At 39.8% G+C, this 72,089-nt stretch overlaps 2 protein-coding genes across 2 annotated transcripts; both read left to right on the top strand.

Moving 5' to 3' along the window:
* Positions 1–42,611: 42,611 nt before the first annotated feature.
* On the top strand, positions 42,612–53,509 carry LOC138620572 (cyclic nucleotide-gated channel beta-3-like). The gene is made up of 17 exons (XM_069697910.1): positions 42,612–42,782; positions 43,324–43,366; positions 44,445–44,544; positions 46,446–46,606; positions 46,741–47,264; positions 47,350–47,400; positions 47,477–47,563; positions 47,661–47,725; positions 47,893–48,015; positions 50,307–50,448; positions 50,773–50,932; positions 51,038–51,135; positions 51,236–51,319; positions 51,426–51,540; positions 52,332–52,488; positions 52,744–52,888; positions 53,486–53,509. The coding sequence occupies exons 1-17, from the start codon at positions 42,612–42,614 to the stop codon at positions 53,507–53,509; spliced, it is 2,250 nt and encodes a 749-aa protein (XP_069554011.1).
* Positions 53,510–54,224: 715 nt separating this feature from the next.
* cngb3.1 (cyclic nucleotide gated channel subunit beta 3, tandem duplicate 1) lies at positions 54,225–66,882 on the top strand. Its single transcript, XM_069698110.1, has 18 exons — positions 54,225–54,308; positions 54,720–54,858; positions 56,016–56,190; positions 57,891–58,042; positions 58,161–58,460; positions 58,554–58,762; positions 58,882–58,932; positions 59,635–59,721; positions 59,842–59,906; positions 60,712–60,834; positions 62,094–62,235; positions 62,339–62,498; positions 63,940–64,037; positions 65,027–65,110; positions 65,196–65,314; positions 65,692–65,844; positions 66,522–66,654; positions 66,749–66,882. The coding sequence occupies exons 1-18, from the start codon at positions 54,225–54,227 to the stop codon at positions 66,770–66,772; spliced, it is 2,298 nt and encodes a 765-aa protein (XP_069554211.1). The 3' UTR covers positions 66,773–66,882.
* Positions 66,883–72,089: the final 5,207 nt, after the last annotated feature.

Genomic DNA, 72,089 nt, shown 5'->3' with positions numbered 1-72,089 from the left:
GAAGTTGTCATTTCTGCTAAAAGTTGTCTTTTTAGTTTTCAAGATTCAATATTTAGTTGCCATGCCAACATGCTTGATTAGAACTTGTCTTTGTGAGCTCATAAAAAAGACAAATTGAACCACTCACTCATACAGTGCATAATACATCAAACACAAAGAACAGATAGGTAAAACAAAAAAAAAACAACAACAAAAAAAACAGCCTGGTACATAATTGTGAAAGCATAAAACAGGCAGATGAAATAAAATCCAACAAATATATATATATATTTATCATGGACAGTTAGTTCCTGGGGTTGGGCTGTCTTTTATGGGACCTTTACCCCATATTCAGGGAATCAGATGAGTCTCATAGTATGTCAGGCTTAAACAATAGAGTTTCCTTGACAAAAACAACATATAGCCTAAACCTGAAGGGGAATTCGCAGCAACAAACGACCTGCTGGATGAAGTGCCCAAAGTCCATTAAAAGCATTTACCTTATTGCACAATAATTTAAACGTGAAGTGGTCTGCAGTGCTTAGTTTAGAGTTAAGGCGACAACGAGATGTGAGTGAGTTAACTGGAGGAACCCGATGTAGGAAAGACGAGACAAAGGCTGTTTTCCCCCAAAAAAATTAAAAGTGAGCACTCTTCAGACTTAACTCAGCTAATACTCACTTTCTTCATGTTATAAGATTCAATTATTCATGCAGTTTCTATTTCACACGCGTACAGACAAAATAACGGCAGCGGTGTAGCAGCAGAGCTCTTTATTAATCAACTCCAAATTGCAAGCTTAAGTGTGATGTATGCTCCGGGGCCCAGTAACTGGCATCTGTGATTGACACCGGGCTAATGGGGTGAAGCTAACACCAATGTTTTGGTTTGTGGAGACAGCTAAAGCGATTACTGTTGGAGTGCACTACATGTGTACATGTTTCTACATTTGGCCGTGTCTGTCAGAGTTGTGTGTCAGCGCGGTGTATACGTGTAACTATACTTAATGTGTCACTGTCAAAAAGCAAACCCACTGTTGTCCAGCTCATGGATCGTCAAAGCAGAGAAGGGCTAAAAAGGGGGCAAATCATCTTCTCTAATGGCCCATTGGCAGCTATTACCCTGTTTGAGCCCTTCATTGACAGTAATGAGGCTAGTGGAGCTATAATCAGTCCATAATGCAGTGTGGAGCCCTGGCACATAGAGCAACAGCGGAAAAACACGGAGGGAGGAGAAAAGAATAAGACAGCTGAAAACTCTCAGACGAGTCCACATGCCAACAACGCACAGGCTTTAGGAGGAAATTAATTCATTCCCAGAGGATGTATCACATAACATCTGTGTGCTGCTCAACCACTGATAGCTCAGCGGGACCGATACAGAACGCCACACAATACGTAGCAAATTGTAGGTTTTACCACCTGCGTTCCCTCAAGGCGTCAGTGATGCCATAACGCTGAGCCGTCCCTCTCAGAAAGTGCAAGAGGACGGCAAGCTTGAGCTGGACTGGATTAAGGCGGGAGGCATGTCAAATCAATCAGATATATGAATGGATCCCAACTCTTTACATGTAATCCATCAGGCGGGATAGATTAGAATGCCTGCATGCAAAGTGCAGTGCGTTTGATTCAGTCCAACAAAACTCAAATCTGTGAGAGGTCCATGTATGTGTTGTGTGTGTGTGTGTGTGTGTGTGTGTGTGTGTGTGTGTGTGTGTGTGTGTGTGTGTGTGTGTGTGTGTGTGTGTGTGTGTGTGTGTGTGTGTGTGTGTGTGTGTGTGTGTGTGTGTGTGTGTGTGTGTGTGTGTGTTCGCTGAAAATAAACCAAAAAGGGGCTGGTGGACTAACATGACCGGTCTGGACATGAGACCCAATATTCCAATAGTGTGTCCAGTGTCAAAATATTCCACGGTATCTTATTCCAGGACTGTCTGCTCCAGTTTGGAAGCGTGGGAAAGCAAAGCTTTTGTTTGAATCAGGCCAGACCAGTCAAAGGGCCTGTGAGGTTTGTTTCCATATGTGTGTGTGTGTGTGTGTGTGTGTGTGTGTGTGTGTGTGTGTGTGTGTGTGTGTGTGTGTGTGTGTGTGTGTGTGTGTGTGTGTGTGTGTGTGTGTGTGTGTGTGTGTGTGTGTGTGTGTGTGTGTGTGTGTGTGCATGTCTGTGTGTGTGCGTTGCAGCTGCAGCATCACAGTCAGTTAAACCAGCATATCCAGTGATGTCATCCAAATTCATAAACACAAGGGCTGTGTGTGAGAGGCTACTGTGAGTGTGTGTGTTTGTGTGTGTGCGCTCATTATGGAGAGCCCTGTAGATGAGATCACACTATAGCTTTCAACATATTGTCACCACACACTTGTAAAACCTCTGCGCCTGCTGACTGAAGCCTCTCGGTAACAAAAGCTCTCTGATTCCGGTGAATAACCTCTCATAAAACGTCAATACTTCATTAAAGGCCAGACCATCTTGTGCTGTGTAAAGCTAAAACATGACACCTGGTTGATTGCTGAAGGCTGGTAAACACAGGAAATGTGTTCCAGCTGATTCAGGATTGCTGCAGATGTCAGGCAGGTTTGGAGAGAAATGTTGAGGTGATACAGTATGTAAAGGTACTATAGGAAATCCTAGATCAGGCCACCAAGTTGGAGGTCATCAGTTCCACTTCTTGTGATTAACAACAGTTTGACATTTTAGGAAAAAGGCAGCAATCACTAATCAATAACTTTTTGTAGCTCTTAAAAAGACATCTATACTTTAGTTTGACTCTTCTTCGGCAAACTGCTCCATTTGTCTGAAGTTTGATGGGTGCCTTGACCCAACTGTGAGTTTCAGCTTTCTCCATGAATGTTTAATTGGATTAAGATCAGGATTCATTCAGGACCACATCAGTATGGTCCAGTGTTTTCTTCTCCATTTTGATGCTCTTAGCTGTGTCCTCATTGGAGGAGTTATCACCTGCAACTTAGACAGAGCTCTCAAACACCGGGCAGCATGTTTCGCGCCAGAATGCCTTGATGGTCTTCTGATTTCATTGTTTCCTGTAAAGATTCGGAGCATCCCTGACTGATGCAACAAAGCCACCACAATAACATAACTAAATCACCTTAATGTTTTACAATGATGGCACACTGTTTTATTTCATCCACAAGTATTGTGACTTATTAACATGTGTTTTAGCAAACTTTTGTCAGGTTTCTCTTTGAAATGTGGGGTTTTCATTAGTTTCCATGGAGCCCACTTTGATTCAGAAAGCAATGCATGGTGTTGACCAGAAACTCTGATCTCTTGGTACAAGTTTTCCTTGGTTCTTGTTCCACCTTTCAAACTTTCCTTTAGTTAAGTCGGGGTCCAGTTTCCTCTTGCAGCCACATCCACAAAGGTTGGCTACAGTCCCATCGACCTTAAACTTCCTAATATAATAAAAGCTGTGGTCATAGGTACATAAAACTAAGATGGTTTTTCAAACTTTCACCTAGACCATGATCGACCAAATATTTTCCTCATGTTCTCTGACAACTCCACGTTCAGTGTGGTGTGTTTTGGCAGTGATGTCAAACAGCTTACTGAGAACTTGGTTTGAAAGGGCCAAATGACTGATAATAAGATTGGACACATCTGTAATTTAAGACAGATTCATCATCGCTTTCACAAAGTATTCATCATGTTGTTGAGGCCATTCTATAAGAAGAATTTAGGTCATCACAGCTTCTTTGTTTTACTCTATGTCAAACCAAAGACATTCAGATATACAGGATAACAGAGCTGGAAAAACAGAGCTTTACTTCAACCAGGCTTAAGGGCATCAACAGTTTTGACCACGTCTGCATAATGTGTTAATTAGTGATCTTTAGAAGTGCTTGTTGGTAGATTTTGGACCTTGTTTTCCCCTGACTTTATGCTAAGCTACGCTAACTGTCTCCGGGCTTTAGCTTCATTTTTAAAGGACAGACATGTCATCTAAATCTCAGAAACACCACATCCCTTTATTGTGTGCTGATTGAAGAGTAAAAAAGCAAAGGGCAATACTTGTTTTAACAAACCTTTAACAACTGCATTCACTATGATCGTTTTTTTGTTGTTGTTGTTTTTTTGGTTTTGACTGCTGATCCTGACGGTAAATCAGTGACTCTTTCTCCAAGCTTTGTGATCTGATCCCTGCAGGAAACCATTCTGACTACATTTTTCATGTACAGTATGGTGGACGTGTGTCTTTCTGCTGCCTCTCTTCTCTCTAACACACACACACACACACACACACACACACACACACACACACACACACACACACACACACACACACACACACACACACACACACACACACACACACACACACACATAGTATAAGAACATTCAGAGTGGAGGTAGATTTGCTTGTGCAATCACAACCACACGTCTGGGTTCATTTTGTACCTGCACGCAAACCCCATCACTCTGTGAGAGCTGAGAGGTGAGACGTGGTACAACACACTCACACTCACCTTCCTCTCTTCCTCTCGTCCTCCTCCAATCAAGAGTCAGGATCAAATGAGAGAAAAATTATTAAAACAGAGTGTCAGAGTGACTGTGTTCCTGACTGTGTGTGTGTGTGTGTGTGTGTGTGTGTGTGTGTGTGTGTGTGTGTGTGTGTGTGTGTGTGTGTGTGTGGGTGGATGGGTGTTCGTGCAACTTTTGTTTTTCCCATCATCTTCACAAAACTGAAAGTGGAGTTCAATCAGGAGACCTACCCATTGTGAACATCTGTGATGAAGGAAAGATGAGAACTGACAAAGCTCTCACTGACACTTGACAACTGGCAACATACTTGCATGTCTGTACACTTTCATGTCATTGATAAAGTCTATTTCTCACCTAGTATATATTATAGAAAACGCTTTCAAGTCTATGCCAACAAGCACTGTTGAACATTGTTATTTAATTCTTAATTCATTTATTTGTTATTTTATTTAATTAACCTGTTAAAGGTGCTCTTTGCTTTCAGGGATGAAACTGAACTTTTAAGGCTTGGTTGAAGGAAAAAAATCTCTTTAAGACTGTTGGTGATGCTGCAGCATGCTCCTCGGTGTGTTTGGAGTCAGACACACTCATAGATGCATCCAAAAAACAAGTTCCTTGTGTCGTGAAACATTTTGAGCATTTCCGATTGTTCTGTGGTCAGAAATCTCTGGCTGATCACCACAAGGCTCCCAGAGCCAAAACATCTCCATATACTGAGCTGAGCCAGGAAACAGAGAAATGACAGAACAAACTTATGATGTGATTCACTGTCATTTCTGTAAACTGTGATTTTTTTTTTTCTAATTGTGCATCATCTTCAATGAATGAAGAGGATGTTTTGTTTTATGGATGATTAATACATCCCCTCCTCACTCCTCCTCACTCCTCCTCACTATGAGTCCTGTTTGGTGGAGGGCCTCTGCTGAGTCCAGTTTAAAGGGCCACACCTAACATTTTTGATTCACATTCAAATCCAAAGTTTGGCAAACAGGGAGGAGGGGAGCGAAGCGGAGGGTGAGTCATAATGCAGCTACTTTCTAGCTGAATGTTGTCACTCGGATTTTATGGCATGACCATCATCGACTGCATCAAACAATCATCTCAAATGTGATTTCAGCTCATTCCCATTCAGCTTTTGTTATTCTTCTCTGGACAATTAATAACCCAGCCTTCACCAAGATAAAAGCCAGACATCAAACCATGGCAGAGGCTTATCTCAGAGAAAAACAATTATGCCAGGGTCTTTGTCTCAAAGGATAAATACACAGGGGGAAAAAAACACATTTAAAATATTACACATTTTGCTTTTCCTGTCACACATTTCAGAAAACATATGTCTCGTCCTATACGCACAATGTATCCAGTATTGACATTTACTCCTGACATATTCAGTCATTATTCTCTGTTTACAAACCACTGACACTTTAACCTTCAGACCGGGCAGGTTATTTTTTTTCCTCAGATTGCTTCTTGCATACGGCTTCTTTCTAATCATTAAATGACTACAATATACAAGTGATTATCAGCTCCGACAAAAGGAAATCAATTTTGTGAATGTGGGAAATGGAGGAGGTCTCGTATCTGAGCAGAGACGGTCCAGAGATGACAAATGAAAATCCACTGAGCATTGTCAGCTCTGCTTTGACGGTCTTTGATGATGACAAATTGATTTGTAAATCGAAGCTGGTTTTCAACAACGTTGTCAACGGTCAGTCTAATAGAAGTGTTTTCATTTGCAGCAGAGCTTCAGCACGTCTCAGCAGGACACCTTATTTTCACCACGGGTAGATGCTATTCATCAAAAAGAGAGAAAGATAAAGACTTTTAGACCTGGGAGAAAAACAAATGCTAGTCGTCAATGAAGATGCAGACCATGTGCACTTAACCATGATGTGAAGACTCAGGTGGGCGAGCAACTTTGAGTTCACACTTCAACCTGATTCTAACTCCAGATTGACGGTTCACTGTTCAAAACAGCCGTTTGCACCACGGCTTAGCATCTCTGACTATGTCGTCCAACTTTAGAGTTCTCCACATGTTGAAGCAGAGTGTTTGTGGCTGCAGTAAGACCGACACAGTCTATAAAAGAGTTTCGGAGGCAGTTGTCTTTTGTTAGCTGTTTTGTAGCAAAAATACAAGAGTAAAAGTGAAAGGAATGGATTAAGATGTGTTTTCTCCTCTAATGTTGCAAACATTAGCATCTCTAGCCAGTTACTTACTGCTCAATTAGTAACCATAGACTGTATGTAAAGACGGATGAAGAAAGTGGTGACAGACCCCATTGGTTTGTATTGGGGCTGTTTTAAAGCCTAGACAATGGCTTCATGATTGGTCTTTTCTGGTGGGTGAGATACTTGAAACCTTATTGGAGGCGATGGCTAATGCTCACAGCATCATTAGTATGTTAGCTAACAGCCAGGGCACATTATACACTTTGTTCCTCATGCTGAAATTGTATATAAAGTCCACTAAAACCGCAAAGAGAATAAACATTTACACATGAATGCGTAAATCAACAAACATTTATTTCAAGATCAAATTGGATATTGAAATCCCCTCAGAGTCCGTTAGTACAATTTAATCAAATGTATGGTGAATTGAAAAGTGATTAAAACCAGAAACCAAACAGGAGAACTGTCTAAGAAAAATGTACATTCTACTCCACTGACGAATGAAGACAAAATAAGGCTCATTATATTACAACCACGTCTCCTGTGAATGAATCGTCCTGGGCTGCCTCATCCAAACAGCTCGTCAGTCACTCCTGACTGGGCATGCCAACCAAGCCTGTCACGCCCTCAAAACATGCCTCTCTTTAACGTCTAATATGTACTTAATAATGGAATTATTTTCTGAAGGACATCCAGATCACAAGGAGGGAATCTAAGTAAAGACATCATAATGACTTGTGGAAACAAATGTATTGACTTCATGAGAGAATTTAACACTTTTTCAATGGGAGTCTATTTGAGCCAGAGGTGTTTTTTTTGGAGCCAGCACCTAGCGATCCTCAAGGGTACTGCACTTTTAAGTCCTTCCACATGGGCTTCAATGTCGAGCAATGGTTGTTGCTGCAAATAACTTAATCCAGTGTTGTGTCCAAGGCCAAGGAGCATTTTTTACATTATTTTGTGTGGTTACACGTTTCATTAAGAAAATCCCATGCTCACAAAAGCACATCCAATGCGTAGTATTTTCCTACTGAATAGAAGCTACAACTTGATATTATTATATAGTTTACACTAACGTTAGCGGCTCCAACTCTGTATTGTATTTGAGAAAGTTAACAGCTGATTATTATCTGCACCTGCTACCTAATTTTAACCATATTTGTCAAACGTGGTCATATTTCTCGTTCTCAAAGCCTTTTCTCTTGTAACAATAAATATGACACGTAACTTGAGATATGAAAGTAAAGCATAAATCTAGCATCCGTTTTGTTTGTCCACATATGTAAACTAACCATCCAAACAGGTTTCTGTTTTATTATAGAATGAGTTTCTCTACATGACAATAGAAGAGCAATGTTGCTTTTTGTTTCCATGTCTGAGTGGGAATTCTTCCAGGGAAATGCACATTTAACCTCCGTTTTTCAGCACGATATCATATACGTATCCATCAAGTGCATATTTAGTAGCGCTATACAGTAAGTTGGCTTGAAGCATTAAAAAGTCAGAAGGAGACTGTTATCATCCCAAATTATGGAGCTAATGTTACATTAAGCTATCTAGTCACAGTACGATATGAGAAATTTTCAGCTAATTTTAGTCGGTTAACTTGCAGTTTTCCAGGAGACTGCTGGCAAGAGAGCCATTATAGTAAGCTTATTTTAGTATAATTGTAATGGTATGTTAGATATTGTTAACTAACTGGAGTCTTTAGTCTGTGCTGTGATTGAAACAAAACTGAATTCCACGGCCAGACAAAACACATGACCCACATCGTTCCTTCAGCAGATCCATATTGTTCATGTTTCTTATTGTAAAAGTGGAATTGCATGAAATACGACTTACTGTTTTTGTTTTTATTCACATCTTTGAGGATGCAGCCATCTTGTATAAAGCCAAGCCCAGATTAATACATCTCATAATCTGATTCTGACTGTAGTCGATAACATGTCCAGATTTTCTTTGACACAAATAATTACCTTCGTTTTTCACAGCCTTTTCTCAACCACATGAAAAAAAAGTTTAGTACTGTGCCCATAAAGCAAGTTTCTTTTAACTTTGGCCCTAAAACCAGAAGCTGTCATGGCGGCTTGTCAGGCAACAATCATAAATAAGTTTAAAGTGCAATGAAATGAACTAAAACAGCGTTTCATATGCAGTACTTTAGTACTGTGAAAACTAAAACCAAATGCCCAAACCCACAAAGGCAGCCAGAAGCAGTGTTGGATGGTGAAGTGTTACTTAGTTTTAGTGCCAAACTGCAGGAAAAAGAAAAGCTTTTGAAGTTTCCCGATTACAATACTGCAGTTAGTTAGCTTTTGCTGGTTAGACCTTTTTTACCCGACACAGCGGTTCATTGTAAGGTTCTTAAAACATATAAGTTCGATCAAAACCCCATTTAATGGCACACTTACATGTACATCATACTGGCAGAAGATTACAACACATAAGGGCCATAAACACCTTCAGTGAACTTTTTGGCACTAAAGTTTGTAATAATAATAAGATGCAGAGAAAGTGAAGACTTTTCGGCTTTTTTTTTTTTGGTCCTTTAATTCGACTGCTGTAAGGTTATAGCAGCAGTTCAGTCTGGCCAATGGATCATTTTGCTTTCATTAATTACAGGCTATGCATAGCTCATTTAGCTCAGTGGTTTCCAAAGACCTATAGCCCATAATTGAATCAACAAATGTAATCATAGCTTCTAGAACAATGACTCTGATAGAGGAGAAACCTCCCAAGCCCAATCATTACCACAGTCATTCAGTCCCTTTGTACCAGCGTGAACAGAAAACACACCTCTTAGGAAAAGCTTCAGATCCCACTGCCCATTACAGTTATTAGAAACCCGAAACCACACCTCTGCCTCTGCTATACTCGTGTGTCTTCTGATGTGAAGTTTTGAACATCTGCCCCTATTGTTCTTCCGAATATGTATTACATATATTTTATATATTTACTACATCATGTTTTGTTTGGACAAGGACAAAACTTGCAATGCAATGCATTATCATCCAACAAAAATCATTTTCAGCTGCTTGGCTGGATCTTGGTTGTGTTGACAGCAAGATAACCCAACCAGGGTACGGGTCTTCTGGTTAGATCATCACACCCACCAGCATCTTTGGCAACTCTGGAAAGGAATGAGCTGAGCCTTCATCTGGGATTTTAGTTTTCATAGTACATAGAGGTCACTTCACCTACTAACCTCATTTGCTGTAGCTGCTTCGCCTCCAAAACAGGGACATTCCTCATCCCTAGAAGTGGTTGACGCAACCAGGTTCAGTGCATTGTCTTAGCTTCTGGCCCTATAGAGTACACCTGACTTTCACCCCCGCTCTTGTGGTGGGTGGGCCCACGTAGTGGCAGATCCATGTTGCTTCTTCAGGCTGAGCCAGGCCAAGACCCAAAGAGGTACCACCAGGCCCGTGCCAGCAGCCTACCCTCCCAACCTTTACCCCGGAAGGAAGCTATGATGTCCATAGTCCTATTTAAGTTATTTCACCCAAACAAATTGGATTTAAGGAGAAGTGTTTATAGTCTGGCCCCCAACAGCACACAAACACCTCCAACGCAATGATGTGGCCATTCTCAGAGGAGATCTCACAGCACCTTGTATTCCCAGTCACTCTCATCAAAGTACTGGATGTCAGAGTGGCTGCAGTTAAGATGTATTATTGAACAGTTTAGAGAATTCACCAGAAAACATGGATGCCACACACACACTCTATGGTTTCAAAGAAGCACAAATATATTAATGTAAAGGCTGAAAAAAGTAGTAAATAAATAAACAGAAAACATATGGAGCAAATTTTGCTTCTCAAAATTGAGGATCTGATGCTTTTCTCTGTTTTGTGCCAATACACTATAAATAGAATATTTGGGGCTGTTAGGGAAAAATAAACAAATTAACGACACCACCTAGAGTGGTTCGAGGCATTTTATTGATTAGACAAATATTTGATTGAACATAAAATAATAATCAACACACAAATTCCTGTTGAAAATAACTGATGGTTCCGATCCGACGTTAGTCAGAAACTAATTTGCAGAAGAAATGAGACTGAAGAAGCTGGTAGAAAAGAGAGAGAGCGGATAGAAGGAAGGAGGGACGATTGCTTTTCAAGTTTCCATGTGTTCGTTGATGCTGCCTCAGCAGTGACATGTTGTTTCGGAGGCTAAATGGCTGACAGTCTTTTTTCAAATAGCAGAATTCTCTGCGATGCTTTTCATCTCTTGTCATTCCTCTCATACTTACCTCCCACCCATCCTCTCCATTTCTCCCCCTCCGCTCTTCCTCTCTTCCTATCCTGTATTTTCGTCCCATTTTCTGTCACCATCCTCTTCCGTGTGCTCTTATCACATGGTAGGGGGTTTAATTTGGCTTCATGTAGAACGAGCAGGGGAGCTGAGTGAATTGTAGATGGATGGATAGAGACTGAATAATTTAGAGAATCTAAGGCAGATGGGAGTCCTTTTGGCAATCAGACAGCTCGTCTCATTCAAATCTTATAGAAAATGTAGTTCAGGGATTCGGTGTGGTTTGATGGTATGCATGAGTGTATGTACATACATATGCATTAGAGTGTTCGCTCAAACATCCATGTCTAATGATTGTCCAGGCGTGAACAGGCAGACAGATTCTCCCTGATTGTTTTGCCCCCCCTGCAGCTAAATATGATAGACACATAGACAAAACCGCCCGCTTTGCTTGATGTATTCAAATGGTTCTGGTGAATAGAATGCATAATAAATGGTGATTGTATGTGTTTTTGGTGTCTTCAGTGTGACAGGAAGCGGTGGCAGGGAATGGGGCTGTCTAAAGCAATAACGTCAAATCTCGACTGTACTGTAAATGTGAAAACAAACAGTGGATGAGCTGGAACTGTCAAGCTGCCTGTTTGTCTGTCTGTCTGTCTGTTCCCTGTTTGACTGTCTGTCTTGTTTAAGCAGACAACCTGATTAAATAGTAGATATATAATGGCGATAATAAATAAGGGATTTTTTTTTTTTTTTTTTTTTTTTTTTTTTTTTTACACTTCTGAAGACAAAGCAGCCTGGGCTGGAGGCTTAGCAGTACTCAAAGAAGCTATTTAGTGAAATGTTTTTGCTGGGAAGCGAGTTGCTAACTTTAAAGTCACTAACTAAAACTAATCAGTAGCAATAGCTCTCTGTTTTCTCTCTACTGTCTTTAATGGCAGTTCTCCCTGGCTATTTGTTCACCACTGCACACCATATATTTTGCTTAACTATGAGATATGCTGTATTCAAATATAAATCGTGAGCTTGTGGTTATAGCATTGCAAGTCATGCAAATCCAGCTCTGTGAGCTAACAAGCTTGATAATGGTCAGTTAGCCAATTCTTTAACTCAGCTCTGTAACTGGCGGAACAATAACTTAATGTACACTGTGTGCACGATTATTAGGCAAGTTGTATTTTCGAGGATTCATTTTAGTATTGAACAACTACAGTGCTCTCGGTCAATCCAAAATGTTAATATACCTCAAACCTGAATATTTAAGAAAGTACAAGTGAGGTTTTGGCTTTCTTAGGAGAAGATCTGTGTGCACAATTACTGGGCAACTATTAGTGTGCAGAATTATTATGCAACTAAATGAAAAATGAAAATGTTCCCATCTCACTTGTTTATTTTCATCTGTTAAAGTGAGAATAATAAACAAACAGCTCAACATTTCCAAAATAAACATTTCTGACATAAAAAAATTTAAAAAATCAGTGACCAACATAGCCACCCTTCTTTTCAATAACAGTAATAAGCTGTCCATTCATGGATTCTGTCAGTTTCTTGATCTGTTCACAATCAACTTTTTGTGCAGCAGCAACCACATACTCCCAGACACTGTTCAGAGAGGTGGACTGTTTTCCTTCACCGTAAATCTCCCGTTTATGAAAGGCCCACAAGTTCTCAATAGGGTTTGGGTCAGGTGAGGAAGGGGGCCATGTCATTATTCTTTCATCTTTAAGGCCTTTACTGGCTAGCCACGCAGCGGAGTACTTCGATGCATGTGATGGAGCGTTGTCCTGCATAAAAATCATGGTCTTCTTGAAAGATGCAGACTTTTTCCTGGACCACTGTTTGAAGAAAGTGTCTTTCTGCAGTAGGTTTGCGAGTTGATTTTGAGTCCATCTTCAACCCGAAAAGGTCCAACTAGCTCATATTTAATGATACCAGCCCATACCAGTACCCCACCTCCACCTTGCTGGCGTCTGAGTCGAAGTGGAGCTCTGTGCCCGTTGCTGATCCGTCCACGGGCCCGTCCGGCCACGGGCCCGTCCATCTGGTCCGTCAAGAGTCACTCTCATCTCATCAGTCCATAAAACCTTTGAAACAGGTTGTTTTCAGATATTTCTTGGCCCAGTCTTGACGTTTCAACTTGTGTGTCTTGTTTAGTGGTGGTCGTGTTTCAGCCTTCCTTACCTCGGCCATGTCTCTGAGCACTGAACACCTTGTACTTCTGGGCACTCCAGGTAGGTTGCAGTTCTGGAATATGACAGCACTGGAGGATAACAGCTTCCTGGTAGCTTCACGTTTGATTATTCTCAAATCTTTGGCAGTTAATTTGCATATTTTTTTCTCAACACGTTTCTTGCGACCCTGTTGACTATTTGCAATAAAACGTTTGATGGTTCTGTGATCACGCCCCAATATCTTAGCAATTTCAAGAGTGCTGCATCCCTCTGAAATACTTTTTACAATTTTTGAATTCGGAGTCAATTAAATCTCTTTTTTGGCAAATTTTGCCTGAGGAAAAGAAGCTGCCTAATAATTATGCACACCTTGATCTCGTGTTGATCTCGCATTCAAGTTTATACAGCTTGGAGTGGGAAAATATGCTTAAAAATGATGTTATGGTCAAAATACTCACTTGCCTAATAATTGTGCACACAGTGTAGACATATCGACTTCTGTCAGTGGGACAGTTCTGAGTCCTGTTTGAGAAATTGAATATGAGAAAGTGGATGGTCCAAAACCAAAAAGTAATTAGCTAAATTAGCTTTCTTTGTAGGATATCAACACTTTCAAGTCAGCTTGTCTTTCAACAATTCAAATTCATCTCATACACCACATTCTCTGATTGCTGCAGTTCAGTCTAGTTCAATTCAATATAATCATATTGCCAAATGGCACAAAATTGTTTGAGATGTAAAAATTTAAAAAATGTATGCGGTGTGCCCGAAATCCACACTATATTCTACTAGTGGGAATTACAAACTAAAAACTATCTTTGCAATAGTCAAGTGCGAAGTACATGGACAGACAAATACACAAAGAAAAAAGGTGTGTTCAGTGTTTCTACAAACATCCCACAGAGCAGACAATAAAGACAAGAATAAAGATAATGGCTGGCACACCCCATAGTCTTTCAGAAAACTGCTTTCTCTTCACTACGGTGAAATGCTCACCGGGATTTCTGTGTAAACAACAGGTTCTGTTCAGCAGGAAGTTTTCTAAGGTCAGATGTTTGAATTAAATTTGGTGACATTGCAACCTGCAAGTTGTACTTTGAACTTTGCTGGGAAAACTCACCAGGAACCTGCTGTTACTGTTATTTTCTTTGTGAACGTGTGTGTGTGTGTGTGTGTGTGTGTGTGTGTGTGTGTGTGTGTGTGTGTGTGTGTGTGTGTGTGTGTGTGTGTGTGTGTGTGTGTGTGTGTGTGTGTGTGTGTGTGTGTGTGTGTGTGTGTGTTTTGTGCCAGTGATGATGATAGGGTAATTAGGTTGCCGATGTGGCTGCCTGTTCGCAGAATAGGTCAGAGACATCAATCACAGAAACCTCCACAATGCAGGCCTGCTGGGAGACTGTTGACGCTGTTAATGTGTGAGTCTGAAAGAGACAGACGGAGATGTTATTGTGAAGGATTTTTACATTTACTCATACGGGTGTGGACTCAAAATGTATATAATTAGACAAACTTGTGTTCGTCCAGTCAGAAGATGTATTCAGAATGCAGCAAAGAGCCACATCACAAGTCTTCATTTTAAAGGTGAATGGAGGAGATACATCTTTTTCTACTTTTAACTCAAAATTGGATAGTCAGAGGAAGAAAATATTTTTGAAAACAGTCCTCATTCATTGTTTTGTCTATTGCAAAAAACAAGAAATAAATGTCAATTTGTTTTAATCAGTCACAATGACACCTGCTATCTAAGCTTTGAGAAGTATTTCCTGCTTTTTTTTTTTTTTTTCCCTCGTCCCGAAGTTGATGCTCTCACATGTTGACATGTCATTCTGTAGTTTGCCATCGGCGTGACTCATGTTGTTAAGCATTGGACTGATGAAGAGTCATAATGTTGTCAACACTGTCAACACAGGATGGAGATGTCAGAATCTCATACTTTTAACACGCCAAAGACTAAAACTGAAAATTGCTGCAAGCAACAGTTTCACAGGACATGCAAAACATACATACATAAATATGGAACAATTCCTTCTTCCATGTTCCTCATCAGCCATGTCATTAATAGCCATATTGTTTGGATCAGGTCTGCTGACGAATTTAACAATTAATTCCTATTCTGACTGTTAATCCAACTTTTACTTCAGACTACAGTACAACATGGCCTAAAGCAGGCTAAAAGTCAGATGTCTTTTTTTTCTGACCAACAGTTAGAAAAACTGAGGGTACTCGGCGCATACCTCCATATGCAGTCCAAGGCTGGATTATCTCAGGCTAGTTTCTGATCATACACATTTTTAAAGTCAGATAGTGAGCTCTTCTCTCCACCCTGCTGCTCACCCACCTGCCGAGCCGAGCATGGCCTGTCAGTGATGAATCCTCAATCACCGTGGACCTCTGTCCTCTCCGACCGAGTCATGCATGACTTTTGCTGAGCTCCGCCTCACAGCTCCCAGCTCATTTCAAAGGTTCAGTGCTATACCAGCTCAAAGAGCCTGCATGCTAAATCAATGCTTATACATCTAGTCACAGTGAGGCCAACAGGGATTAAGCAGCCTGTGCTATCTGCATTTGATTTCCTTCTTATGGTGCTATTGCATTTGTAAGCATAACATAATAATTAGTTTACGGTTATTGCACCTCACAAGGGACCGGATGAGCTCAGTTTGTCAGTGTGTGATACTGGAGCCAAAGTAATCGGCAGTATGCTGAGCTGTACTGTTTGAATCTATGTAAACCATATTCATTGGACTGTGGAAGGTTTTCTTTTTCTTCAAACGTCTCAGAGGCGCCACGTGAGTGTTTTTTCTGACCACCAAAATGGAAATGAGAAGTACGACATGACCAGATTTTCTTCCCTGCATAATGATACGAACACCTGGCAATCATAACTTAATCGGCATTGTGTGTACTGCAGTGCTACTGTACCTACACTCAGTATAAATGGAAAAGTGCAAATATAGAAAGGGTTTCGATGTTCAGTTTTCACCATGCTCTTTGCATTGTATGAAGACTCTTCACTCATTAGATCTGTGACCACCAACCTTGATTTACTTACCTTGTTCCCTTCTCAACCGTTCACTGCTGCCATCTTGAGTCTTGACCCCTGACTTGTAGATAATTAAATGTGCTCCCCCTCTGACTTTTACAGACATCACAAGCCTCATGATATATCAGACGTGCTGCCTTTGAACGTCGACTTGATTGGGTGCTGCATCGGTATCGGCACACAGAAGACCTCCCATAAGCATGTGAGGACTTTATTACTTGACTTTATTACATGAGTCTCTGACTATAAGCAGCGAAAAACAGTTGCAATTTAGGATTCGCAATGTAAAAATGTGATCAGATTACTAAGACTTTGAGTTAAATTGAGGATTAATTCTTTATAACAAGACAAAAAATCTGAAGCACTGCTGTCTTCTTTAACTGTCTGCATGCCAACATGCTCACAGTGACCGTGTTAACATCCTAATTATCAATATTTATCATGTTAGTTTATCATATTATCATGCTGACATTAGCCAGTTAGCTCTGAAAACAAAGTCTAAGTGAAGCTGGTGTGAATATCGTTGGTTTTGTCCAACATGTTGGTCATAAGGGAAACTGGACAAAGTGAAATCATGACATCACGATGGTGCTAGTTAGTGCCAATTAGTTAGAGTTAGCATGCTAATGGCCTAACCAGTGATTCTCAAACTGTGGGACGCGCCATCATCATTTAGTCACATTCAGTTCAAATGAATGGTGGATTTACATTATCAGTGATTTTTATTTGTTGGACTTGTATAACACAGCAGAGCAAAGCTGGTGACTTTCTTTAGCCCTATATTTGTTTCAGAAAACATTTCACTGAGTACTTCACAGCTCAGAGGATAAATAAACCCCTAAAATAGCAAAGCTACGCATTTCTTAAAACCTCAAGGTTAGGCCACAAGGAGTGCTTGGTCTTCATCCCGCTTTCACAGTAAACAAACATCTCTAATTAATTCAGGCTTCAACTGCTATTTTCATACAACACTTGGTGACACTAATCATAAATTTTCCAGTGATAATAATAATTGCCCCCGCTAATCCTTCCATACATTTGTAATTAACTCGCAGAAAGTTTATCATCATGAGTACAGGGATGACTTGAATTATTCTTGGGGAAAGAAAAAAAAAAAAAAAATGTGTAGCTCCTTGACACACACACACGCACGCACACAAAAATGCACACGCACACACACAAGGTAAGCAGTCAGAAAAGGGACAATTGTGTAAGCAGGGTGGTAGATTAATTTGTGTGTGTGTGTGTGTGTGTGTGTGTGTGTGTGTGTGTGTGTGTGTGTGTGTGTGTGTGTGTGTGTGTGTGTGTGTGTGTGTGTGTGTGTGTGTGTGTGTGTGTGTGTGTGTGTGTGTGTGATGAAAAAAAGAGAATGATGGCAAAACAGGCTGACTGACGGTCTCCTGTCCCAGAGGGCGTCAGTTATGAGCTATGTGCTGCAGCGGTGTGGTGCTGAGTGGAGGGCTGCACTGCTTCTGTTGATGCTGCTGTTCTCCAGAGTTTTCACTCAAGAAAAACATGGTTGTAAAGAGACACAGGAGACGATGATCCAGGCTCCAGCACCAACAGATGCTGACACAGTCCATCCACTTTCTAGCTGTCATCTCTCTTAATCTTGCACTCCCTTTCTTTGACAGCCTGTTTCAGTTTTCTGTTTCAATCATCCTCAGCTTTGTTCCATTTTTTTTTTTTTTTTTTTTTTTTCAACTCGGTGTCTTTGCCAAGCATCCATATTTCTAGTCCAATCATTGCTTTGCTGTTAAAAAAAAAAGAGACTCTGAAGCTAATTGGTAGAAAACGTGTGGAATATGACACATAGAGGATGTGCCATGATTGTTCGTATAACTGTGATTTATAGGATTAGCGATGCAGCCACTATCAGAAGGGATGTGGCGGTATAAAATTTTCATTCCAAGTCATTATGGGCAAAAATATCACAGTAAACTGTATCATCAAAATAATAAGGACACTTTCTTGAAATACTTTTGTTAGTAGTAGAAAACCATGTCGCAGTTTTGTAAGCAAAAGAACTTTGATTAAAAAAAAAAAAAAATAGGGCTCAGTCATAATCAGCATAACCGTCAAATGATTACATTGTGAACAACAAATTATTAAAAAGTGCACATAAAGGTTATTTTCACTCAAAAATGAATGTAGAGGATGGTACAGTGAATAGATCAAGACTCCAGGTGGTAGTGAGCCTCATGGTTACTGTATATCTGCTTGAGGGATTGACTGAATAAACTTTACAATAATCTGCTCTCTGTTTACATTTGCTGAGTATCAGGTTGGTGACAAATTTAGGGGGTGAAATCTTTTATTTATTTTGTCTCTAGTTAATGCCAACTAGACAGCTCGCTCTACATAGGGCAGATTTATTTTCACAGCCCCTTTGCTACAAGGGCACCAACTATGCTATGAAAACCAAATTCATACAATTCATCTTTAAAACAATATAAAGACAAATAAATGTGCTACAATTCATGGAAGAATGTTGTTGTGTTTCGGATGTTCGCATCGTCTACTGAGCCCGCATGCAACGTGTTCTCCAAGTGGTCTCTTGTTTAAAAAGTAGTTTAAACAGAACTTCTACTGTCCGTGGTGTCCGTAGATCTGTGTACGAGTCCGACAAAACCGTTCAATTGACTAGCTAATGTTAGCACAGCATGCCCGGAGCAAACCAAGAGCCTGGTTTGCTGGTCCTGCTGAGACTCTGTCTCTGTCTCACTAGGAATAAGGCACTCCCTTGCGGCTAATGAAGGACAGGACCTCTCTGCCTCTCACCACAATCACAAAAACAAAAACAAATCAGTGAATATAAGTGTGACTTTTGTAAAGTCTCTATCAATGCATGTGTACAAAATGAAACCCTCTTTTCTTCAAAACTGACGAGACACTTACTAATAAATGACAAAAGCAAACAGAAGGGAAGCTCTGAATAGCTGCCTGGTTGTCATCAAAGTTGGCAAAGCAACAGAAAGACAGCTACATAATTCTCAAGAAAGCAGCGATATGCTTTCATGAGAATTTCATCAGAACTTTGAGGACACGTCTCAGCAGACTCCTTGGATAAAAAGCTTGCTGTATAACTGAGGATAATCTGACTCTCTGGAGTTCTGCTGTGTGTTGGTGGCCTTTCACTGTTGGAAAAGATTACAGTCCCTCGTCATCAATCTGTCATCATTAATAATCACGCTGATGCTGATTCCACCTCCGCACATCCTGCTCCTCCAGCATCATCTCATCACAGCTTTTCACGACCAGCACTCGATGCATCGAGGTGTAGGATTAGATTAGTTTTGGGTTTACCACTGTTCAAACCTGGCAGCGTAGCTTTCAGGGTATCAGCATCAAAACGGGACGTGCTGTTAGTGACCTGACGAGAGACGGAGCCCCTCGCCTTCGCCTCACAAATAACAGTCACCGCTGTTATCAGGCAGTCTTGGTCCGGACCCTCAGACACTATCTTTCCGGCCACCAAATACCCTCCTTTTCCCGCTATCTCCACTGGATGTGGCAGCAGAAAATTGCAGCTAAAAGAGAGTCAGCCAGTGACATAAATCATTGGGATGGTGCACCATTGATAAGAGCTCTCTGGCTGAAAGTTAGAGAGCAACGAGCCCGACTGACGAGACAGTGGAAGAAGTGGGATTAGGGCTAAAAAAAAAAAAGATGCTTTTCTTGATTCTATGTCAAAGTGCCACTTTCTCTTTGCGATAACAGCCAGGGGAGGACATCGCTCGCTTGATCACCGGGATCTGGACACTTTGATTGCTTCTGGGATGGCCGATTGTTTGTCTTTACTTGTATCTTTGTCTTGCCTTTGCTACACTTTTACTTCAAAAATAACTTGAAGGGGTCAAAGGTCAGTCCTGAGGAAAAAGCCAGACTGGTTCAATTTCAATTTTCACCAGCCGCAGCGGATTGCAGAAAAAGCTGTAGAACGGTCATATCTTTGGGGGATTGTGGGGCAATGAGAATCCTACTAAAACCATTTAGAGTTTTATCAGCACTAGCCAATCACCGCAGCCACTGTGGAGCAGGGAGGACCATCCATCACAGCAAACAGAGCAGGGCCCGGGATGCCTCTGTCACTAGATAATGCATTGTGAGGAGAAAAGAGGGCAAAAACATCTCTAGAGGAGGGGTGAGTGTCCTCCACTGTCCTTAAAGGACCCGTCTTATTTCAGCCTCATATTTAGTCTTGTACTGTAGGCGTGACTTTTCTGGTGAAGCCAAGGCGAAAACAAACCATAAAAAACAGCAAAAATACAGAACCTAAACAGGTATTTTAAACCCTTCCCACGCTTTAACAACCATGTTTTCCTAGAGACCTCAGCCAAGCACCAGCAGCACCGGCAAAGCCCAAGCACCGAAAGCCAGAGGGCTCAATGTCCACCATCATCGCCCAGTCTGGAGCCGATCCCAACACCCAGCCTCTGGAACACTGGGTTTGATTAATGCCCTGACTTCTCAAACTGTTAGCAAGTGAGAGATTTTCAGAGCCAGAGGTTGAGAACAACCAGAAAAAAAGAAATAAATGAGCAAAGACTAGGTGTTTAGAAGAACTGTGTTCTCCTGGGGATTCCCCCGGCAGCAGCGGCAGCTGTCTTCGAGCTGAAAGAGAGACCTGGCAGTGGGACGTGAGGTTATGTCCCACCTCTGCCAGAAAGAATTGAGTCTTGACAAAAAGAAATATACCACAAAGATTAGACTGATAATATTTCAACTGAAATGAGACTCCATAGCAAATGTGAGTGCCAGCGAGAAATCGGAGAGAAAGGAGGAAAAAAAGCACAGGATATTTTTGCTGAATCCAATTTGAGATAGATCAGGTCTAATACATTACCTAACAGCCAGGGTATGTGTTTTTTTTTTGTTGTTGTTATTAGCAATAACATCTGCCCCATGCTGTATGATAAGAAAGCAAAAACCTAAGTCCTCTTTAATAAAAGTGTCTATCAGATAGCTGCTCTCGCTTTGGTGTCGGCAAAAAAACTGCAGAAAGTTTAATCTTCACCACTGAGACCTCTGACAACAAAGAGAGGGAGATAACATTTAAAAATCGAAATAATGAGATAAGTCCTCCCTCTGAGAACAAACATTAGCCAAAAATACCTGTAACCAGGCATGAAATGAGAACACAAAACCAAACTGCATAAAACCTAAATGTAGAAAAGACCAAATATAAATAACAGTACATAGTTTGCAGTTATCTTGCTATTGATAGTCATAATATATTTATATACAGAATAACAATGAAAAAATTGCATTATTTGCTATCAATTATTAATAATATTTTGTTATTCTGTGTATAAAATGCAACTTTACATCTTTTTACATAACACACCTGGTAAGTCTACATTTATTGTGGGTTTTTGAACCTTAGTTTTGGGAGAGCTCTAAATGTTGGCATGCTTTAAACATCTGCATCCAGCTTGGCCTTAGAAAGTTGGACAATGCTTTATTCCACCCTGAGATACTCCATCAATCTCCAAATGGTGAGTTGTTATTCTGAGATGTGTTTGGGTTTGGATTAAACAATGGAAATAGACAAGAGTAAAAAATGTCCAGCCAAGAAATTCCGTGCCCAAAGCTCAATGCCAGGCCGGCCTCTTTATTACAATTTCCCAAAAAGTGGTTTCATTTTCAGTCATGCAACAGACAACAGGACCGAGAGTGTGCTTTGACTTCATAAAATTAAGATGACTCATATCAAATTTGATTTGATAGCACTTTTCTTGCAAGTCAAATAGTTAAGACATGGATAGCTTGAGAAAGAATCCCGTTCACCTTGGAGCACTCGACACCAAAACATCATGTCTTGATAATCATTGGTGTTGTCTGCAGTGCTTGGTAGTAATGCATTACATAGTAATGCAACGCAGTAATGTGAGTGCTGTTTTCAGTGAAGACTGGTGTAAAGGATTGCAAATTAAAGTTCAGTAATTACATTAAAGTTGCTACATTGCATTACCACTACTAGTAAAGCTGTGCTACTACATTCTTTTGAGGGTCCGCTTGTTCAGCTTGTCTTTCTCAGATGTCTCTGACCAGGTTAGATGTAATGTGGAGATTCATTTGATTTGGTAGAGGGATTAATTTGTAACACGTTAGCTTAGAACAGGGATGGAAAGCTGGTGGGGCAGTTAGCCTATATGGACCAAAAGGGGAGAAACAAGCCTTGTGGGCTTGCAAACGGTACTCGATAAGCTTACGTTCAGTTCACTGGTTTGACTCTGAGTTAGTGATGTGAACTAAACAGCAGCACTGTGAGGACAGTGCCTTTGCGGTGCTGTGCGCCATCACCAGGACGAAGCTAACTGTCAGAAAATGCCTTGAAACAGGTTGACTGCTGAAAATTGCCTCGGATTCTTTCCACCCCAACTCCCAAAGGATGCCCGAGACACAATGTAGTGAAACTATTAAACAGAGTGGCGTTCCCATCGAGTAGTCAACCGCCATGATGTCACAGTTTGATTTGGGGACCAGTTCTACCCGAAACATCTGTTTGTGACTTTTACATGAGGAAGATCTGGAGACCGTTTCCTTCACTGGCTTGTGTGTCTGGAAGCCTGTCTTTGAGTTATTTAGTCATCTTTAATTAAAAAGGCAGCTCCCATTAGCTGAGTGGAGTGCAGCACAGTAATGTGCATGGACAAGGAGGGGTGGGGGGGGGGGGCAATAACTTGCATAAGTATTCTGTGTTGCATTAACTTATGCCATACTTGTGCATTTGTGATTTCAACATTGACCTGAAACATGAGCAAAGAGTGCATCAAATTTTGTGTCCAATTTTTAGGAAACAGAAAGAAGTTGCAAGGAGCCAAATTTGGTTGGTGGGGAGCAACATGAGGGACAAACTCATGTTTTGAATACACTGTGACCCTCCTTGGTCTCAGACAGTGATGTTTTGGCCCTCTTGAAACGCGAAGGCCACTCGGAAAAACTCGCCTATTTCAATGCCTCTTTGTCTTCAAAGATCTCTGTTGCCGATTTCTCAAGTTTGACATTAAACTACCTCATACAGCTGTACAACTTTACTAATGACTGATGAACTTGGCATTTACAAATGATAGTCCTCACTGACCAAAGCTGTCTCGCTCAAGAGATTACACAATTTCTTTTGTCATCCAACTAAAATTATTATACGTATATAGATGTATAATGAAGGTCGTGTCACATTCTACGAAGTATGTCATTTTAGGTGACTGTGACATTGCCGTCACATTTAAATCAGATTTTAACATCTTTGGATCTGTTTTTACTTGCTCTAAAACCTTCTATTTCTTCCCCTATTTTTGCTCTTTTCGTTAGGTGACTTAGCTGAGCTCTTCTCTGTAATTTTCAATGCCCTCGGGAACTTTCACTCTCTCTCATGCCTCACCACCAGACTGGAGGCACTCCATAGGCAATTGTAGAGTGAAGAGTTCATGAACTCGTAATGAATGATGCCGCCAAATCCTCTGGCCTTTTACTCAGTCCTGAAATGACTGCTTAGCCTAGAAAAGTGAAAGAAAACATAACGTTTCTTGCCTGGCAGTAAGCTGTGTAGGATTTCCGTGCACCTGACGAGTTTTGAAAGACATTCTACCTCGGTTGACCCTCGGAGCAGGATGGGAAGGAAAAGTCATTTCGCATTGTGTTGCTCCTCAGGATGACTCACTCCTTCTCCGCCAGAACCAGATGAGAAGGGAACTTCCCTCCTTTCTTCATTCTGCAGCTCCTGTCTCTCCACTCTTTACACGGTGTTGACATTTCCACGGCATGATGAGCGCCTGGGTGATATTTATGTCATGCTTCTTTTTCCCCTCTCTGCACTGTGTCAGACACATTTAAGTAAAAAAAAAAAAAAAAAAGGATGGGCATAAAATGAAGTAGAAGCCAGAAGGTGAAAATAATGGGGGGGGGGGAAGTAATCTGAAGGGATATTGTATTCCCAGTCCTGTATGGCTGCAGGAGGGTTTTATCGCTGGACAGGCTTCGGTGCTACAAAGCTACTTCCAAGCACCTGTCTCATATTGGAGAGTGACACTCTGCCTCCCGGTGTTGTGCACTCCATCATTCCTGTGGCAGGCAAAGTGCTGGCAGAGACTTTTACAGCTATCTGTTCAATCTCCTGGACTGGCGCTGCACCTACACACATCTTCTGCTATACATATATTGTGCTGCATTAAAACCATTTCCCTACGGCACATAAGCCTTTCAAAGACTGGTGTGAACTTGAGTCCCATACAGGGTCGGGAGACATAATCTGCTTAAAATTCTCTTGATGTATATTGCATTATGAAAACATGCTTCAGCTCCTTGGTTTGATTCATGTAGCACACAGTCCTCCTTTACAGGGATGTGGTTTGAGCAGAGAGAGGGATGGTTGAATCATTTGCTCATGAGACAAGATATTATTCCTACCCCTGCTACTGGCTGCACTTCTTTGGATGTTTCCATTCTCCATTAAATACTTCAACGTACCCTGTGTTCTGTAGGTCTCTGGGAAAATCAAACAAGAGCAGAGAAAAGAGGCAAAGAGACAAAGAGATCTGCTGATGCAGTGATATTTTAACCACAAAAAAAGAAAAAGAAATAACGAGCAGGCAAGTCATAAGAGAATTTATTCTTAACAAAACTTTTTTCTTAGAAGAGCAAATAATGGCAATTAAGTTTTAGCCAAAATGGTTACGTAACTTAAATATGGTACGTAAGTAACTTACTCATGTTACTTTAAACATATCCCTTTTAACTTTTGCCTTCTCACTGATTGAAACATCGGTCTCCCAGATGAAAATCCTGTGTTTGGTACATCCAGTCACCCTCAACTTTCTTGTTTTTAACGATTACGCGAGGCAAAATGTGGCCTTCACAAGATATCCTCTAGATATCCTGTAAAAAAGTAAAAAATTGGCCCAAAGGCATGACTTTTCATCTCGCCATAACCCTGTATCCATTCCTTTATTTAACATTCTTGTCATTGTGAGAGAGTCCCGTACTGTAGGCCTTTATCAAAGAAGACATTTTTGATTTATCATAGTTGGAAAATATCAGGTGTGACTAATAACCTGAACAATGGCTCTGCACTATGTAAGGCTGTGAAAACCAACACAGTTGTATTCTAATACTCTGCCTGATTGGACCTTCAGTCAGGTGTGAGCTCATTGCAGCTGCGTAGGGAATTTCATAATGTCACCAAACATGTGCTGATAGAATTGTAAACAGGGCATGTCATGGGTACAACAATGTCGATAAAGTGCAGTTTGTATAATCCGCACACATTGAAGTCTAATGAAATCAGCAGTGTGGGTGCCGGGGCTTTAAATGCCCCACTAACACAGTGACAGTGATCTGGCATGCACAGTACCAGGACCAAACACTGAAGCAGCTGTATGGAATTCAGCCATCATTAATTTTATTGTTATTGTTACCTACATCATGTACAACATTTTCTGGAATGATAAATTATCCTCATCCTGTATCATTTACACCTTAGTCCTTAGTAAAAAAAAAAAAAAAAAAGCTCTATACAATGATGCAAATGGTCAAATATTTAAAAACCAAACTCAATGTGAAGGGAGTTTACTGGTTTAACAGTCACACAATTGTCACCTGTGAGTTTGTACAATGTGTCTGGAGCAAGTGTGTTTCCTCTTTGAATGTCTCTTTGTATTCAAATAGCTTCTGATGTACCTGTATGCCGAGGTGTGATTGCACGACTGTGTGTTTGTGTTTGTGTGTCGCCAGGCTGAGTATCTTTGTTTGCTGAAATCCCATCAGTTTTGACTGATGAATATCTTTGGTATTGACCTGATTGGTGGTAGTTGTGATCTCTTTGTTTGGTGATGTGTTGCTTTTTCTGCCTGATAAACTGTTGCACAAGCAAAGATAAATTCAGATCATGAGGGACTATTAGGTACTTATCGGGTGCTCCCACCTTCACCTGCACAAGGTAGATAATCTGTAATCGTTACTAATCTATTGGATCACCTTGTTACCTGTGTGTCTCCTTCTTTATCATGTCTTCTCAGCTGCAACTTTAGTGGGTGCAGTTATATGAGAAAATTACAAAATAAATACCCCAAACAAGAGTATCTTTTAAGAGATTACAGATGGCTGACAGGGCTCCTGACTTTTTGCAGGACTACAATGCCACCACCAGGTTACGCTGGCACAATCAATGAGCTTAGCTTTCAGACCGTGAGCCACGGTGTGTGATGCCTCAGGACTTGTTGCTTATTGATCACAGCTTCTAGTTCGGTAGACAAACAGAGACGCAAAGCCAGAGCAGGCTGGCTATCACATTTCCATATCCAGTCTAACATGATGGTGCCTATTGATCTCGCTCATCCCTATGGCTGCTAATAAATACCTTGTTGCTTCAGCTGCAGCGGTTTTCCCTGAGCTTGCATCTCTCCAATATGGATCCCCAGTGCTGTGTAAATCCCCCATTTGCTCTAAGTAGGACCACCTGCCATTACTTTCTAATAAAGATTAAATATATAATATATAAAGATTTAAGATCTGGGATAATGGTGTCAAGGCCAATAGATGGATAATGATAATAGATGGCTTTAAGAAGAGCAGAGCCATCAGTGAGGGCAGGGAGAAAATCAGGCAATGAATAGCTGCAGTAATTGTGTTTCCTATGTGTGTGTGTGTGTGTGTGTGTGTGTGTGTGTGTGTGTGTGTGTGTGTGTGTGTGTGTGTGTGTGTGTGTGTGTGTGTGTGTGTGTGTGTGTGTGTGTGTGTGTGTGTGTGTGTGTGTGTGTGTGTGTGTGTGTGTGTGTGTGTGTGTGTGTGAGAGAGAGTGTGTGTGAGAGAGTGAGCATGGTCATCTTGGCTACCGGTATTTGCAGACATCAGTCTGTCTGGCAGGCCTCCATTTGTTTAATTATTTGTTCTTTTTTTTCCCGCCTGACAGGTCTTCACTCATTCAGAGTGTTGTGACAGTTTGTAGCAGCAGCAGCATCCAGACAGCAGAGTGAATGACATGATACCAAGCTGCTCATTTCTCTGTCCTCTGAATAGTTCCTTACCCGAGGCAGCGATGTCAACAACGTTATAATGATCAGGATACGGCTCCGTTCATTTACAGGACCAGAAAAAAGGCAAACAAGTTGCCATTTAATAATAATACCAGTTTCTAAGGTTTCATTCTGCATTTCAGCTGTTTTTTTCAGCCATCTCTTCAGCTAATTTAGCTCATTTCAGCTTTCATAATTCATATTGCATTTTCTTCTGGAAATGCATTTTTTTTTTTGTTCCGATATGATTGGCAGTTCAGTTAGTGACATCTTTCTCTTAATGTTTTAGTTTTGCTAGCAGATAATGTATCAAAACTTTTTGAGTGATTTGCTGTGAAAGATTTTACAGATATTTTTTCTCTTCAGCTAATTAGCAAATTGGCATTGTTTCCAGTGCTCCAGCAATACTGGATGTTTGGGGCCACATTTTGTTATCATATTTCTTACTGAAAGCTTGCATGCACACAGTGCAAAATTAATATTTGATCAGGTTCTTTTTCTCACTTTAAGTCTCAGGCATGAGAAGTCAATTTGTTTTCTTGTCACTCAGACTTACTTTCTGTTACCAGAAGTATAATAACATAAGTTTAATTGTGTGCACTTACCTAGCATGCATACTAGTCATCGCCAGTCTGATGAGATGTGCTTGACAGCTCACAAAAAGGCTACTTTTGGTACCTTTCAGTGAAAATTATTTTGTCAAACATTTTCAGGCTTTTTCTCCTTTCACACCAAGGCCTTAACCATCTCAAAGCACATTGGTTGGGATCTCCTTACAGCAGAATAAACAGTTTGGACTGGTGGGGTCATGGTTGAAATTGTTGTAAAAATGATTTAAAACTTTTGCAAAAAATAGCTTAACTCAGCATAGTAAGTTTAGACAAGGCAGTAACCAGAGAAGAGAGAGCAGGGAAGGGAAGCAAGGATTTTTCTTTCAGTATACATCTACTTCCCTGATGTTAAAATGGTTGGAAAGAGGAAATTAAACTGGAAAAAAGAGACTGAGGTGGGGAGAGGGTAGTCTGATTCATAAAGAAACATAAATAGACAAAATCAGAGGAAAAAAAACCTGTGAAAATGCAGACAAAGCAGATGGAGTCCCGTCTTCCTTCAGAAAACAAGCCGTGAGTTCCGCTGAGATCATGCATCAAGGGCTTTTGTCCCTCTGGCTGTTACCCATGAGCGCTGGGGCTGGACACCCATCCCATCCTGTCCCAGAAAAGACGCATCGTCCGACGTGGTCGGAGGTGGAGGGGGCAGGTTCTGCGTCCCAGCAGGACGACAGTGGGGAGGGACAATGTATGCAATTCCTATCTGGCACGCAGTCAGGCTCTCACGGGAACAGGATAAAGTGTGTGTGTGTGTGTGTGTGTGTGTGCGTGTGTGTGTGTGTGCGTGTGTGCGTGTGTGTGTGTGTGTGTGTGTGTGTGTGTGTGTGTGTGTGTGTGTGTGTGTGTGTGTGTGTGTGTGTGTGTGTGTGTGTGTGTGTGTGTGTGTGTGTGTGTGTGTGTGTGTGTGTGTGTGTGTGTGTGTACATGCTACCATTTGGACTGTGCTCACTGCCTTTCTGAAAGTGAAAATCTGGTGAGGCAGCAGGCCTGGGTGGAAAAAAAAAACTGCAATGCACTTGGACGCAGTGTAAGGTCAGCAGTACTGTATGTGCACACACACACATACACACACACCATAAATGCCTTTCAGCAGGTCTGTTGAAAAGTCAAGTGATCCATTTGAGCTACATTAAACCCAAACTCCTTTGCCTTACATGAAACACATTCAAAGTGATTTGTCATCAATGTTGGAATCAGAAAATTCTTTAGAAATACGTATATTTCGTTGTTTTTCTTATTTGGCAATCCTCTGAATAATGAAAGATAATATGCAGAAAGCCAGGTTTACTTCCAAAGGGTGAAACTCCATCCATGTGTGAGTGAGAGATCATGAAGTGTTTAAACTTCTACAATTTTAAAGAACTTCATGATCCAGGAAGAGTGTAAGATGATGCCATGTAATGATGTGTCAGGCAAAGAAATAGAGATGATAAGGCAGTATTCATGTTGATTATTCTCTCGATTAATTGATTAGTTGTTTGGTCCTCTAAATGCCTCTAAATGGTGAAAAATGTCGACCAGCGTTTTCTAAAGCCTAAAATGTCTTGTTTTGTCCCTACCAACCAGCCTGTTCTCATTTCCAGCATGTCAGATACAACCATTTTCTCAAAGCTGTTTCAGAGTGATACGTACAAAATGCTCTTTGGCATCGGCACAGTGGTCACACGGGTCGAAAAAGGAGGTCATATGAGGAAGTAGAAGGGTCACAAGAGTCAATGAGAAAACAAAAGTCAACGTGGATTCCTTTGAAGCAATAAATGAACTTGTTTTTGCAGTTCTAGTTTCAAGCCTACTGCAAACAAGTATATTCTTAGACATAGTATGGTATGTGGCAGCGGCCTTTACATATTATTACCCATGTTTGTGTGGCTTTCCTTTGGGTGCTCCAGTCTCCTCCCACAGTCCACCGACATGCAAGTCACGTCAACTTGAATCGCCTGTAGGTGTAAGTGTAAATGTGATTGTCTGTCTGTTTATATATATATGTGTTAGTCCTGAAATAGTCTGAAAGACATCTACAGGATATCTGGGCACCAAGGAAAATGGGGAGAAAAAAAATTGTATTTTGATGAATGTATTACAGTAAAATGTGCACATGTAAGTACACAAGATATAAATGACTATAGATTTGTGTGTATACTGTATATAAAGTAGGGATGTACATTTCAAGCAAAAATACCATTCGATATTCACTGGAAACTTTTCACTATTATTTGAAGAATTGATGAATTTTTAGATATCTTTTTGACAGTTGTCTTTCCATGTTTTAGCTGTTTGTACCAAAGCATCTAATCTAACCAACGGGTTTTATAGACACCTGGTAGTTGTGAGGTTTTCTTCTCCTCCTATTGTTGTTTAATGGCGGTTGGAAAACAGCTTTTAGGTGCATTTCTGCCACCTTCTGGCGGTAGTAATACATTACTGCCAGGCGTTGGTAAAGATTACACAATACTATTTTTTTATTTTCCTATTCACTTCAAGAAATTCAAAAAGCAAGACCAATCCCTACTATCGAGGCCGTGAGGGTCCCGAAACACTCCACCACAGCCAAATGTCTTTGTTCCCTTGAATTCTGTTGACAATATCCACCACCTCGCTCAAAGACAGATGCAGTACTGCTAGTCTTCATAGTCCTGCAGGTACACATCACACTTAGTTTTTGGGTTCTGTGGGCTAAGTGGGAGCTGAAGCACATGGTGGAGGTAGTGGGCAGTAATTTGGATAAAAGTAAATCTAATTTGTGCCCAGTGTGGGAGGAGGAGGCTTTGTTAAGGCTGCTGGTTCTGTAAGTGTAGATGGCAGACCATATACGCTAAAGGATTGTTAAATTAAATTCTTTGCATTGGTACCAGGACACTTTGCCACATTTAGCGAGTGTACGGCAGCTTTGACGGTTACATTTCAGCACAGACTTGAAATAATTATAAGATATTTGATTTTGTAAGTTTGCTTACAAATACGCAGTCATTTTCATTCTATCATATGGAAATGATTTCATAACATGCATGAAAAATTCATGATGGTGTTTACTGTGTTACAACTCCAAGCCTAATTACATCTGAATTAGCATGAGTGAAAAAACTATTTTGCAGGGACATTGCTTTAATTTCACTTGGGTTTTTTTCTGTTTATAAATTGTCCATGTCTCTGCAACTGATACAATCCAACAACAGTGATTTAAGCTTTTGCATTTGTCACTCCAAACATTTCATGTCTGATTGGTTTTGCGTGACAAACCGTAGGTCACAGGATGGGATGTGTTTACATCTGTTGTTTCTTTTGGAATAAACAGAAATAAATAGAAGTACAGCTGCTGGTTAACCATGAGATGATAGTCACGAAACAATAAACAGCAACAATAAACCACCTACAGAGACTGAAACTGCATCTTCAGAAATTCCCACAATGGGACTGGTCGCATTGTTTGAGTGAGCGTGATCTCTGAAAAGAGCAATTTAAATCAGCAAAAATGAAGACAATATGAGAAAAGAAACCCACAGATTAATGCTTTTAAAGGAAGCCTCCTTGTCCATTTTGTTGCTGCTATCTGCACGTAGTCTCAAGAGGTTCATACCAAACTGTACATCATGTATGTGGACTGAGTTTGAAAAAAAAATGTGTCCATTGTTGGGTATTTTATGTCCGAATTCATTTCCAGTACAATCATTCTCATAAACACATGAAATCTTTAGTATAAATCCAATTACAATAAAGGTCAAAGGAAAGTATAGTAGCACTGCAAATACATATGTATCTGATGTATAAGCCTCCTAAGGTTCACCGTGACAACACTATCATGAGAAAAACAATGTTATCACTTAAAAAACATCAATTGGAAGCACAATATATTCCATATCCTTCAGCCGAGGTCAACCTCCATTTGTTATTCCAACATGGCTGCTTTATCTTGAGATCATTTTCACGTTAAAGGCGTGTTGCAGTACCACTCATTACTTTACTTCATGCACACACAGTCTCACAGACCTCAATAAAACACAGTCCCATATCCCTCTCAAATAAAACACAGATTACATCGCATCCATAGCGGAGATATGAAGATAGTTGTTCTCATCCAGAGGAAGTGAAACTCGGCAAAGAGGCACCCAGGGGGCCGGCTCAGACAGGAGAGAAAAAGGAAGAATATTATCAGTGACTCCATCTGTGGAGGGTGGCATGAGACAAGATGGGGAGACACACCTTTCATTAACCTTCACCTTCCTTCGCTTGTTCTCACGCGTGCGTGCATGTGTTAGTGTTTATGCGGTCAGATGGCAGATAAAACTCTGGCAGAGCAGAGTGTGGAAAGTTACAGAGAGTGAAATGGGTGGAAACTCTGCTCTCATTCCTTGTTTGAGACAAGTGAAGATTTTTTGTTTTTTGGGGGATTGTTCTGGGATCTCATTCTTCTAACAGAGCAAACAACTTCCCTCATGTCAAAGATGAACGCTAAAGACATTGAGCCTCTTTCACCAACCGTTCTTAACAAGACATTTCTTCTCAAAACCCACTTAAGCAGTTTTTATGAAGATTCTGGCATTCACCAAGGTTTTCTTATTCTGGATTTTTTTTTTCTTTGATTAAAAACAAAGTCTAAGCATACTCAAGAGCACACTTACTCACATCTAAGTGCTGAAATGTTTGTGCCAAATAATATTTTTTTGCGTTTTGTTCAATTATACAGTTGTATAATATTATTGTCTTTAATCTACATTGACATTTTTATATTTTTAAATACTTATTTTCATCACTTCACAAAGCATCGTGGTTTTGAATAATCGTTACACTAACACCCTGACAACCGGACAAGAGCTCTGCTGTCCCAGTTTTGCAGCAGTGAACTGCTTGTTAGTGTGATTCTTTATATATTTCAATTAATCTCAAGAAGGAAACGTAATTTTAGTTTCTAAAATGTTTTATTCATTTCTTGAAGTGTTTCTGGGATTGTAACCAGTGTTGAGGCTGTCTGTGTCTGTGTTTGGGCCATTCGCTCCTGGACGTCCACGACCATCTGAGACCAGACGTGGGGCAGGTGAACAGGATCTGGATGCAGGTGAACAGGATCTGGATGCAGGTGAACAGGATCTGGATGCAGGTGATCTGGGTGGTGATCTGGGTGGTGATCTGGGTGCAGGCCTGGAGGTGGTGCTGCTGTAGGTTACAGTCTGCGAGCTGCTGTGTTTTATTTTTTTACAGAAATGTTTTTTCGGCGTTCTCCTGACACAGCGTTCACTGAAACAGCAATAATCACGTGCATCTTTTTTTTTTCTTTTTTTAATGTTTACATCCAGTATTTACGCTACGCTAATAAATATGACAGCGCTTTTTCTGTTTCGGCAGCAGCACCTCCGCTTCGCAATGACTGAAATTGTTCTTCCTCTTGGAGTCCGCTGCTCCACCGTCTGTCAGCATTAATTACGTTTCTCTCAACTTCTTTATTCTCCCTCACTGTCTGGGACTCTGTGCACAGGGCACTGCAGTGTTATGCCCTTTTATGGGCATTGGCAGGACGTTTATTTATGCTAATTAGGGACAACTGCCACTTCCCAGGACCGTGGGATTCATCAATATAAGAACACATCCAGGGTTTAAGAACTCGTCATGAATCTGACCTAGGACTTTTCTTGAGAACAAATTTAAGAAAAAACTCAAGAAGATATTGGTGAATGAGGCCTGTAGTTCTTATCAGCTTTGTCCAAGGCGAGGGTTTTCGAAGTTTGTCTCTGTTTCTCTCTTTTTGTGTGTGCAGGACGAGGTGTAGTAGCTTTTGCTTAAAATGTTTGATCTTAATAGTCACTGGCAAAAATGTGCACCTTTGTGTCCCATCATAGTGTCACTGAGGCCTCAGACAAAGAACAAAACCTTTAATGCAACAGTTTGACAGTGAGGAAATTCTTCTCGTTCAGTTTTATAGGGAGCTTTATGGGCTGTACCTATTACTTGGCAAAGCGTGGAATAGTGACTTCCTGGAGTCTCTGCTGGTGTCCTGGCAACCTCACGGTGACAGCGAGATTCCAGGAAGTGGCGGCCTTCGGCTGCGTTTTCCCAAGAAATAGTTTCCGCATGTAACACACATGAAACATTAGAGTGGTCTAAGTCTTGGCAAAAGAGCACATGAGTGTAGATCTCAAAATGTCAACTGATTCATTTAATGCCATGGAGCCACGACTGAATGTAATTTATTACAGCCAGTTTTCAGAATGTGAAAACCTTTTATTTATTCACTGAGTCTTGGATAAGTGCGGTGCAGACCTCAATAATGTGTTTCCACTGTAATCCACTGTTATTAATACTCTGCTTGTTTTTCTATATCCTCCATTTGTTTGCCGCTGTAACGTCCACGTCCTGACAAGCATCATTAAAGTTTCATCTCGTCCTCTCTGCCTCCGTCCGTGTGACTAATTCAGGAAGTGTTGACCTGGGGAGTAATATTTTGCAGAAACAGTTGACCTTTGCCAGGCTCAAAGTGTTATGATGAGGAGACCTGTAGCTTAACGCCGGCTGACAGCCTTGTCATGTAAGATTTGATTGGTGCCAAGGGGTATGTCAGACGGTGACATAAAAAAAGAGAAAAAAAGAAATTGGGCCGTTAACATTCATGAGAAATGATCACAGTGTCAAAGGGAGAGCATCCACTTGTCATCTCGCAGACAGCACTCATCTATTTGATTGGCAATCTTTCTGCTATTCATCCTATGATGTGCATCTATCTTATAACTTTCTTTCTGCCTGTCTGTCTGTCTGTCTTTCTTCTCTCCCTCCTTTTTCCTTCCTTCCTTTCTTACATCCTTTCTCCCTTCCTTCTCTACCCTTTTCTTTCTTTAATTTTCTTTTTTGTCCTTTTCTCCCTCCTTCCTTCCTATGTTCCTGACCTAACTTTATTCATTCAGTCTTTCCCTCCATTCCTTCCCTCTTTCCCCATATCCCCCCTTTTCTTTAATTTAATTTTCCTTTTCTTCCTTTTCCCTGCTTTTCTTCTTCTTTTCTTTCTTTCCTTCTCCATCCTTTCCCCTCCTTTCTTTTCTTTGATTGCTTTGCTTCCTTCCTTTTCTTCTTTCCTTTGAATCTTACAAATTTTGCCATTATGAGGCCTTTCTAATCTGAAAACTGTCCAATCCACGATCAATTCCAGCACGACCATCCAACATATATCAGCCAGATCCATATAAACACATTACCTGAAGCTACGGATGCGCAAAAATCACACTATCATTGCTAACTATAGATAGAGGCGTTTGCAGAGCAATTTGAATCATGCCACGATACACCTGGGGTTACATGGTGCAGACATACCTGTTGATATAAATAAATATAGCCACAGGAGACATTTACCGTCTCGAAGCAGATCTCAGAGACTGACGTAAAATGTTACGTGTTAGCATATCCCTGCTTATCATGCCACCTGTCCAGCCAGCACCCTGCGTTCAGTGGGACGCCCACAGCACCTGAGCTGCTGGCCGATCCTTCCCAGCCTGAAGCCCCGCTGTTGTGACAGAGGGGAAACATGTGACTGTAAGCTTTAATGGGCAGTCTAAATCACAGGCCTGTCACTTTGTGCCCTCATTCAGATGAATGTGCACACCGACTGGCCGGGCATTAAGCCCCACAGGCCCTCTCAATGACACACCTCAGTGCTCTGCGGCTCACCGCGGTGCACCTGCCACCCAGAAACCCACACGGAGGCGGGTCGTGATCACTAAGAAGCAAATGCACTCAAAACACTCAAAACACACATTTTCTCATTCGCCAATAAAAACACACACACAAAAAAATAGCCTCGGTTGTTACGTCATCTCACCGTCCTTCAGCCTTTAGTTAGCAGCTGAAAAACACTTCAACATCTTAAAAATTGATATCATTGGTTTCTATTCAGCTAGCCAAAATACCTCAAGTGAATTTTTGACGAAACAAAAAAAATAATGTGAATCAGATGCATAAAAGAGGACAAAGCAGTCATTCGCAATGGATGTAGAGGTTGTTGTTGTTGTTTTTTATAGAAATGACGATACAATTAACATCTGAACAGCATCTAATATTTAAGATACAGGTTACTAATGTTTAGGAAGCATGAAAGGAGAAATGTTTCTGAAATGGCTTTTGTCCTTTGGACATAATTTAATAATTCATAAATCATTTAAACTACTTCTTTGAAACCAAGCTTTTGACACCCAGAGTTTCAGCACACACAGTCATCGCGCCAAAAAAAAATCCTCTTCCTCAAGAGTCAGAAGTTAAGTATTAATTGTCGGGGATCTGGGATTTGACAATAAATTAGTCGCTCTTTTTATTTTCTTGGGACAAGTTCTGTAGTGGCACCAGATGTTGCCGTCTTTAAAATGCTCATAAGTCATGCTGGTGTCTACTCTTTTTTTCTTTTCTTTTTTTCCTTCTTTCCTTCTTTCCTGGAGCTCAGACTAATTCTCAGCAGCATCTGGCTAATTCTAATGAAAATAGTTTCATCATCTGCTGGCGAGAAGAGCAGAGAGAAGATAGGAAAGGACGCTCTGCCCCCTTTTGGTGGCAGAAACAAATGCAGCGCCGAACAACCAGAACCGAGACCTTAGAAAGCACCAGCCGTCAGCCCCTTCGAACTTTTTAGATATTCTCTTTGAAGATAAATCTAAAAATATGCCCAAACTATGCTATTCACTGACATGTAATTTAAATTTGGGCGATGAAACTTGTTGCACTCAGACAGATTATATTAAATATTACAGGCAGCAGAGGATTGCCCCAAAAACACTTAACAGAGTTGAATTTAAGATTATTTTCTTGGTTATTGCACAAAGCTGTGCACTGACTACAGAGATAATACATCATATTTTGTAAAAATGTGCTTAACAACAGCTTACAACTGATACCTGCTGGTGCACCAGGAATTTAAAATGTCCATAGTTATATAGTAGGCTAAAAAAAATTAAAAAAATAAAAAAATAAAAACATGGCTGAACAGATTAGCAGTTGCACTGGAGAAAGTTAAACTTTCTCAACAGAAACCCTAAAAATACCACAAAATACCATCATGCTTAGCAATAACATTGCCAGAAATGTTGTTGTTAAGCACCCCCAAACCTCCCTTACAAGGATTTCAAGGATTATTACTTTGATCCTCCAGGAAATGCTTTGAGGTTTAAGATTCAAGATTTGTCCAATATCCGTAAAAAAAAAAAAAAAAAAAAAAAAAAGTGAATATGATGCTCAATTTAAAACCAACAACTTACATCTCAGCTTCATCCTGTTCCCAAATTAGCCCCCAGAAAACCAAACTAACAAACAAGTTGTGAATTTCCACAGGTTCATATGGACTTTGACTCACTGATCATGTTGAAATGAGGAATTGAAGAAACTAAATGATCAAACAAAATATCAAATATGATTATTTTTTTATATTTGCATCACTTTATGGCTATAACATATTCTTATATACACAATTACACAAAGTATATGAATATTTATGATATGAAAGAGGCCACTCATCATGACAAAGCCATAGAAAATTGTTTACCAATTCTGTAGTTTCCCTTAGTGTTAGTGAAGTGTTTTAGCCTCTTTTTAGCTAATTGTTTTGTTTTTATGGCCAAAAATCTTCATCAGTGTTGTTTCCAGTAGCAGGCAGCTGTTTTCGGTGAAAAAGCTCAGATAAACTCACTGTACTCTACTTGCTTTGCACCAAACTGCTAACAGACAGTGGTATACTGGCGGCTTTATCAGGTAAGAAACGGATACCCCCCCAGTTCGTGGAAACAAACAGAACCAAAAGAAAAGTGAGCATTGAATGTATGTTTGTCAGATGACGAGAAACATCACCTCAAATTAATTCTAATGTTGCTATTTGTCTGCAGGACGTTCACTAACACCAAAAGTGATGCCATGTCAATGTTTTATTGACAGTTTTTTTCTGCTGCCCCAAGTGGCCAACAAAACCTGTTCAGGCAGGTTGAATGTGAATTTGCAACAAGTGCTAAACTTAATGTTTGACTTCTTTTGAATGCTTCTTTTTCTTCCAGGTGTGAATTGCAATTGGGGGGAACATTACTGCTACAACTGTCTTTGCTGGTCAGCCGATGTGACGTATCTTCCGCTGTGCAGAGATACAATTTTGGGTCAGAATAGACAGAGAAGCATGCTGGCCTGCAGACCAGGTTTAGTAGGACATCCTAAACACACACAATATTATGGTACCATAGTTATTAGATCACACTGTTACTAACTTGCTGCCTTCTTTATTTCTACCTGTGCTAGAATGTTTTGGTGCATTGCTGCCACCAGTAGATCAGTGGAACCGTTTGAACCTATGACTACGAATGTGTATTGTATCACACACACGAAGGCATGAATGTATGAGCATGCTCTTCCTTGTATGTGGGCAAACAAAAAGGGGATCCCAAAACCATCGCTACACACTGCTTCTAATGATCCTACAGTAAAAATAATGTAAGGCTGTAAACTTTTAAAATAAGACAGATGTTTAAGGTCACCTTTCTGTCTAATTTTGCACATATTCTAAAATCCCACTGAGACCTGAATGAGAGACAAGTAAGGGTTTTACATGCTTGAACAAAGTATAAACCTATAGCTAACCATTTCTGTGTGGATGTGAGGCCACAAAAGCTCAGTCTCAATCCATCTAATCCTTTTGACAAACCAAAGTCAAACATTTCAGTCAAAAAAATAAACATATCCTATAAACTATTTTGTGCCTTTTCAGGTCCAGATTAATAAATAAAACAATAAAAATAAAAATAATAATAATAATAATATTTTAAACATAAAAACTCTGGGGTAAGTGTTCTTCTCCGTTGACTTGAAGAAGCCCTTCCAAAAGCCTTTTTGTTGGATCAAATCATTGCTATTTTGTACTTCTCTTCTCTGAATGGAGACCCCTCACATGGGAACTGAACAGCACTTGATTTTTATGGCATTGTTAAAGGAGTAATCATTGTGGCATTTGCTGCAATGATTACTCTATGAATTGGACTCCCTCGGTTTAACCGTTTTATAATTTCCAGAACCCCGGTTGAGACCAGCTCTGTATTACACTAATTGTGTGGTGAGTCATAGGTCCCTGGCCACCAGACCACTTGGCCTCCTGCACTCCTGTGCTGTAAATTTACATCCAGCTGCTAAACTGTCAAGATCCATTGCCACTGTGCTGCACAGTGACAGGGGAAACTAATCTGTTACCTATACGTTGGGGTCAGGGTCGTCAGGTGGAGAGTGTGTGTGTGTGTGTGTGTGTGTGTGTGTGTGTGTGTGTGTGTGTGTGTGTGTGTGTGTGTGTGTGTGTGTGTGTGTGTGTGTGTGTGTGTGTGTGTGTGTGTGTGTGTGTGTGTGTGTGTGTGTGTGTGTGTGTGTGAGGAGGTGCTTTATATTATTTTACTAAATTTCTTTATTCTATTTTGCAAGTCTGCACATAATGCACTGAAAAGCCTACAACGACAAAAATATTCCAAAAAAAAGACTTGTTTTTACTCTGAATTTTCACGAATTTAATGAACAAATCGACACATTTAAGTGCTGCCTTGTATCGTGACCAGTCCAAGGTACACGTGTGTAATAATGTGACGCCCCTGTAAGGTGGAGAGATTATTTTGACAAAGATAAAGTGCTTGCTAACTTGGACTTGAACAATTTCATGATTAGAATTTTTTAGAAATAAACCTTTTGAGTGCACAGAAGTCTTTGATGTTTTACTTCAACTCATGAAAAAAAAAGTGTTGTGCTTATATTTTTGTTCAGTGTTGATTGAAGTTTTAAAAAAAAAATGTATTCTATTTTTTGAGTGCACACACTGTAAAACAACATAAAGCCCTTGTTTTTTGCCTCTGTGATATGTTTCAAGCTCTTTCACAGTAATGTCAATGGGTCGGACCAAGCCCTGGGGCCTAATTAGATTAATGGAAGAGATGGGGGATAGATCTAATGACCCCTCTCCCTGCATCAGTGGACAGTGGAAAGGTGGAGAGGCATGAAGGAGTGCATTGACACTCGCCTGCTTCCTCCCCCGCTCCCCCTCATCTCTTTTCTGCACCAGACGAGTCAATGGTCCTTCAGAGCGCTCGGAGATGCATTACACAAAGCCCACGGCTCAGTCAAGCCCCATCTGCACCTCGGTGGCATTTCATTGGTGGTTCCTCGGCGCGACAAGAGGAATGAAACAGCGAAATATGGGCTGAGTGGGTGGGCGGTAGTGGTGTAATTTTTATTCCTGATGACAAGGTAGTGTATGAGTGTCTCACTGATGTCAGGGCTTAATGAAAACAGGAAAGTATGCAAAGATGGTGAAAATCACAAGATTTGTGAGCTGAAATAGCCATACTTATAGTTTTCCACTATGTGCCACGCTGATTATGAAATCAGTTTAATATATTCATGATGTAGATTTTATATATTGGAAATTACTGCTCTAACAGAATGTGAGATAGCCTCAGGTTTTGCTTAATTTAGGAGAACATTGAAAAATCAAAGCTACCCTATGTTGTTTTTTAACCACTAGTGGTGCTATAGAGAAATGTTTAGATGAGCTGGTCCCCATTTTGTATCTGGTATTCTACTAATACAGTGCATCCGGAAAGTATTCACACCGCTTCACTTTTTCCACATTTTGTTACGTAACAGCCTTATTCCAAAATGGATTAAATTCATTTTTTTCCTCAAAATTCTTCTAATTCTAGAAGCACTGCGAATACCTTCTGGATGCACTGTAGGTGCAAACGGACACAGGTGACAGTTTAACCCACAGTTAATAGTGCTAATGTGTCATGAATTGTTAGGGAAGAAGAACACTGCTGGCTAAAAAAAACACATGAAAACAATGCAAATTTATTTTGAAATACAAAAAAGTTATTATAAAGTCAATGCAATGTACACGTTTGCCAGGCATCATGAATACACACAATGTGTTCTATTTAGAAACACTAAATGTAAAAAAAAATTTTTTAAAAAAGCACTCTACTTGTGAAATTCTGTTATAAAGTTATCCTTCTGGTTTTATTTCCATAATAAGTGCCCAAGCTTCACTCTCGTTTCTTAGCAACAGTGTTATAATTCATGACAAAGTCAACAACAAGGTCTTCACATTCAGTTCAGAGACAAACAAAACAGGTTTTGGTTGCGAAATGCCCTAAATGTGCCTGTTGGTAGCACATTATGGGCTTTAAAGGTCACATATTTTATGAATTCAAATTTCATGAATATTGTAAAAGTATCAAAACTTCAGGTCCACGAAAAAAAATTCCTACAGCCCGTATTCAGCAACTGTACAGTTAGGACTTCAGTAAGTTTGTGATGTCACAAAACTCAGGCTTATGTCATATTTTTGCTTTAAACTCAAGCTGTCATTCCATCGCAGTGCTAAAAATCTACAAGACTGAAGAAAAATTGTGGCCTGTGCATGTGTCACTCAGAAAAGTGTCAGCCAACCAGAAGAGAGGTGCATAATATCAATGCACCTTAAAGATACAAAAACAGCCTGTTCCTGGTAGAACTCAAAGGAGAAGCTTAAGAGGAGATTTAAAACCATATAATTTTGTTGTATCTTTTTACGATGACAATAAACATCCTTATTCTTAAAACCACAAACATATTTTCATATAGATATCAAGTCTGCAAATAAAAGACAAGAAAAAGTGTAATATATGTATGCGTAGCAGGTTTAGTTTAAAGATTTTCTTTCTTATAAAAGTGGTGGGTGGGAATCAGATGGAACCTGGTTAAAGCTGATGTGGACGACTGTCTTATTCATGAAAAAATAACTCATTTTTAGTGGATTTAGTGAGGTTTTGGTTTCTTGATGCATCTGTTGGCCATGTGGAGAACTGCAGCTTAAAGTATTTTAACATTGGCTTCTTGCAGCAGTGGTGGTTACTGAATGCTGTACTGTCTTAAAGCTCTGCACTCTGGCAAGGAAATACATGTTTGTTACATTAAGCTACTGTAGTTCGATACAGTCAAGTGCCACAGTCATGTGCATGATGATACAATAAGAAGAGAAACAAAACTTTAATGCTTTGCTGCTGCATCCAGTCTGGAGTTGGATGTATGGGAACTAGTTCAGCTGTGCTTGACTGTTTGATTCCCTCGTGAATAATGACTCATGCCCTGCTCCAGACAGAGAAGTACTGCAGGGAGAAGTTGACGGCCTCAGAGAGGCAGCAGAGATGCCAAAGTGCCGACTCATGGCCGAGTTTTAATCCGGAAAGATTTTATCTTAAAATAACACAATTAACTCTGCTGTGCAACCTCAAATCATGCTTGTAGTTAGTCTCTCTTTAACTGTGCAGAGAGCAGACGTGGAGTATTTGATGCATATCATTTTAAACCTTTATAATTTCCCTAATGGGATTTATTTTGTCCTCAAACGTCTCTTTATTTTTCCCTGTGTAACACTCAAAGTAATGCAGACATACGTTACTGTTAATAATATATTGACACATACTGCATCTCCCTGAAGACACAGTGAAGTCTACAGTAGAATACTATGTGCATCATGTCATTAAAGTACTTCACTTTTTATAAGAGCAGTGCTAAGTGCAGTCTCAATGTGCTGCTCACAGATGTACTGCGTTTAGTCTTCCCCCCCCCCCCCAGCTGTAGTTGTACCTATAAGCCTATTGGGACCTTCTATGAGATGGTGATGGGTTTACATGTGTCTGGTGATGGTGGGGGCTATCTGCTCCGCAAGAGCATTAGCGCTGCTAAATGCAGTAATACTATCAAGTCCAATTCGGTTATGACGACATATTGCTTTAAACAGGTGAAGAAAAAAAGGTAGGCAGAGAGAGAGAAGAGAGGGTTGAAGCCAGAAGAGGGGGGTCTTTGTTCCCATCGTACAGTCAGTTAGCAGAGAATACAGCGGATGCCCCTTTAGGTTTCTGGACATGTTTGGCAGGTTTAAGGGCTTCCTCGGTGGCCCGCAGCCAGCTGCCGACTCTCAGACCACCAGAGCAGCCCCTGACTCGGCTCCGGCTCCAGCTCCACCTCCGGCTCCGGCTCCAGCTCCAGCTCCGGCTCCGGCTCCGGCTCCAGCTCCACCTCCGGCTCCAGCTCAGGTAAGACCTTCTGAAACTAAAAATGCATTTTGTAAAAGTTTAAAGATTTCTATCAAGTGTCTGAAACGATGCTATTCTGTCAAACTCTGATCAGCTCTCATGCTGCTCAGTATGTGCCAGTGAGAGCAGAAGCAGCCAAAACTGTAATCAACCATACGCACAAAGAATAAAGTAATGCATCCAGCTTGTAATACAGCAAATCAATCACATTTGTGCCTCCTAGGATCACAGCAGTGGCTTCGTATCTGTTCCTGCATCCATTCAGTCGCTCAATTCTTGCCAGCAAACAATCAAACAAAATTGTTTCATTACACGGACCTCATTGAAATCAGCCATTAACCCAACAGGCACTTTGAAATTAATTTAATCTCGAACACAGCTTGTTTTTAAATGTGTCTATCAAGGTGAGGGAGTAATTTGTCAAACGCTAAATTCACTATTCTTTTACAAAATACTCTGGAAATTAGAAAGTCTCTCTAATGGCCTCACCTCGGTTAATGGAGCACAGCATCTGACTTTGTGGGAAAATGTTGATTTGTAGGACGAGAAGGAGAATGAAGCCAAGAAAGTGGACAAACCGCAGGGTAAGACACATTTACTGCATGTTTCTTTTTGTCTGGACTGAAGCTGCTGTTTCCACCTGTGTCTCAGGCAGATTACAAACGAGGCTGAACCATAATATGTTGAAACATGTTTTGTAACCCTCCCATTGTCTTAGTGACCCGCAGCTGTGTTCAACCAAGTTCTATTTTATTTTTATAATTGTTGGGATCGTTGCTGACAAGGAGGCTCACAGCCTCCTATAAAAAGAAAAAGAAAAAAGTATAAAAATAAAATAGAACTTGGTTGAACACATTTTGACCCTAGGACAACGGGAGGGTTAAATTCATGATTTATATCATTACAAAAGTATGTAAATATCATAGGTTTACTAACGCAACTTGTAACTTTTTTGATTATTACTTCATCTTTAAATTTATATTTTTGTACAATCTCAGCACTTACTTGCAAACTCACTAGTGTCTTTTTACTCCTGTAATTTGTCAAAATAAAAGCCGTGTGACTATTGGGAAGCTTCAAATCACCATAATCAGCTTTGAGTGCACTTGAAGGCAGAAGTATTGATTAGAAGGACATAATCACACTACTGAGGCAACAGACAGGCACACAAATGACACAAATTGGCTGGTGACAGATGTTCAATATGAAAACGTTCAGCTCTGAGCAACTTTTCTCATCCCAGCTGTCTGTCTCAATCTGAGTTTGCTCGGTCACTAAGCTCTGCGAGAAACTGAATTTCATGGATTTCAGTTGATTGTGCTGCTGAAAATGTAGACACCTTCTCATTGCAATTTTAGATTGAAGAACATTGAGTCTGTCTGCATCATCCTTCCAGGTCCTGTTCCCTCTATTCTGCTGATCATACTGTCACTCGATGCGTCTGAAAACCAGAGACACTAACTCCTACGCATATTTTAAGTAAACTTTAAAAACGTCCAGACGCTTTGTCATTTATAAAGCACCTCATAAAACAAAGTTATAAAATGTTCCACAGGAAAACAAGGAATATAAATGTAAATAAGATCTGCACGGTAAAAGATAAAACCAGATGATTAATTTGTTCCTGGCTCAGTCCATAATTCTGTTAATTTCCCTGCTCAGAATCAACTCGCGCCACTGCAGCGGCCCCGGCTCCCGCTCCAGCCTCGGCCTCAGAAGCTCCAGCAGCCCCAGCTAACCCCGGTAAAGCTGGACCCGACGGGTAAGACCTGCACCTTTTGCCAGTTTTACACCTTCGTCATCACCAGGTGTTGATTCTACCTGATGTGTTCCGGGACATTTAATTGGAGCACTGAACGTAATAACAAATTAAAGAGAGTAGTGACTATGTATTTATCCCTGAAGTATCTGCACAGCCATCAAACTCCACTCAAGCTTACCAAAACAATCGCCTGCCAAGACAGTGACACCACAAACCAGTATCAAATTACTCACCCGGTGGACCCTAATTAATCAGATATCCTGGTTGCAGAGGGAGCTGGAGAAGGCCCTCAGAGATGAGCAAAGCATGTGAGATATTTATCCCCTGGTGCAACATGCATATTAACACAGGGATGACCTGAAAGTGGATTAAAAGCTTTTCAGCTTTTTAGCTTTAAGCAGCTCACTGGGGCTGCTTCTGACCTGGCAGTAAAAGCCATTGAGATGACAGGCAGAGACAGCTGCGACTGATCCACTCAGTGTCTCCAAATGAGGAGACCTGTTGGGAATGTTTTATTAGTGCAGTGTCAGCAGTTCAAAAACGTACTGTTGACTGATGGGTCTGATTATTTCTCTCACAAAAAGATCTAATGCACTTTCAATGATCCATCATGATGTATCTAGATTTCCTTTTTTTTACGACTATAATATAATGAATTACGTTTTTTTTCTGCATTAAAGTCAGACACTTTTAAAGGTGTCATTTCTGTGTCTATGTAGCTTTTATTCAACCATTCCTGCTCATTTTATTCTTTTAAAACAAATACTTGTATCATCTTATTGTAGAATCGACGTTATTGCTCTGCAACCCCTAAATTTCCTCTATATTTTGTTTTTAATGCAAATTAATATAAAGTGCCAGCTTATGTTATTTTTGATTACAAGATTACAAACTGGCCCTGTACTTCTTTGAACACATTAGTGGAATGAGAAGCTGCAGCCTGCAGACTGGATAAAGGTTTGTGAAGGTACGCCAACTCACTGCCACCAGAGGGCAGCGTCAGCCACAGTTTTGACTAAAGAAAAGAATAGAAACCTCTCATTCAGCTTTGAGTTTATTAATAATAATATTTTCCAAACTTACGTTGTTTAACTTTGTATCCCACCTAATGTGAAAAGAAAAAAAATACTGTCACTTAACAGCCCTTTATTGTGAAGGACAGAATATGCACCTATAACTTGTTACTGTGCCTTCTGGTTTCTGCTCATTATAAACACTTATTAGAACGTTTATTGGGTTTGATTTAATTACACAGCTTTATTTAAACATATTGAATATTGACTTTTAAATGTGGTGACTCATTTCATGATTCCTGAACATAAATCAATCATTCTGACAGTTGTATTACTGAATCTCATCCACCAGGGTTCGAAACATGAACATCTATTGCCTGTACCGCTGTGGCTGAAGTAGCAGATGTATCCGCCTCTTTATAGGCTGAATGCTCCTCTATATTTACTCAGCAGCCTGTTTTTGTGTAATTTGCTGCTGTTAAGCTAGTGTAAGTGAGTTTTTGAACTTTTTTTTTATTTAACTAAAATAACTTCCAGCTGCTGCAAGAGTGAACGATAAAGTTGTACAGGGAGCTGACAGGTGCTAAAACTTCTTAGATAAGATGTGAACTGCAGAGATGGGTTATAATTCTCACTGAGGTGATCAATAAGAGACCAAATGTTACACTGCACTCAAAATAATCATGATATTCGGCAACTAACAAACATCACCTCAGACAATCACATGAGTGTAAAACATGTCCTCTATCCTCATTACATCAGAAGTTGGCCAATAAAAATAAATGTGAACAAACATTTTGTTTATAAGAGGAATCTTTCAGGAGTATTGACATGCTCCAGTGAGCTGATTGTGTGTCTAAACTATCGAATGGCACTTAACGTTTTCAGGGAAGAGGCGCCCCCTCCTCCATCCACACCCATAGTCATCAACAGGTACTCTGATAAGCAGCTCAGAGTCATTGTCACACGAATGAGAGCGAGACAGCAGATCTACAAAGAGAAGGTGATCGATCAGTACGCTTCATCTCCTGAGATAACGCCTCCTGTCAGTGAGTACCAACAAAGAGCATAAAGGTGTAATGTCTGTGACACATGCTTATAGATGTTATTGGCACTTTATTGGGCACAAATGATGGATATTTACCTTGTCTTAACTTACTCAGTTGTCATATTATCCTTTCAGCACCAGTGCTACGCAAAGACAACTACACAAAAGTCATAGACGACAGGAAGCGGCAAGCGGAGGATGAGCGGATACAGAAGGAGGAGGCCGACAAGAAGAAGAAAGAAGAGCAGGAGAAGAAGAAGAAGGAGGCCGATCAGAAGAAAAAGGAGGAGGGGGAGAAAAAGAAAGCAGATGAAGAAGAGGAGGAAAAGAAGAAGGTGCCATTAAAGACCCAGTTATCTGAAGCTGCCTGGTCTTCGGTGGACTCGCTGCTGAAGCCGATGGAGGACATGATGGACTCTGTTGTGGGATGCACCATAGACCCGTTCACAGACCGCCACTACATCGCTTGGATGAGCTTGGTGACTCTGGCCTTCAACTACAACACGTGGTTCATCACGGCCCGTCTGTGCTTCCCGTACCACACCGAGGACGCCATCTATTACTGGGTCACCCTGGACCTGCTGGCTGACTTCATCTACCTCACAGACGCCATCATCTTCCAGCCCCGCAAGCAGTTTGTCAGAGGAGGAGACATCATCGTGAGTGTAATGTGATCCTGACGGACACTGAGCATAACCTGAATCCAGATGTTATAAACATGACTCTTTTTTTTTTTCCTTTCAGAAAGACAGGGAGAGTACAAAGAAGCACTACAGAGACTCAGAGAGATTCATGGTACTGAGGCTTAAAATGAATGAACTGTGGTGTAAACTGATGTAAGTGACCTCACACAGCTGCCTCCCTTCAACAGGCCGACGTGATGTCCCTCCTACCGTTGGACTTGTTGTACTTCCAGTTTGGATTCAAATCCATTTTTAGAGCCAATCGACTACTGAAGGTGAATTTCCTAAAACCGTGTCAAAGAAAAGTTAATTACATGACAATAAATCGACTTTGCTTCTTTCTTGGCTGACATTTCCGCTCTTATTCTCAAGGCAGACTCATTTTTTGAGTTCAGCGATCGTCTTGAGAGCTTAATGACCAAGGCTTACATCTGGAGGTAAATCACATGAGATGAATCCGGCAACTATAATATTGCCATTGTAATAATATCATGTGTCTACTATACATTGAATGTTGACAACCTCTACCTGCTGTAGAATCCTCACATCATAATGGAGAGGTTTCCGGAAAAAATAGTAAGTAACATCTTCACTCCTCTGTCAGAGTGATTCGCACCACCGGCTACCTCCTCTTCATGCTCCACCTCAACGCCTGCCTCTACTACGTGGCCTCCGCCTATCAGGGCATCGGCAAAACTAAATGGGTCTACTCCGGCCTCGGCAGTGCGTAAGTACAGCACCTATATATTACTGCTTGTTTGGCTGTATGGGATGTTCTTATCTCTTCTAAAAATGTCCTTGAAAACATTAGCCATCTGTGTCACTGTAAAAATATTTGATGAAAAAGATGAATTTTGTGATGTGGCTCTGCAGTTAAGGTGCTCCAGATATTCCAGGTAAATATTTAGGTTTTGCTGAGTTTTACAGGACAACAAATACATACAACGTTGTCATCGGTGGTGTTGAAATGTGTCCGCTATTTATCTGAGCAAGTGATGGCAGACCAAGAGTTCGTAATACATTTTATAGCAGAGAAATAAAGACCGACCTTTCACACTCTTTCAAACATCCACTCTCTTCTGTGGCTTCGAGAGAACTTGTAGCAGTATCTACAGTAGTTTAAACGGTTTCATTTAAGAAGTCACTTTCCCAAAAAACATTGGTGATTGCCTCTTTTTTTTTTTTGATAGAAAATAAGGTAACTCTAATAAGTAAGGGCACATTAATTATCATGAATTCATGCATTACTTCAGGATTACTTAGTGCAATAATACCTCATGAAATCATCAGGAAGTAACATGAGTTCAAAGTCTTTCCTTCATTAACACATGAACAACAGATTCATTAAAGCATCAACTGAGGTGAGTGCATCATCAATGATTATGATTTATTAAAGTATGAACATGATAAATGTTTTGCAAATAATTTTTGGACCAATTTTTGGGCCTGTTCATTTACCTGCAGGTTACTATGAATAAGACACAAACATAGTAACCCAGAAAACATAATAATTGAAAAACATTTGTTCTTACACTAATTGTTTTAGTGCAGTTTAACCCACAATGGATGCTAAAGATCAAATGTTCACCACTTCACTTTAGGAGCCACAAACATGATGAACTCATGAGTTACTAATGTTCCGTTAATTATGTGCTCTGTGCTGCAGAGTTTGGTTCAGTGGTCCAAAAATTGTTTTGCAAAGAATTCCTCATGATCATGTTTAATAAATCATCATCTTTGATGATGTACTCATCTTAGTTAATGCTTTAATTAATGTGTCATTCATGCATGAGATCAATGAATGAAAGACTTTGAACTCATCTCACTTCCTAATTATTTCATGAGGCATTAATGCAAGAAGTAATGCTAAAGTACTGCAGGATTTCATGCATGAATTCCTGATAATTTATTCACCCTTAAGTTAAGTGTTACCAAAAAATATTAATCTTATCAACAAATATCACCTTTTACATCTAGCAATTTAGTTATTTTCATAAAGGGAATATGATTACAATTATGTCATTATTTTGCACGAGCTCAAATAAGGCTGGATTTATCCAACAATTTAAGAAACAAAATTGAAATTGAAACCCTTAAGCCAGTCTTTAGGGTTATAGTAGCTCTAGTGTTATTATAAATGCAATTTTAACTGTTTAGTTCAGTAGTAAAATTTAAATCATGTCATCAGCCTGCTCTCAGAATAATACTGGAAGCATCACTGGTGTGCAGCATGTTGTAATCGTCTTCCAAATTCTTTCACTTAGTGACGTTTTGTGATCAATCCTGATTCAAAATGTTGGCTCGTCACATAATTTTTATGTATATGTTGTCAGTGTATTCATTTAATATTTCTTGATCTTCAGTTCGTGGCAGAATGTCATTCCTAAACAATCACATGTCACTGTATATACAACATTAGACAGCACAGACAGCAATTGCAGTGTTAGTTGCACTCTAACTGCAGTTTTAAGCTCCACTTCACAAAATCCACTTACACATCCAAAAAAAGATACCAAACTGAAGATGTGTTGTATGTCCCGTCTGTGCTGCTGCTGCAGTTACCTCAGCTGCTTCTTCTATGCGGAGAAGTCCCTGCTGATGATCGCTGAGTTGCCAATTCCAGACACCATGTTCGGACAGATCTTTCAGATGACGAACTACCTTTTTGGGGCGTTCTTTATGTCCGTCATTCTCAGCCAGGTAGCTTATTTTGTGTATAATTATTTGCTTTTTTTTTCCTTTATTAAATTTATTTATTTATTTTTTTACGATGATTTGCCGCAGCTTTAATGGAAAAACTATTCAGTGTTTTTTGCAGCAAGTATAGTTCTTTCAAAATAACTGCAGCAAGACATCAAGGGAATCAGAAGATTAAGCCAAACAGAACTCAGGACTGCCCGCTCCCTCCAAAACACAAATACTGACCTCCTATTAATCCACTCAAACACACCGGCGGAAACATGCAGTCCAGTTTGTGACAGCCCCTCTAAACCCCCCTCCCTTCCCCCCTCTCAACAGGTACCTGCGTTGTTACTACTTCGCCGTCCGCAGTCTGATCAACATCGGGGGTCTTAACGAACCCCACACCGTCTTTGAGATTATCTTTCAGATGACTAACTTTTTCATGGGCATCTTTGTGTTCTCAAGTTTGATCGGACAGGTAACACGGAGAGCCGCTGTGTCCGTAGCATGAGCCCCAGCATGTCTAAAGTAGCACGTCATCGTCTCCTTTTCCACTTGTCTTGTTAATGTAGCGATAGATGACTGAAACCCATCCTGGTAGAAATGACACTTACACTCATTAGTCATCATACTAACACTCCCAGTATCGATCACTCTGTCTGTTGTATTTCACTGGTTCCCTGTGGAGTCTTGACTGTCAAAAAGCTGCATTGTAACAACAAACACTCATTTATTCGATTGTTTAAATTAACCAAAGATTTCCTGAGTTCATGTATTTATTCTTACGGTCGTCTTGCCTCAGATGAGAGATGTAATCGGTGCAGCCACAACAGGACAGACCTACTTTCGTTCCTCCATGGACGGCACCGTAGGCTACATGATGTCCAACCACATTCCCACCTCTGTGCAGAACAGAGTCCGCACCTGGTACACCTACACCTGGGACGCTCAGGGCATGCTGGGTCAGTACACAGGACTCAGTCTTCATGTGTATTGTCACCTTTAAAAAAAAGCATGGTACTTCTTCCTGTAGCTGCAGAATCATTTCATTCTTCGGATATTTTCAGATGAGTCGGAGCTGCTGGATAGCATGCCTCTAGTGATGAGAACTGCCATTGCTGTGGATATTAACCTGACAACCTTTCAGAAGATTGAACTTTTCAAGGTGGAGGCACATTGAAAATATATATATATATATATACCACAAACACAGTAACACAGAGAGACTGAAGACTGCTCAGTTAAATATCTTTGTATTTCCACAGGGCTGCGACCAGCAGATGTTGGTCGACATGTTGCTGAGGCTCAAGTCCATCGTCTATCTACCCGGAGACTTTGTTGTGAAAAAAGTGGGTTGATGTTTTTATTATATGATCCTCCTGGATCTCATCTTGCCAACACATCGATTCACTAATAAATTAAAGTTCATCATCCTTCCCTCCAAAATCTCTGCAGGGCGACATCGGTAAGGAGATGTACATCATCAAAAGTGGAGCGGTCCAGGTGGTGGGAGGACCTGACAACAGCATTGTGTTTGTCACTCTGAAGGCCGGCTGTGTGTTCGGAGAGATCAGGAAAGTTCAACCCAAAGTAACTTGAAGTTTCTGACTGATGTAATAAACAACAGCAAAGATTTTTTAATTTACAAAATATTATAATATAAGACTTTATTTATCCCACAGCAGGGAAATTCCATCATCACAGCAGATTAAGGTTACAGGTAGAAAAAGATGTTTATAAAAGGAGCAAATTATAATGCAATACAAATAGAATAAAACAATTTTTTTAAATGTAAAAAAAAAAACTATGTTTAAATATGCGTACACACAAAATCTTTCAAGACTTAATATACTTTTTACCTATACAAATGTCCACATGAAGAAAACAATTATTATTGCATGTAAGTATATTGTATATTGCACATTAGTGATGTGGTTTTTGCTGTATGAGTATATAATATATATGACTAATAAAGAAAGAAAATACACAGAATATATACACAATATAAAGGATAGTATAAAATGTATAAGAGATATTTAATATTTTATATATAGCATTTATATTGTATATTGTCTCATTCACAATAATGTTGGTATAAGATTTGATGTAAAATTAAATATATCCTTATAATGTTAATATTGTGATCTGTTGTCATGACAAAAGATCTGATGTACATCAAAGCAGTAATATGTTAGTTTTTACTTATTTTTCAATGAAAACTGTTACATTTAAACTGACACATAAAACTATAACATTTATTTAGCTGCAGTGTGGGTTTTTTTTAGGGCCATGATCACAAGATAGTCAATTCAAATCCACACACAAAAGATCTAGAAATGTAACATAAAATATATTTTCGTTTTAGTCTCTTGCAGTCTTCCAAAGATGGAGGAAACAGACGGACGGCTAACGTCAAAGCGTACGGCTTCGCTAACCTCTTCGTCCTGGAGAAGAAAGACCTGTTTGACATCCTGGTCCACTACCCTCAGTCTCAGAAAGTGTTGGCCAGGAAGGGCAGGTGAGAGCAGAGCTGCAGTGAAGGCAGCGCTGACAGACACACGGATGTATGCCGCTGTTTGTGGTGGTCTGTTAGAACTTCATGTGTTGGTCATTATGGATGCAGGACACATTTTCAAACCTAAATGTATAATGACATAATTTACAGTCATATATGACTATTTCTTTGTTTTCTGTTCGCTTCAGAGCATCAGAGGATGGTTGTTGAGTTTCTTAATAACGTTTTGCCTTTTTATTTTCTTGTTTGTGTGTGTAGAAAACTGATGAAGGCGAAGGGCGCAGCAGGTGCTAAAGTTGAAGAGAAGAAAGGACTGGCGCTGTTCGGACCCAAACCACCCACACCCAAACTGCTGAGAGCAATCGGAGGAAACATCAACAAAGTCATCATCAGCAAAATTAAGGTAACAACATTTATTTATTCTCTAAAATTACATTTCCAAGTGGTCATCGCTGGAAAGTCATTGTGCAGGCTGTGTGATATTATTTATTTTCTATTATTTTTTCCCAGACTGCCAGTGGTGGCCGGTGAGGACTGTAGGGAGCTTGTTTTGACTTTTTTTTTTTTTTTTTTTTTAATAACTCCTTTTTGGGAGTAAATGTACAGTTTTTTTTAGTCTCTTACCACTATTTTGAACCGAGTGTGTTCAAACTCAACCTGGCTGCAACAAGCCAACATTGAAAAATACATTATTACATGATGGTATGTGCTGTATTAGAATCCTGCCCCTATTTACTGTATAATTTTACACTGCAAATATTTGTATATTCACCTTTTTATTGGCTCTATTGTTTTATTGGATCTATTGTTTCCGTTATAGAAGCCTCGAAGAGATTATCCATCATTATGACAGTAATGCTGACAGTACACATTATTCAACTGATTTCATCTCCATTTATATCCAATTCAATAAATAATTTCCTGATTTAATTGCTGTTTACTCGCAGTTCTTGCCTGTCTGTGTTAAGTGTGTGTCTGTCAGCTGTGTTTTTTTGTGCAGTGGGAGTTCCAGTTTAGATCCTGACTAATCCTGTTAGCTAGACAGACACGTTGTGAGGGCTGATTAACTAAGTGGTCTCTCCGTTTGTGAACTCGGCAGCCAGGAGGGACTGAAATAACCAGAGCACAGTCTATTTTTACTCCAACAACACTTGTTACACACAGACACAAGTTACTACTATGTTACCACGCGATTCAGTGTATTTCAAAAGGCATTTTATGGTTTCAAACTTTAAGGTGAAGCTTTGATCATTTTTTAACAAACTTAGAATAAGGTAGAATAAGTAACAAGTGTGTAATAATGACAATATGCCCACCATCCTGTCCTCCAACCTTCTTTAAACAGGTTTAATTGATTGTTTCCTTTGAATATCTTTCATTTTGATTACCATTATTTATTTGCCGACATGTTACTACAAAGTGCAGCTCTTTAAATGTTTGTGGTCAAGGCCAGTTTTGTCTGCTCTGTAGTCTACACTCCAAAAAGACCGTGACCTTGCCTGGCAGTGATTGGCGGCTGCGATAGCTGATCTGGTGTTGGCTTCAGTAGAGAGGGGAGGGCCGAGAGGGACTTAATGGCTCTAAGAAATTTAGTTGTGACAGTCTGTTGTTTGGATGTGAGACTTCACAACGAGGATCCCAGGTGTTCTTCTTAGGATCACATTTTTTTTTTAAAAGGGTGTAGAGGAGGGGGAGTGGACGGGCAGGCCTGTTCGCTGTAGCCCACACAGAACCCCACCATGTTCAGCCGGTTGAAGAGGTTGATTGGGGCTCCTGAGCCTCCTGCTGCTACTCCACAACCTACCCCAGCTCCAGCAGTGAAGGTAAGGCCTGATCTCCTTAAATTATCTTTATAAATACGGAAACTTCAAGTACTAGCAGACCTGGAGTAGAGAGGTATTTGTAAAATCAGCACATTTTATTTGTTGCTAATTACGTAAAATTATTAATTTCTACTGGCTGCTTCCTGAAGAGAAACAGCAGTCACTGTTTCTTCAGCAGGAAGGCTGATCCTCTGTGGGATATGCTGGTGGGTTTTTAGAGGGTTGAACTTGAGGAAAGGGCACTAATGAATAATTGCATTAGGTGGCCTTACCAAATATACATTTGTTGCATTTAGGAATTCAGCATTTTTGTGCCAACAGTATGCTCCATGCACTATGTGCAACAACCAAATTGAGTCAGACAACTCACGGTTGGGCTTTGTGTCAGTAACCTGTGTTTTATATTTACAGGAGGACAAGCCCCCCGAAAAGAAGGATGAAAAAACAGAGCCCCCAAAGAATGAAGAGGAAAAGAAAGAGGACCCAAAGACAGAAGACAAAAAAGAAGAGGAAAAGAAAGAAGAGCCCAAAAAGGATGAGCCAAAACCAGGTGAGATGTCTGTTTATTTGGTTTGAACTCCATGTTTGACTGATGCACCCAAAGTGTTTTGGCCTGACTGCAGCCATGGCTGTCAACGTGAATGTCAGTGAGTGAAGTGAGTGAAGTGAGTGAATAGACAGACAGATAGACAGATAGATAGATAGATAGATAGATAGATAGATAGATAGATAGATAGATAGATAGATAGATAGATAGATAGATAGATAGATAGATAGATAGATAGATAGATAGATAGATAGATAGATAGATAGATAGATAGATAGATAGATACCCCTTTCAGACCAATATGAATGCTGCCCATTTCGAGCCTGAGTTCATTGTGAGCAGTTTTCCTGGTTCTGACCAAGGCCCTATCGAGTGTTATGACCTGGAATTATGGACTGACCAGATTTGAAATGACAAAAGAAGAGTTGAACATTGATCAAATAACCTCGATTAAACCCTAGCCGTTGGTTTGAAATTGTGTGACAAATTGACCTAACCCATACCAGATTGGAGTCGCAGAGGGCTGCAAAACTTTCTTACTATTACCAGATGTTCTCTTTCATCTTGTTGGCAGTTTTGTGTGTCCATGTTTTGAGCCAACATGGCTGAAAGGAGATTATTAGCTAGGTCCCTCTTTCTCTTTCTATTACACAGACAAAGGATTTTATGTTACCTTGTAGAGGACATTGAACAAACTGTACAAACATGAAGCTGAAATATATTACAAACAACAAGCAAAATCTGGCTTTTTGTTTTCCACAATGTGTGTCTCACAAAGTGCTGATATTTGATTTAGGTACCACTGAATAGGAGAGCAAAAATGTTCTTCATCTCTGTGTATAGAAATACAGGATTGTTGTCCAATTTCCTCCTGCACTTGTATTAGAAACAATACTACAGTATTACTGTTTATGGAACTTTACTCTTGAAATGTCGTTTACATTATTCTAATCGGCAATAAGTCACTACGTTAGGAGGTTCTGTAACTGTCATAGTTATGCAAAACTGAGCAAAGATTTCAGGTTATGGAATGAAATCATTCAGTTGGGTTCTTGGTCTCGTTTTATGTCTTGGGAATGATCACCCGCTTATATCGTTAGTAGTGTTTGTGTTCAGTTGTTAGAAACAGACTAAAGAGGGCTGCTATATTGTTCTTCCAGCTGATGCCCCTGCTGCAACTCCTGCAGCTCCTGCAGCTCCTGCAGCTGCAGCTCCTGCAGCTCCGGCTCCTGCTGCTGCAGCTCCGGCAGCTCCGGCTCCTGCTGCTGCAGCTCCTGCAGCTCCAGCTCCTGCTGCGGGTGATGGAGCTCCTGCCAATCCAGAAGGGGCTGAGGGGTAAGAATTCATCATATACTGTGTGGATCCCACACAGTGCAAGTTGGATAAGCTCCAGTTACTATCCTGTGTAGGTTAAGCAGATATAATAGACCAATGATTCCCAATATAACACTAGTTGTACTCAAGACTTCACCCAGTAGTTCACGAGCCCTGCTGAATGATCTAATCATTTCATTTCAACTGGTCCAAGTCTAAAACAAATTCCCATTTATTTTCATTTCAATGCTGACAATAGTTATTACATCTATTGTACACATGGCATTATGTTGTTAATCAAATTAAATCAAATTAGTTGTTCATCATTTGTTTTAGAAATAAAGTCTGCCTGTGTTTCGCCACGTAGGCTGACGTCACATTCACGGTCAACATAGCGGCGCTAATGTTTGCCTGACACAGTTGAAAATTGTCGGTATCTGCAGTGGGAAGAGTTTGGGAACATTTGATTTCAATGATTAATGGATATACTGTATCAGTCCTGACATTTCATGTTCTTGATGGTTACTTCAGGCACGTAACAGAACATGAATTGAGATTTTTTTTTTTTTTTTTTGAGTTGCAGTCATTTTTTATTTGATTGATCAATCAGGTTCACGTTAAAAAGTGACCTGTATTGGGACACTTTAGTGCCCCAACCATCATTTACAACATCTGTGGTTTGAGTCAATCCATTTTGGATATTAATGTAATTAAATGATGCACATGTTCATCTCAAGGATAAACTGTTCTGAAGATGGGATGGCAGGTGGTCAGCAGTTTTGTGGATACAGAGCATCAAATACAGGAGTACATTTGATGGTGGCTGAAAACCTTTGAGGTCAAAGTGCTAAATTTAAATAAACAGTATTTTACTTTCAGTGTTTTGAATGGTGGTATATTATCACTTCACTGAATGTTTCTGCTGGCTTCAATTAGCTGCTGTCCTCATCTATATTTGCAAAATCTTTGTGTGTCTTCGAGTGTCTCTCTATGAAGATAAGGGCAAGATTTAAAAAATAAAAAATCGTTGTGGGATATTTTGTGTGTCTCTATGTGTGTGTTACAGAGAAAAGGCAAGCTAGGGTCAATTTGGTGAGTGAAGCAAGACTAAAACGATAAAAAGAGGATAGACCATAAAAAAATAGGCTGGACCATTTTTAAGTATCGATCCATCAAGCACAGTTAAAGAACAATTGTTATTCGTTGTGTCGAAATTGTGAGCATTCCCATTGAGACGCAGCCAGTGTCTCAGCAGTCCTCACAATAACAGAGACCATGTCTGGACGTCGTGTCAGCAGCTTCATGGTTGCACTGTGACTTGCAGCGTGTGATTCCTAAAGCGGGAAAGGAGATTAGGAGCTTAGTGGTATTTGCGACTGAGAATGATCATCGGAGAGTGTCCACATGCAAGCTTGAGTCAATTTTAAAGAAATGATTGTGCATAAAACTACAAAGAGAATGTTATTAAATGGTCTTGTGAAAATGAAAACATCCCATTTCCTTTGAGATTGAGATAAAAGTACCTGTTAATGTCAGGTGATGTCAGGTTGCGTGTCACAGCAGCTTAATACACCTGCAAATACTATCCCGTCTATTGAAAATATTATTATGAATCTCACGTTGCTCACCACAAAATCGAATTTTCCACTCGTGCCTCTTCACTTCTCCCCTCTGTGGTTCCTTTATTCAACTTTCATTTTGCTTTCTGTTCCTGTTTTCAGTGAAGAACCTCCTCCTCCACCTGTCGTCTACTTTCGCTACACAGACGACGTCCTCAGAACTTTGGCCAAGAACTTAAGAGAGCGTACGGAGATGCTCAAAGAGAAAGCCATAGACCCATACGCCACATCTCCAGAAATCACCCCACCAGTCAGTAAGTGTGGACATAAACAAACTTAACATGCTTTTACAGGCAAAAAACTCAAACATGGCACTCTTGAACCCACTATCTCTCTCTCTCTCTGTCTCTCTCTCTTTCTGTGCCCGTTCAGCACCTATTTACAAGAAGGAGGATTACATCAGGTTGAAGGAAGAGGAGCGGATAGCTAAAGAAGAAGCGGATAAAAAGAAGGCAGAAGAGGCCGTCAAAAAGGCCGAGGAGAAGAAGAAGAAAGACGAGGAGAAAAAGCTGGAGGCTGAGAAGAAAGCGGAGGAGGAGAGGCTGGCAAAGGAGGCCTTAAAGAAAGCACAGTTCCTCCCGGACATCAACTGCTCCTGCTTTGACGTCCTCTTCTATCCCATTGAGAATATGATGGACACCGTCTTGGGCACCACCATTGATCCTTTCACAGGTGGGTTAGATCTAAACCAGGCATGTTACTGCTCAGATGAAATGATGCGTTCAAATCCACCTTTAAATGCTCCAAATCGTTCTGTCTCTCCAGATCGTCGGTATATTGCCTGGTTGACTGTCGTAGCGCTGGCGTACAACTACAACATGTGGTTCTGCACTGCCAGACTGGCTTTCCCCTACCATAATGAAATGGTCAACCAGTACTGGATATGTTTTGACATTCTTAGTGACTTTGTGAATTTTATTGACATCGTTCTTTGGCAACCTCGACTTCAGTTTGTCAAAGCTGGAGACATTATTGTAAGTTTAAAAGCTTTATGAAGCCTCTCTGTTCATGAGCTGCAACCAATGTGTGTCTTTAATGGTCCATCTGAACTCTAACTCTGTAGAACTAACTTTAATACGTCTGTCGCCTGCAGAAAGACAGCGCTATGACCAAGGTGCATTATCGGAAATCACAACAGTTTAAGGTGAGAATGTAACTCGTCTTCTTCCTTATTTCTTCCTCTTTCTTCATCTTCTTCTTATTGTTGTTGTTATTATTAATAATAATAATAATTGGACCTCAAATGATTATTAGTATTTCCACTGTATGTTTCTTTATACTTCTACTTCGCCATTCAGATTTCACTACTTTTTACACCCCAACAAGGATTTACCTGCTATAGTTGATCGTTACAAGGTTTAATTATCCAGTAAAAGCAAAACAAAAAACGAAACTGGCTGTCTTCCTGCATTGCTCATCATCATTGTGACCCCGACAGATTTGTTGTGTCACTCCCTGGAGGAGATTCACCCTGGTTAAAGAAATGATTTGTATTACTCATAGTAATTAACTTTATTTGTTTCATTCAAAAAATGCAACTCAAAGGGCTTTTCAGAGAGAAAATTACACACACTAAGTGCTTCAAATAAAAACAGATATAAAGGAACATAAAAACATGTTAAAATGTAAATTAAAAAACAAAATTAAACAGAAGACAACACATTTTTAAAATAAAATAGTGCAAAATAGCTTCAGGTGTAGCTAGTTAAAGGCTAAAGTAAGATGTTTTACCTGTAATTATCTATTTTACAGAAGTTACAGAAGTGAACAAACTTCACTCACTGTAACCTCAGAGGTACAAACGTAATGTGATTTTTTATTTTTTTTTGTATTCCTTTCTGTGTAGACTGATATAATCAGCATCATCCCCTTCGACCTGGTTTGCCTGCACTTTGAATTCAACTCCATATACAGATTCAACCGCTTCATCAGGGTAGGCGGCCAACAATTTCTACTAATAATCTAAACAAAGAAAACCAGAGAAAATATATATGTTTGACCAGACTTTACATTTCAGTTCCTCTTAATGTGTGTGTTTCCTTGTGTTTTCTAGATTGAGTCTTTCTTCGAGTTCAGTGATCGACTTGAAAGCATCATGGCCAAAGCTTACATCTGGAGGTAAACACTCACAGAAAAAGGAGGAATTACATACTGTATGCATTTCTTTACATTTACACTTGGTGAAGCTCACACTACTGAGTAGTGATCTACTCAGAACCGGGTCCCGTTCTGCTGGTAAATCGTGATCTACGGGTTGGAGACCCCTGATTTAGATTGTCGTTCATCGACTGAAATAATATCAGATGCCGATACAATATCTTTAATAAATATAACAAGATAATATTTTCATTCGTTTCATGCAGGAAATCTGTGATTGTTTATAAAACATCTCCACTACTTCTAATGATGTCTATGTTTCTGTCTTGTTTGTTGTGCTACTGTTTATTAATTGTATCGTAATTTAATGACACAGACCAGAAAAGTCTGTTTATGAAATATGACGTCATCCACAGCACAAACACCAACCGACCTCTTCAGGGAACTCTTTGTTTCAAAATTCTTGTATTATTCAAAAGAACAGTGATTGGGAATATAACATCATTTGAATACGGCCCATTATTTTTATCCACTTCTTCGCACAAACCTCTGCTATTACATACACTGTACTCACTGCTGTCTACAGGTATTAAGGTCTACGGATTTTAATATATTAACAGTATATATTATTTTAGTTTGCATTCACACCCCACCAATTAGTTATTGTTTTTATTATCTTCATACATGTACATTAGTAATGTACGTTTTACTGTTGTATCTTTGGAGTATTTGCCACTAAAATGACCTTTTTCAACATGAAGATCCCTTTACTTCCATCTGATCCAGTCTGTTTCCGTCTTTTTCATCCCTGTCTTTACTAATGCAGAGTTGCCCGCACCACAGGCTATCTGCTCTTCATGCTCCATCTCAACGCCTGTGTGTACTATGTTGCTTCAGTGCACCAGGGTCTCAAAACAACGCAATGGGTGTATAACGGAGAAGGCTCGGCGTAAGTACTTTGTACTTTTGTCTTGTGGACTGAGAGCCGTACAATACACTGTGCAGTATTTTAGATATTAGTGTTGCTGCTGGAGTTCTCCATGGTGCTGAAACGCTGCATCTCTCTTCGTAGTGCTGAAACACGGACGGCCTCTGTCCATGGTGCTGAATGTGTTGCTCCGTGTCCAAAATTACTTTATGATTATTAAATAGTGTACTATATTTATTGTCAATGTTTATTGGAGTTTTGGGGATTTGGGTATGTAAATGTGTCCATTTCAACAATCTCTAAAAAAAACGTAACTATCCCACAATGAAATGCTCTCTTACCTACTGTGGACCTTCTGGAAATATGTTTTTCTGCTTTAATTGTTCATAAAAATGTATCTGATGTACATCAAAGTTACAAGTATACACAAACACACTGTGCTTTAGCTCGTAACACACTAACAACCTTTTGTGTTTGTATTGAAGGCACCCATAGCCCTTCACAGTCTTGGTGGTGAAAACACATTCGGTTTTATTAGCAGAAGTGCACAAACTGCAGGATGGATGTTGGACCATTCTTCTTTACTGAACTGATTCAGCTCAGACATATTGTTAGTATGTCTAGTGTGGACAACCCTCATTAGGATACCACAGTATCTCTGTTGGGTTTTGGTCAGGGCTCAAAAGGCTTTTTTTGTTTGTTTGAAATCCATCTTTCATAGCTAACTAGCTTTTGTTGATGTAATTTGTCCAAGGTACATTGTTAATATGCAATTACACCACAATAATGTGTGTTATTAGTGAAATTTGATTGTTCAAAATTGTAACTTAAGACAAAGATTTGACCATATTTTAGAGGTGTAGAGGCCTAAACTCCAAAAGTTATTCTATGTACTGCAGGTGTTTGACTCAAGTATTTGACATACACATATTCCACTGGAAGATAGAGCAACTGCTAACACCCTAACAACATCGAAGGTATCCAGCAGCAGCTACAGATCCTTTTAGCAAACGCCTGGCAGTGCCAAAGTAACAAGGTCCTGGTTGTAGTTCTGGAGCAGGGAGTACTAACCTAAACATCAGACAATCAACCAGTGTTTTTATTTTTTTTTATATAATGTAATAGCATAGAATAGAACAGAATGTAGTATAGTATAATATAACATAATATAATCAAGCCAAACCAAGGCTCTAAAACATCAAATATAATTGTTACTAAGTAATGCAGCAATTTGAGAAATTAAATACTGTCTGTCTTTTTTCTCTCCCGGCTCTCCGCAGGTATCTGCGTTGTTATTACTATGCAGTCCGTAGTCTCATCAACATTGGTGGTCTTCCAGAACCTGTAACCACCTTTGAGATTGCCTTTCAGATGGCTAACTTTTTCATAGGTGTCTTTGTGTTCTCCAGTTTGATCGGACAGGTAGGACATGTGACAAACCAGTAAACCCATTTCAGTATTCAGCCTTCAAGTCTTTTAAATTCTTCTGATATAAATGATTTTCTTCTCTTCACCACTCTTTCAGATGAGAGACGTCATCGGAGCAGCAACAGCAGGTCAGGCATATTTCCGGGCATCAATGGACGGTTGTGTTGACTACATGAACACCTACACCATCCCCAAGCTGGTCCAGAACCGGATCCGGACCTGGTACAACTACACCTGGGCCGCGCAGGGCATGCTGGGTGAGAACTTGATCCTTATTGGAGAAAAACTGCAAACCTGATGCGACACTAAGAACTGTAATGTAAGCCAGACAGATGAAACTCTTCAGGGTTCACACACATTTTCACCACAAAATGTTCAAAACTGTTTCCTAATATTTGACGCCATTTCTATGGTTTTATTTGTTTAAAATAGGAGGGACCTGCATATCTGGGCTGAGCACCTGTGATTGGTTATGTTGTGGGAGGGTTGAGTTTTGGGTCAGGATTGTCTGACAGTGACACGACCAATCACAGCAGAGTTTATAGCAGAGGGGCCTAAATTATTTTCAATATAGAGCTAAAAATTAATCTGGATGTAGGACCGCAGGCCAAAAGTAGATGTTTATCTTCATTATAGATATGATGTATTTAACCTAGAATGTACTTTCTAAATCTAAAATAAAATGTCAGAATATCTAAAGAGCTTCTCTTTAATCTTCTTAAGAGTAATTTTATTATTTTCTAGAAATTATTGTCAAAAACAGTCATCTTGCTACTTTTTTCTAAATTTCCTCCTGTCAGTGTGCCACTACGTCGATATCTCTTCTTGACAGGCAGCTCAAAGTCAGTGATTTCGGACACACTAACAGCACATGAGCATTAGTAGGAGAGAGAGAGAGAACCCCATCATTCTTCACAGATAAGACGGAGGTCCGTGTCATTTAATGGGAAAGCTGTGCATTGCTGTAAAATTTAACAATATGTGGTCATTACAGTTTGGATTTTACAGCACTTAAGAATAAGAAGAATAAGCATGAGCTTGTCAAGTGCTGAGGTGGGCCAAAACAAAGAAGGTGTGGTCAAACTTGGCCCACAGGCCCCAAAGTGGGCCGCTCTGGTTTAGAGCGTATGTAAGCTCAGCAAGGGTCATGCAGGTTTTGAAATTAGTTCTACAAGGAAATATGTTTTGCTCAATGTTAAACATAATTTAAACCATAACCCCCAAAAAAATTCCAACCATTGCCATGCCTGGAAAATTGTTCTCCTAATTTTATAATTTTTCAGGGACAAAATGACCGCGAGAACCTGACTCTTTTATGATGATGAAGGTCAAAGGGCAGAATATGATTATGTATATTACATATATTTATATTATTACAGGAGACTGAGAGGACAGCGATTGTAATTTAGTTGTTGTGGTTGAACGACCTCTTCTTTATGTCTGTGAAACATACAATAAAAAAAACAATAACAATCCTACACACAGATGTTTGTGACTGAAAGGCTTCGGTACATCACTCAAAAAACATCTCCGACTAAAAATATGTTGGTCGTTATCTGCCTGACTGTAGTCATGAAAAAGCCTCAGCACTATTTGAAGTCCATGAGGTTGATTAAGAGTTAATTACAATTCCAAAAAGCCAGTTAAAGCACCAACGTTAAACCTGGAAGAATCCAATATACTGTGTGTCCTCTGCAGACGAGTCTGAGCTCCTGGACAAGATGCCGCTGGTGATGAGAACCGCCATCGCAGTGGACATCAACCTGGCCACCTTCCAGAAGATCGCACTGTTTCAGGTGACCCCACATGACTGTGTCCTCAGGTCAGGAGCACGGGCTGGTTTTAGGCGGTTTTCACCTGGTCCTTCTTAAACCAACCAGGTCAGGTTTTTTTTTTTAAGTGGATTTAAAAGTGGACTAAAAGAAAACAGAGTCAGTTCTTTTTGCGTACTCACTTCTGAGTACTCACTTCTCTTCTGGTCCACTTCAGCTCTGACGGAGCCTCAGTCCTCTTTCTGTTCACACTGTGCACCCATCAGCCATCCGAGCTTCTTTTTGTTGTTTTAAAATCATGCTGGGAATATTTTTAGTGGGATTTTTATTTTTATTCTCATCGTTTCTGCTAAAAGTTGGATAACGGTGTCTAAAATCATTCTAATAACATTTTGTTTAAGTTCCTAAAATGTTTTTTATAACATTGTTAATACAATTCCTAAAAATGTTTCAGCCATTTTTTTTGTTTCTAGAACATTCTTACTTTGGAGTTGGATGACGAGCTTTAAAAACATTAAACAAATGTTTTGATACAACATCTTTTCAATATTTTTAGACTATTTTTAAAGAATGTGATTCTATTTTTAAGAACAAGAAAACCACTCGCCTCCTGACGTGGTCTCAGTTCAGTTCGAGTCAGGACAACTGACACACAAAAAAAACTAAACAATAAGTTGTAATAAATGTTCTTATTATCGCCACATACTAGGAAAACAATTAATGACAGCACAAAAAATTAATTGGTGCTATTACGAAACTCCACATGTTAAGTATAAAAGGTTTTTTAATACATAATTCAAACAGTGACATAAATCATTTTTAATGTTGGTAAAGGATTAAAAGACAATAGATTAAAAAAAAGGACAAAAGAGTTTGTTTTTCATGCAGAGACATTGATGGAGCCTTTCAAATTCAAGTCTCATTATCTTCTACAGCTCAATAAAACCTGATGTACATCTGGAGACACATCCAACAGTCAAACTAACCTGGGAACTAAACTCTGTCTCCTGCAGGGCTGCGACCAGCAGATGTTGGTCGACATGTTACTGAGGCTGAAGTCCATCATCTATCTACCCGGAGACTTTGTGGTGCAGAAGGTGTGTGCGTGCGTGCGTGTGTGTGTGTGTGCGTGTGTGTGTGTGTGTGAGACACTGACCTCTGTGTTGCTGCTCTCCTCTGCAGGGCGACATCGGTAAGGAGATGTACGTCATCAAAAGTGGAGCGGTGCAGGTGGTGGGAGGACCTGACAACAGCATTGTGTTCGTCACTCTGAAGGCCGGCTGCGTGTTCGGAGAGATCAGGTTTGTCCGCAGTGTCAGGAAAGATCCACTTCACGTGTTTCCTTCTTCTTTATGTTAGCACCCAGGTGTCATGACGAAGCTGGTGCAGTCGTGTTTTTCTTACTTAAAATTTCACTGAAACACAATTTCTCATTTCGGTTCTCAGTGTCTAAAGAATAACCAACATCCGGGTTTTTAAATCAGGTTTTCTTTAGCATCGGTTTCACAAAGTTACACATATTGCAGGGACTTTGTGTTGCAATATTTGACATTTATTTATTACATTTCCATGATTTAAGGAATGCCAGAGCTTCTTGTGATCGATCTGCCCAGGTAACACTGAAACAGTCAAATGGTCATTGGCCATGGTTTGTTTCTGCGTCTGCTCCCCGCCACAGCTTACTACAGTCTGCTAAAGATGGAGGCAACCGGCGCACGGCTAATGTGAAAGCACACGGCTTTGCGAACCTCTTCGTCCTGGAGAAGAAAGACCTGTTTGACATCCTCGTTCACTACCCGGAGTCTCAGAAAGTTCTGGCCAGGAAGGGCAAGTGAGTGACAAACGAGCACTTGAGCAACAGTTTTGTTGCGCAAAAGTAGTATTTTGATTGTGATGGTTTTTAATCACGTTATTACACCTGTTTCCCGTATCGTGTGAGTGGCTTTATCCTTTTCGTTCGTCAGTGTCAAGCACTTCAATAAAGATGTGCCTTTTCTTCTACCTGCTTAGGAAGGCACACGTGCCAGAGAAATATGCATTTTAAGAGCTCCGTCTGCAAAATGATTAGTTCAAAGACTGTGCAATAAAAAAAATTGAAACAGAAAAGCTAAATGTCAGGTTTGTAAAACTACAATAGATATATTAAATATGGGAGAGGGAGCCCTTCGTAGCCACGGCAACGGTAAGACGCATGCTGGCTTCTTACTGTTCCCATTTGAAAAGATTTTTGCCCAAGGGTCAGTGTGTTTATAAGGGTACACAGCCCTAGTGAATTATATGAAAATAGAATGATAATATTATATAAAATAATATCTGTGTTTCTTGTCAGCCTGTTTTTATGTTCCTTAAAGGTCGTGAAATTTCAGCTTTTTAGTCAGTGCAGGGAAAAATCGGAGAGTTTGACATTTAATTTGGAGTGGGAACCCGGACTACACGCAATACCAAATGAAATGTGAAAATATGCAGCACGTTAATGATTGTGTCTGTGTGTTTTGTAACTGTGTAAAGGAAACTGGTAAAAGCCAAAGGCGCTGCATCTGCTAAAACCAATGAGGAGAAGCACAAAGGTCTGGCTCTGTTTGGAAGAAAACCGCCGACACCCAAACTGCTCCGAGCCTTCGGCAATATGCTCAAGGCAAAGGTAAAGACGCCACACTCAGACAACTGGGCTGCTTCATCAGGTTGTTGTTTAAGAGCACTGATAGCTTTTGTTTCCTTTTGTCTTCTGTCCACAGAAAGCTGCAATGGAGAACAAATAACGACACGTGTATTATGTCGTATTTTCTACTTTTCATTGGCTGCTGAAAAGCTCGTACAGGGGACAGAGTTACACCCATAGTCGTATAACGGTTCAATCTCACAGCTTGATCATTCGACACTCTTCAGCACAAACATCAACTGAAACCAGCAAAGTGCTCCAACTCAAATAAAAAAAACGGACATGTGTAATTCCTTTTGTAGATTCCTGACAAGAGACCCAAATGTAACCTGATCAGTGCCAGTAGCCACATTTGAACATCATGTTTAAACTTTGTACATTGTGCATAATTTTTCATATAAAACAAGGTTAACATTATATTACTAAGTGATAGAAGAAGTTTTACTTCAGGCTGGAGTTCTCGTTGTAGAAATGTAGCTTCTAATTGGCTTTTAAAGGTCCCGTGTTGTAACGTTTCTGGTGCTTTATGTATAGTCCTCACATCCTCACGAAGATATTTTTCAGTGTCAAAAACCATTTCAATACTATTTTACACCTCGGCTCTAACGCCTCAGTGGAACTCTTCTGAGAACAAGCTGTTTTTAGTGGCTTTTTCTAAGGCTCATTAATATTAATAAGCATCTCCTCTGATTGGCTGACTATTTGTGTGTATTTGAGTGACCTGACCAGGCTATTCACAGGTGAGGGACTGTGGCTCCTTAAACTTACAGAGAAGTAATGGCAGCGCTATCAGACTCATTTGAGCCAGATTCAGACCCCGATTCAGAGACGACAGATGACATCCAACCACCTCCTCAACCCCACTTACAAATGACTTACAGCATGGTAAATAATGTTTTGATCAACTTCCATCATGGGCGCTACCAGAGCCTTTTTTTTTGGGGGGGGGGGGTTGTGTCCCACCCAATACTGAGAAAATACCAATCTGTCCCCCAATGCAGAGAAATATTCTCCTTTTATGAACACTGTCAAAGCTTCTGTCTCTTGTTGTTTGCTGTTTGTTTTCAATTTATTTTGTATTCATTATTAAGGAAAACCTTAATTCTGTGACTCCTCCCTCACAATTGTACACTTGGTTGCGCCCATGCTCCCTCCTTAGTCAGGTAGCCAACAGGTGTTGGTCAGTCAATAGAGGGGAACAGATGGAGAACGGTCACGTCACCTAATAAGCAGAGAAATCAGTACGGGAGCCGGACATACAGTCTTTTTTCAGATAGTAATTAACTACTACCTGAACAGGCAACAACTCAGTTGAAGAAGCAATAATAACCACCGTTTCAGATAACTGTTACTGTAGCGGGGCACAGGAAGATGTCACGCAGATCAAATCTGGTGTTGCAGATTTATTGAAGTTGTTTATGAAAATTGTAAAACAATATCTTTCAGTGGGACATCGACGCACAGCGTTTTTCTGCTTGTGTCTAACGGAGAATCTCAGCTGACTTTCTCAGACTTCCCTGCGCACACGCTGCTCATGCAGTGACACTGACACCTCCTGGCTGTTTACTGCCACTGCTGCTTAACACTGATGAAAAACACTTGAACCCTAAATTTTCCTTTAACTGAAATAGTTCTTCCTTCAACTAAAACCACATAGTCAAACACAAACACATTCAGAACATATAAAACTCTTTCTGTACTTATATTTGCTCAAAACATAACTTATTCAATAAGCTGTGCACGACTTATTGTGCCACGTTACTACTGTACAATGTACACTTTATAGACTTTTAGCTGAGTCATACTATAGCATGTCGTCCAAAATATGAAAAAAAGTCATATTACAGCATGTCGTCCAAAATATGAAAAAAAAGTCATATTACAGCATGTCGTCCAAAAAGTGATAAAAAAAAGTCATAATACAACATGTCGTCCAAAAAGTGATAAAAAAAAGTCATATTACAGCATGTCGTCCAAAAAGTGATAAAAAAAAAGTCATATTACAGCATGTCGTCCAAAAAGTGATAAAAAAAAAGTCATAATACAACATGTCGTCCAAAAAGTGATAAAAAAAAAAGTCATATTACAGCATGTCGCCCAAAAAGTGATAAAAAAAAAAGTCATATTACAGCATGTCGCCCAAAAAGTGATAAAAAAAAAGTCATATTACAGCATGTCGTCCAAAAAGTGATAAAAAAAAAGTCATATTACAGCATGTCGTCCAAAAAGTGATAAAAAAAGTCATATTACAGCATGTCGTCCAAAAAGTGATAAAAAAAAAAGTCATATTACAGCATGTCGCCCAAAAAGTGATAAAAAAAAGTCATATTACAGCATGTTGTCCAAAAAGTGATAAAAAAAAAAGTCATAATACAACATGTCGTCCAAAAAGTGATAAAATAAAAAGTCATATTACAGCATGTCGTCCAAAAAGTGATAAAAAAAAAAGTCATAATACAGCATGTCGTCCAAAAAGTGATAAAAAAAAGTCATATAAAAAAAAAGTGATAAAAAAAAAAGTCATAATACAGCATGTCGTCCAAAAAGTGATAAAAAAAAAAAAAAAAGTCATATTACAGCATGTCGTCCAAAAAGTGATAAAAAAAAAAGTCATATTACAGCATGTCGTCCAAAAAGTGATAAAAAAAAAGTCATATTACAGCATGTCGTCCAAAAAGTGATAAAAAAAACAACTAATAAGTCATATTACAGCATGTCGTCCAAAAAGTGATAAAAAAAAAAGTCATATTACAGCATGTCGTCCAAAAAGTGATAAAAAAAAAAGTCATAATACAACATGTCGTCCAAAAAGTGATAAAAAAAAAAGTCATATTACAGCATGTCGTCCAAAAAGTGATAAAAAAAACTAATAAGTCATATTACAGCATGTCGTCCAAAAAGTGATTAAAAAAAAACAACAACAACAAAAAGTCATATTACAGCATGTCGTCCAAAAAGTGATAAAAAAAAAATTCAAAAAAAATAAATAAAAGTCATACTATAGCATGTCGTCCAAAATATGACAATGCTCGTACAGAAACTCACAGTTCACAGACCTGTTAATGGTATGAAGCCAGACGTTGGGCTCGCTGATAAAGAGATAGTGTATGTGTAGCTTAATCTTGTAATGTTTAACTCGCTAAAAAACGAAATTGTCAATGTTAAAGCTGCAATAAGCTATTTGTTGTCCTGTGGATGTAGGACAGGAAGTAAGCTTTGAATGTGCTAAAAGTCACAGCGATCAATGTTTTCTTTTGTAAACTGTACTATGTAAGGCTATAACAAACATACACCTGATACACTGATTTAATAATATCAATATTATCGTGTATATTCTCCTAGATAAGTTAACTGTGTATCGGGTAATGTAATCAGTTATCATGTGTAGCGTTATGCCAATTTATTTCGTGAGGATTCAGTTTTGCTCTCGTTATTAGAAGGGGCACCAGTCCAATATTGGACAACATATTAATTCAACATTAATATGAAATCAGTCCAATCATAATCTATATTTATGAATTCTCGTATCGGAACTCAAGTTCTTCGATATATTCACACTTCGGTCTAATTCAAAAGGATTTATTGTATAACTTCTCACAAGAAATGATTACATGACAGATGTATTTATACGACTGAGAATGCACAATTACTTCTGATTGCTGGTGGTGAAATGAAAGAGGGAATTGTTACCGTAAACTGAATAAGTGAAATTTAAACCTGATGCTAAATTTGAATTTGCCACCCTGAGGAAGACCACGGGCCGAGAGAGATCCAGATGAGTCGCGTAGATGTCCGGTGGATGGAGGTCGACCAACGGGGATTTCCTCCCGTCCAAGAAAAACGGCACACGTCTTGGTAACTCTGACTAACGCTGAGGACTGGCCTGGTCCGGAGCGTTGACAAGATTACCGGCTCGTCCGAAGGGACGGAATCGAGTACTTGATCTGAGGAGTCGCTGATCATACTCCGAGACTTTGATTATTATGTGCGCTAAAACTTAACAAAAAGGCAGATATAAATGGACTAAATCAAAACTGAATGAAACTCAAAAATAACGAATATGTACCGAATCTTAGAGAATAATCGAATCTGAATGTAAAGTGAATCTTTTAGAGGATAAGTGAGTATTAATGAAATTGAATCGAATCTGAATCATCAGCTTGGGGTCTTAGTAATTAATAATTGTAATTATGAATCCAAGTCCATAATTTCTTCTTATAGTTTGAGTTTTGGGTAGCGTCTGACCACCTGATGGAGCCGTGGTCCTTTCGGGAGGGTCAGTACTGTTGGTCATCTGGTCTGGAAAGTATCACTTCTGGGGGAGGATTTGTAACAACAAAGGGATTAAGGAGGTATCTTTTGGTTTACCGGTTGAGTGGATATGGTCTCCATAAGCGAGTTTGCTATACATGTCACAGTAAGAAGTCTATTTACAATGTGATAATTCCCCCGACTGATTTATCTCATTGAAGCACATTGGTCCTTTATTCTTCACTGACAGAATAAAACAAATAATTTCCACAAAATCCAAATCAAATATTTAGCAAGGAAAACTAAAGCAGTGTTTGTTTCCTCCTTTCCATTATTAAATCAGATTTTATTGTCATTATAGGTCATAAAATGAAGTTTTGTGTGGCAGTTCTAAAGCCAGCAGCTGAATCATTACATTAGTCGTATTCCCTCTGTTATTATGTAGAAATTTATCAACGTGAGAGGAACTCTTTGACCATCCAGTGCAGTTCATATCGTCATGCCAACATTTGTGAGACTACACTGCCCTCTGATGGATTAATTAGGTACAGTGAGGATGAAAAAAGCATAACATAAGAATATTATAACTATGCTTTAGTTTTCCATCCATCCATTAGCTATAAGGGTCATTCATACCTAAGGGCAATTTGTAGAATCACCAATTAACCTGAGGTGCATGTTTTTGGATGGTGGGAGGAAACCGGAGTACCCGGAGAGAAGCCATGCAAGCACAGGAAGAACATGCAAACTCCACACAGAAAGGCCCAGGACCAGATTCAAACCTGGAACCTTTTCGATGAGTCAACAATGTTAACCACTGCACCAATGGTCCGCCACTCTTTAGATTTCATTACAGTAAATGTTGTGTTCAGTGTAACTGTTTATTATTGTTCTTTGTCTCTTTTTACTTTCTTTTAAGGTTTTAAAAAATTTCCCCTCGGGGATTAATAAAGTATATACCTACCTACCTACCTTAGCCACGGCTGCATTGCAGTTGTGCGAGTTTCCTATTGGAGCAGGATTGGCTTCCAAATTAGTTGTATGTGAATGTGGTCACGCGAGTTTTTGCACATGTAAAATTCCTGGGTTTTTTTCTGTAAAGGTACAGAGAACATCCGGCAGAAGGAACATTTACTTGCAATGGAAGACAGAGGTCAACCCTGTCT

The sequence above is a fragment of the Brachyistius frenatus genome, unplaced genomic scaffold (genome assembly GCF_029030835.1).
Source record: "Brachyistius frenatus isolate BFR_SWC_R1_liver_20210118 unplaced genomic scaffold, ASM2903083v1 Contig_25, whole genome shotgun sequence".
NCBI lineage: Eukaryota > Metazoa > Chordata > Actinopteri > Embiotocidae > Brachyistius > Brachyistius frenatus.
This window is presented reverse-complemented; position numbering and strand designations above follow the sequence as displayed.

Coding starts and splice junctions, on each gene's coding strand:
- LOC138620572 (XM_069697910.1), top strand. CDS start 42,612: ATGTTTGGCAGGTTTAAGGGCTTCCTCGGTGGCCCGCAGCCAGCTGCC. Junction 47,564..47,660: donor GAGCCAATCGACTACTGAAG/GTGAATTTCCTA, acceptor CTTATTCTCAAG/GCAGACTCATTTTTTGAGTT. Junction 50,449..50,772: donor TCTCAAGTTTGATCGGACAG/GTAACACGGAGA, acceptor GTCTTGCCTCAG/ATGAGAGATGTAATCGGTGC.
- cngb3.1 (XM_069698110.1), top strand. CDS start 54,225: ATGTTCAGCCGGTTGAAGAGGTTGATTGGGGCTCCTGAGCCTCCTGCT. Junction 65,315..65,691: donor TGCGTGTTCGGAGAGATCAG/GTTTGTCCGCAG, acceptor TCCCCGCCACAG/CTTACTACAGTCTGCTAAAG. Junction 65,845..66,521: donor GTTCTGGCCAGGAAGGGCAA/GTGAGTGACAAA, acceptor AACTGTGTAAAG/GAAACTGGTAAAAGCCAAAG.